This window comes from Beta vulgaris, chromosome 5 (genome assembly GCF_026745355.1).
Source record: "Beta vulgaris subsp. vulgaris cultivar EL10 chromosome 5, EL10.2, whole genome shotgun sequence".
In the NCBI taxonomy this organism is placed as follows: Eukaryota; Viridiplantae; Streptophyta; class Magnoliopsida; order Caryophyllales; family Amaranthaceae; genus Beta; species Beta vulgaris.
In genome coordinates this window covers 64,801,516-64,873,604 of record NC_079206.1, presented here as the reverse complement: position 1 = coordinate 64,873,604, position 72,089 = coordinate 64,801,516, and the positions used below count along the sequence as shown (strand labels likewise).

At 34.7% G+C, this 72,089-nt stretch overlaps 4 protein-coding genes and 1 pseudogene across 8 annotated transcripts; 1 reads left to right on the top strand and 4 right to left on the bottom strand.

Annotated features, from left to right (window-relative positions):
• Positions 1–18,962: 18,962 nt before the first annotated feature.
• On the bottom strand, positions 18,963–40,435 carry LOC104894551 (VAN3-binding protein). Of its 5 annotated transcripts, none has more exons than XM_057395290.1 (8): positions 40,297–40,346; positions 37,462–37,541; positions 36,619–36,668; positions 31,206–31,352; positions 22,697–23,144; positions 21,081–21,299; positions 20,862–20,969; positions 18,963–20,557 (listed from the first exon to the last, which is right to left on the bottom strand). In XM_057395290.1, exons 4-8 carry the CDS (start codon positions 31,338–31,340, stop codon positions 20,316–20,318), a joined length of 1,152 nt encoding a protein of 383 aa, XP_057251273.1. In that variant the 5' UTR covers positions 31,341–31,352; positions 36,619–36,668; positions 37,462–37,541; positions 40,297–40,346; the 3' UTR covers positions 18,963–20,315. The 5 variants fall into 5 exon arrangements, with proteins under 5 accessions (XP_057251273.1, XP_057251272.1, XP_048499932.1 ...); XM_057395289.1 differs by having other exon boundaries at positions 36,623–36,668; XM_048643975.2 differs by lacking the exon at positions 36,619–36,668 and having other exon boundaries at positions 40,297–40,435.
• LOC104894550 (caffeoylshikimate esterase) lies at positions 24,961–27,228 on the top strand. Its single transcript, XM_010680807.4, has 2 exons — positions 24,961–25,882; positions 26,758–27,228. Exons 1-2 carry the CDS (start codon positions 25,235–25,237, stop codon positions 27,094–27,096), a joined length of 987 nt encoding a protein of 328 aa, XP_010679109.2. The 5' UTR covers positions 24,961–25,234; the 3' UTR covers positions 27,097–27,228.
• Positions 37,597–40,680, bottom strand: LOC104894552 (uncharacterized). Its single transcript, XM_019249784.3, has 2 exons — positions 40,297–40,680; positions 37,597–39,244 (listed from the first exon to the last, which is right to left on the bottom strand). Exons 1-2 carry the CDS (start codon positions 40,567–40,569, stop codon positions 38,129–38,131), a joined length of 1,389 nt encoding a protein of 462 aa, XP_019105329.2. The 5' UTR covers positions 40,570–40,680; the 3' UTR covers positions 37,597–38,128.
• An 8,605-nt stretch (positions 40,681–49,285) lies between these two features.
• Positions 49,286–56,117, bottom strand: LOC104894549 (serine/threonine-protein kinase Nek2). The gene is made up of 15 exons (XM_010680806.4): positions 55,823–56,117; positions 54,426–54,570; positions 54,247–54,313; positions 53,833–53,898; positions 53,436–53,482; positions 53,285–53,330; positions 53,088–53,168; positions 52,946–52,988; positions 52,813–52,862; positions 52,638–52,719; positions 52,491–52,540; positions 52,147–52,220; positions 51,925–51,976; positions 51,158–51,625; positions 49,286–50,315 (listed from the first exon to the last, which is right to left on the bottom strand). Exons 2-15 carry the CDS (start codon positions 54,509–54,511, stop codon positions 49,704–49,706), a joined length of 1,824 nt encoding a protein of 607 aa, XP_010679108.1. The 5' UTR covers positions 54,512–54,570; positions 55,823–56,117; the 3' UTR covers positions 49,286–49,703.
• An 11,812-nt stretch (positions 56,118–67,929) lies between these two features.
• LOC125497424 (F-box protein CPR1-like) lies at positions 67,930–68,698 on the bottom strand (annotated as a pseudogene).
• Positions 68,699–72,089: the final 3,391 nt, after the last annotated feature.

Below are 72,089 nucleotides of genomic sequence, written 5' to 3'. Positions count from 1 at the left end.
TGTCCCCTCGAGACATCCCATGAAATTCGATGCACGGCTCCCGGGGACGTCCAAAACCGTGACTTATAGCCTTCACTTTTGACCGTTTCAAGGCTCCCTCGAGCCCAATCATATTTTTTGCCAAAAACCATCCTATGTGGTGCGACACTATTTATAATGGCTTCACACCATCTGAATGGCTCCAGAATGCCATCAAACCACCATTTTTATGATTTTAAGGTGCAGCCACGGAATTGCCCCGAAACGGTCATAAAAGTTGTTCTTATGTCCGTTCAAAATCGTGGAAGTCCTTAATATACCATCCTATATCCCTCGAGACATCCACGAAATTCGGTACACGGCTCCCAAGAACGTCTAAAACCGTGAGTTATAGCCTTCAATTTTGACCGTTTCAGGGCTCACTCGGGCTCAGTCATATTTTTCGCCGAAACCATCCTATGTAGTGCGACACGACTTATAATACATCCAAAGAGCTTCACACCATCTGAATATCCCCAGAATGCTATCAAACCACCATTATATTATTTTAAGGTGCAGCCACGGAATGGTCCCGAAACGGTAGTAAAAGTTGTTCTTAGGCCCGTTTAAAATCGTGAAATCCCTTAATATACCATCCTATGTCCCCTCGAGACATTCCACGAAATTCGATGCACAAGTCCCTGGGATGTCTAAAATCGTGTCCACAACCTTTTGAAAAAAATCTGGCAAAAGAATACCTTAAGAAGAAATTTTTATGCGAGGAATAACCTCGATGCATTTTTCGACATTCACCAAGCATTTTCAGCGTTGACTCATTAAAACCAAATATGTACAGTGCACGTGAACTATATCTCTTATGTTTCAACCTAGTTATTCTCCCTTTTTCGATACTGACCAAGTATTTTTTGACTTTGACTTTATCAGTATAGGAAGAGAAATCGGATTGAAACATAAGAAATGTGGGTTACATGCCTTGCCATGTTTGATTTTAGTGAGTCGAAGCCACAAAATACTTGGTCAATGCCCGATAATGATGTCAAGGTTGTTCCTCGCAAAAAAAAAATAAAATTAAAAGGTCTTATTTTGCCAGACTTCTTTAAAAAGATGGTTTTTCACAAAAACTTGTCTTTAAAAGATTATTTCTGATAATTTTTCCTTAAATATAACATTTTGTAGCTCATGACTTCAAGCCAATTTGATGGCAAGGCATAATGCTTTTACAAGAATAAGATTTAAGGTATAATTGTGCCACCGAGGAATAGGGATACTTAAAAAAAGTGACCAATAAAATTTTAAAATTTACAAGATGGACTTTTCTCTCTTATTGATAGTACTTTGTTAACATTAGTTGTGCTACCAAAGTGGTGGTAAATTATGGATTGAAATATTGTAAAAGTTGGGTATATGTGATATTTTTTTTGTTCATGACACAATACTTTCACTTACTTTAATTGGAGTGTATCGAATATAGATATCTAAAATTTTCTAGATCGTCTAATTCTTCACCGTTTTGTCGACATCTCTCCTATTTTCATGATGATACAATCAAATTTTTGTTGATAACATGAAAATAATTCATATAGACGTTTCAGATAATACTCCATGTTTTCGCAACATGATAAAAATTCATAGCTAAATAGCTATACATTTATCTTAATCCCAAAAAAGCTATCTTCATCTATACTAATGTATTAAAAAGCTTTCCTAAACAAGGAACGATGCCACGTGGCGCCTTCGTTTGGAGTATTTTATTATTATTTCAAAGTAAAATATTAATAATTAAAAGATATAACTACCCGGTTCATAGTCCGGGACTAAAAACTAGTTCTTATCATTATAACTCGATAGTCATTGATAAGGGATAACTTTACCAATTATCGTCACTAATGATTTCCTAGTTGCTACAAAATCTATCACAATTAATTCTGCTAAATTTCCATCAAATCCTTCTTATCATATCATAATCAATAGAGTCCATTATTATCCTTTACTCTCTACACAAACACTATAAATTGATCACCCATCATCATCCCATAACACACACGTCACAAACACACGAAAACAAACACGAACACGAACCCAATTAAAAAACATGAAGATCGTCGCGATTTCAATGATTTTCTTAGCCATACTAGCAACAACATCTGCATACCCCCCAGGATGGTTTGGATTTCCACACCAACACCTTCACATGCCTTCAACGGGTGCTCCTAAATTCAATGACGATCAGATGAAGTGTTTCGAGGCAGTCCACAACCCTGGGTTATGGTCATGTAGACAAGATGTTATTACATACATAAAGTCACAAAATAAACTATCTCTTAGCTCTAATTGTTGTACTACTCTCAAGAATGTAGCAGATTCATGCAAGTTAGATCAAGATCCTAATGTTACCAAACTGTGTTCTGGTAGTAGTGCTCCAACATCTGTTTAAGATCTATGTTTCTTGGCATATAGTATAAGATCTAATAAGATATAGGTTCCCTAAAAAAAAATAGATATAGGTAGAGATTATAGATTTTAAGATACAAAGAATATGTTATAGTTAGGTGTTTTTTCTTTTTAAAGAATAATGAAACTTATTGAATAATATATTTTTTCCATGTTTTTATTTCGTTATATAGTGTATCATTATTGTGCCGTAAAGTTATTTATTTGTTGTGTTATATAATTATGAAAAAATCTCCCTACAATTACTTTTCTAATGAATAATGATCGGAAAAAATTAAAGGATTACATACTTTTTTATTATTGTGTTATTTCACTATCAAACATACATGAACCAAAAAGTTAAGTATTAAGAATAGGGATCAACCTCTTCTTCTAGCGATAAAGATCTTATCCTTTTCAAAGGAAATTCCATCTCTTTTCTATTTCCATTCAAGAATTCTTATGTATTTTTACGCCTCCTTAAAACCCCGAAAAATATTTAGCAAATCAGCAAATTAATTTGAAACAAATCCAAATATTTGGATTAATTTGTACACAATTATAAGTTATAACAATCCATTCCATGAAGGTAAGTACATTTACTAAACAAACCACAAGAAACATGGAGAAGTTTATCACACAAAAACCCTCAATAGTATGTATCAAAATATTACGTAAACCATTCGAAAAATTTTACGTATACTACCTCTGTTTTTATTTAGTTGCAACATTTTGACTTTCACGCTTGCCAATGTACAATTTCAAATCGTTTTATCTCTAATTGTATGTAAGTAAAAATTATAAAAATTTGATATTATGAAAGCTTACATCGAAACGAATCAAACAAGATCCACATGACTATATTTTGTTTAACATATAAATCAATAAATGTGGTAAAATAAAAGAACATGAATAGTGCAATTTGTCAAACGTTGCAACTAAAAAAGAACGGAGGTAGTATATCACAGTATCAATGTACAAGAAATCTGCTGAAAGGAAACTTTTCCAAATAATTTACAATAGACCATTAAAGAATGAACACATGATAGGTCACTAAGGATGTCTTGGTCACATGTTCGAATCCCCCTTCAATTCCCCTAATGCCTTCGTGGCTCATATGGATAAAAAAGAAAGAAAGAATTAACACATGATCAAGGTGCGCAAGATTCAGCATCACTAAGGTAATCATCAACCAGAGGAATCCTTTTGTTGTTGTACTTGTTCCGGAGTAAAAGACTGATGCAAAGAATTGGAAGAGCAAGATTCAGCTTGATCATCATCATCATCAGTATCAACATCAGCATCATCTCCATCATGCATAAGTTTAATGAGTTGGTGTTTCTTGATTATGGTTTGCACTGTTAAAGTGCTCGGAGGCTTGGACCGGCGAGCCGAAACACGACCAGCTTTCTTGTATATCCATGAGAGACTAGTCCTAGAAGTGGCTCGGAGGCTAGCAGCAGATGAAACTGTAGGGGTTGGAGTTGGGTTTTGGGTTGCCATAATTTTTTTTCTATTTGTGTTTGTTGAAGATATTACATATCAGGTAGTACCGGAGGAGTTTAATTTATAATACGTGTTTCAGTGTTTGGATCTTCTAGAATTCTAAAATCAAAATTGGTGTAGGATCGGGGTTGTAATATAGGATAGCGATTGTTTGATGAACAAGGTCTAATGTAACTCGGTTTATGTTATTTCTATTATGTTTGTTAACGTTAAGTTGTTAAACCCTTTGGTTGAAGCGGATTGACCTAAGATTTCTTGATATTTTAGGACCCATGCAAACCTATGAATCCTTTTTCAATTGAATAAACGAGTATATGTTAATTTAGAATTTGTATGAAAACTTTTTAACGTAATCTGCTATGTAATTACTTAATAATATTCTCATTTAAAATATTTGTTACCTATTTCAATTGAATTATTACGAAAATTATCTACAATAACCTTTACAGGATATGTTTATAGGCATTTATCTGTGGAGACTTTGAAATATCTTTAGGCTTGAATTTGATTGGTGCTCATATCATATGTATATGAAGATTGGATTTGCAAGAGAATTATAAGTACTATTTGGATAATATTTTTGATATTTTGAGATGCATTTTTCATACTCAATTAAGTATCAATCGATATTTTACGGTACCAACTAAACACTTTCTAGTACCAAATACCGATAACTCTATACTTCCTCCGGTCTTTATTAGTTTACCGTATTTTTTTTAGGATATCCCTTATTAGTTTACCCCTTTATTTGTTTCTATTTTTGGAGTGGACCACTAACTTTTTATCACACATACATTCAATTTTAATATAAAATAATAGTTTCTCTTTCTTTCTATTACCCATAACATTATTTCTTCTAAAACTCTGTGCAAAAGAAAGGGGTAAACTAATAAAGATCGGAGGTAGTATTTTTTGTGAATAGCGAAAGTGTGTATCTTCCTTAGTTTCATTCTCCTTATTCAAAAATTTTGAGTTGAAAGTTAGATGGGTTCTCAAGTAATTAACTCTTTAAACTATAAAGGATTTACCACTAGGTAAGACTGACTTGAGCTACACAGGCTCCACCCTGATCTTAGTCGTCACCTAGTTAGGCCTTGGATCAACCTGACTCAGATTGGTCTACCTAATGAACTAGTTGTGGTTCGAGCTCCTAACCCGTCAACTTGGTTCGACCGTTGACACAACCCATCCTGACCCAGCCCACAAAATAAAAGGACCATATTTAAAAGATTAACATGGATTTCAAAGAGAAGGTTTAAGACACCTGAAAATTTATCCTTGCCTTCCCATAAACTTGGAATACATTTATAAACACTATCAGAAAAGGCAAAAAGTTATGTCCAAATCATTACTCTATATGCCGTCATATTTTAAGTTCATCTCCTAATTCCAGTACATATTGTTTCTTGGACATGAATTGGTTTTCTTCTTCTTATTGACCAAGGAGAGGAGCTTTGAGACACCCTGAGTCCAAATGTCAGGACCCTGCTGACTCTTACCTCAAATTTGGTGCACGAGTGTCGGGGACGTCTAAAATCGTGACTTATAGCCTTTAATTTTGATAGTTTTGGAGCTCCTTTTCGCGCCGTTCATATTTTTTTGCCAAAAACCTTCCTATGGGGTGCGGCACGACTTATAATGCATCCCGGGTTTTCGGAGCACTTAATTGCTCCAGAATGCCATCAAACATCCAATTTATGATTTATAGTCAGGCCACGGAATAGCCCGAAACGGTCGTAAATGTTGCTACTTTTCCCTTTCAAGTCGTGTAAGTCCTTAATATTCCATCCATGTCCCCTAGAGGCATCCTAGGTATACAGTGCACGGGTCCCGGGAACGTTTAAAACCGTGAGTCCGTGACTGCCTTCAATTTTGACTGATTTAGGGTCCTTCGGTCCAAGTCATATTTTTCGCCGAAAACATAATCCTATGGGGTGCGGCATGACTTATCATCCATCCAGGGTGCTTCGCACCATCTGAATTGCCCCAGAATGCTATCAAACCACCAATTTATGATTTTAAGGTGCACCCACGGAATGACCCCGAAACAGTCGTAAAACTTGTTCTTAGGTCCGTTCAACATCATGGAAGTCCTTAATATACCATCCTATGTCACCTCAAGACATCCCACGAAATTCGGTGCAAAGCTCCTAGGGACGTCTAAAACCGTGATTTATAGCCTTCAATTTTACCGTTTTAGGCTCTCGAGGCCTGGTCATAGTTTTCGCCGAAAAACTTCCTATGGTGCGACATGACTTATAAGGTATCCTGGGTGCTTCGCACCATCAGAATTGCCCCAAATGCCATCAAACCACCAATTTATGATTTTATAGTGCAACCACGAAATGGCCCGAAACGTTCGTAAAAGTTGTTCTTATGCCCGTTCAAAGTCGTGGTAGTCCTTAATATACCATACCATGTTTCCTTAAGACATCTCACTAAATTCGAAGCACAAGTCCGGGGACGTCTAAAACCGTGACTTATAGCCTTCATTTGATCATTTTAGGGCTCATCCAGGACCGGTCATATTTTTCTCCAAAAACCTTCCCATGGGGTGGGGCACGACTTATAATGCATCCTGGGTAATTCGAACCATCTGAATTGCCCTAGAATGCCATCAAACCACCAATTTATGATTTTGTGGTGCAGCTACGGAATGGCCATAAAACGGTTGTAAAAAAAATAGTTTTTCTGCTCGTTAAAAGTCGTGGAAGTCCTTAATATAAATCCATGTCCCTCGAGCTATTCCCTGGTATTCGGTGCACGGCTCCTGGGAACGTTTAAAACTGTGACTTACAGCCTTCAATTTTGACAGTTTTAGACCTACTTCGGACCCGGTCATATTTTTGCCAAAAACCATCCTATGGGGTGCGACACGACTTATAATGCATCCAAGATGCTTTGTACCATCGAATTGCCCCATAATGCCATCAAACCACCAATTTATAATTTTATGGTGCAGTTCAAAGTCGTAAAAATCCATAATAATCATTCTATGTTCCATAAGATACAATTCAAATTTTTGTTGATAACATGAAAATAATTCATATAGACGTCTACAGATATCCTCCATGTTTTCGCAACATGATAAAAATTCATAGCTAAATAGCTATACATTTATCTTAATTCCAGAAAAGCTATCTTCATTCTTATCATTATAACTCGATAGTCATTGATAAGCGATAACTCTACCAATTATCGTCACTAATGATATCCTAATTGCTACAAAATCTATCACAATTAATTTTGCTAAATTTCCATCAAATCCTTCTTATCATATCATAATCAATAGAGTCCATTATTATCCTTTACTCTCTATACAATCACTATAAATTGATCACCCATCATCATCCCATAACACACACGTCACAAACACGAAAACAAACACGAACACGAACCCAAAAAAAACATGAAGATCGTCGCGATTTCAATGATTTTCTTAGCCATACTAGCAACAACATCTGCATACCCCCCAGGATGGTTTGGATTTCCACACCAACACCTTCACATGCCTCCAATGGGTGCTCATCCTAAATTCAATGACGATCAGATGAAGTGTTTCGAGGCAGTCCACAACCCTGGGTTATGGTCATGTAGACAAGATGTTATTACATACATAAAGTCACAAAATAAACTATCTCTTAGCTCTAATTGTTGTACTACTCTCAAGAATGTAGCAGATTCTTGCAAGTTAGATCAAGATCCTAATGTTACCAAACTGTGTTCTGGTAGTAGTGCTCCAACACCTGCTTAAGATCTATGTTTCTTGGCATATAGTATAAGATCTAATAAGATATAGGTTCCCTAAAAAAATAGATATATAGTAGAGATTATAGATTTTAAGATACAAAGAATATGTTATAGTTAGGATTTTTCTTTTTAAAGAATAATGATACTTATTGAATAATAAATATATTTTTCCATGTTTTATTTCGTTATATAGTGTATCATTATTGTGCCGTAAAGTTATTTATTTGTTGTGTTATATAATTATGAAAAAATCTCCATACAATTACTTTTCTAATGAATATGATCGGAAAAGGCTAAGGGATTACATATTTATTGTGTTATTTCACTGTCAAACATGCATGAACCAAAAAGTTAAGTATTTACGGATCAACCCCTTCTTCTAGCGATAAAGATCTTATCCTTTTCAAAGGAAATTCCATCTCTTTTCTATTCACATTCAAAAATTCTTATGTATTTTTGCACCTCCTTAAAACCCCGAAAAATATTTAGCAAATCAGCAAATTAATTTGAAACAAATCCAAATATTTGGATTAATTTGTACACAGTTATAAGTTATAACAATCCATTCCATGAAGGTAAGTACATTCATTAACTAAACCACAAGAAACATGGAAAAGTTTATCACACAAAAACCCTCAATAGTATGTATCAAAATATTACGTAAACCCTTCGAAAATTTTTACGTATATATCACAGTAGTATCAATGTACAAGAAATCTGCTGAAAGGAAACTTTTCCAAATAATTTACAATAGACCATTAAAGAATGAACACATGATAGGTCACTAAGGATGTCTTGGTCACATGTTCGAATCCCCCTTTAATTCCCCTACTGCCTTCGTGGCTCATATGGATAAAAAAGAAAGAAAGAATTAACACATGATCAAGGTGCGCAAGATTCAGCATCACTAAGGTAATCATCAACCAGAGGAATCCTTTGTTGTTGTACTTGTTCCGGAGTAAAAGACTGATGCAAAGAATTGGAAGAGCAAGATTCAGCTTGATCATCATCATCATCAGTATCAACATCAGCATCATCTCCATCATGCATAAGTTTAATGAGTTGGTGTTTCTTGATTATGGTTTGCACTGTTAAAGTGCTCGGAGGCTTGGACCGGCGAGCCGAAACACGACCAGCTTTCTTGTATATCCATGAGAGACTAGTCCTAGAAGTGGCTCGGAGGCTAGCAGCAGATGAAACTGTAGGGTTGGAGTTGGGTTTTGGGTTGCCATAATTTTTTTTCTATTTGTGTTTGTTGAAGATATTACATATCAGGGTAGTACCGGAGGAGTTTAATTTATAATACGTGTTTCAGTGTTTGGATCTTCTAGAATTCTAAAATCAAAATTGGTGTAGGATCGGGGTTGTAATATAGGATAGCGATTGTTTGATGAACAAGGTCTAATGTAACTCGGTTTATGTTATTTCTATTATGTTTGTTAACGTTAAGTTGTTAAACCCTTTGGTTGAAGCGGATTGACCTAAGATTTCTTGATATTTTAGGACCCATGCAAACACTATGATATCCTTTTTCAATTGAATAAACGAGTATATGTTAATTTAGAATTTGTATGAAAACTTTTTAACGTAATCTGCTATGTAATTACTTAATAATATTTCTCATTTAAAAATATTTGTTACCTATTTCAATTGAATTATTTACGAAAATTATCTACCAATATACCTTTACAGGATATGTTTGATAGGCATTTATCTGTGGGAGACTTTGAAATATCTTTAGGCTTGAATTTGATTGGTGCTCATATCATATGTATATGAAGATTGGATTTGCAAGAGAATTATAAGTACTATTTGGATAATATTTTTGATATTTTGAGATGCATTTTTCATACTCAATTAAGTATCAATCGATATTTTACGGTACCAACTAAACACTTTCTAGTACCAAATACCGATAACTCTATACTTCCTCCGGTCTTTATTAGTTTACCCGTATTTTTTTTTAGGATATCCCTTATTAGTTTACCCCTTTATTTTGTTTCTATTTTTGGAGTGGGACCACTAACTTTTTATCACACATACATTCAATTTTAATATAAAATAATAGTTTCTCTTTCTTTCTATTACCATAACATTATTTCTTCTAAAACTCTGTGCAAAAGAAGGGGTAAACTAATAAAGATCGGAGGTAGTATTTTTTGTGAATAGCGAAAGTGTGTATCTTCCTTAGTTTCATTCTCCTTATTCAAAAATTTTGAGTTGAAAGTTAGATGGGTTCTCAAGTAATTAACTCTTTAAACTATAAAGGATTTACCACTAGGTAAGACTGACTTGAGCTAACACAGGCTCCACCCCTGATCTTAGTCGTCACCTAGTTAGGCCTTGGATCAACCTGACTCAGATTGGTCTACCTAATGAACTAGTTGTGGTTCGAGCTCCTAACCCGTCAACTTGGTTCGACCGTTCGACACAACCCATCCTGACCCAGCCCACAAAAATAAAAGGACCATATTTAAAAGATTAACATGGATTTTCAAAGAGAAGGTTTAAGACACCTGAAAATTTATCCTTGCCTTCCCATAAACTTGGAATACATTTATAAACACTATCAGAAAAGGCAAAAAGTTATGTCCAAATCAACTTACTCTATATGCCGTCATATTTTAAGTTCATCCTCCTAATTCCAGTACATATTGTTTCTTGGACATGAATTGGTTTTCTTCTTCTTATTGACCAAGGAGAGGAGCTTTGAGACACCCTGAGTCCAAATGTCAGGACCCTGCTGACTCTTACCCTCAAATTTGGTGCACGAGTGTCGGGGACGTCTAAAATCGTGACTTATAGCCTTTAATTTTGATAGTTTTGGAGCTCCTTTTCGCGCCCGTTCATATTTTTTTGCCAAAAACCTTCCTATGGGGTGCGGCACGACTTATAATGCATCCCGGGTGTTTCGGAGCATCTTAATTGCTCCAGAATGCCATCAAACATCCAATTTATGATTTTATAGTGCAGCCACGGAATAGCCCGAAACGGTCGTAAATGTTGCTACTTTTCCCTTTCAAGTCGTGTAAGTCCTTAATATTCCATCCATGTCCCCTAGAGGCATCCCTAGGTATAAGTGCACGGGTCCCGGGAACGTTTAAAACCGTGAGTCCGTGACTGCCTTCAATTTTGACTGATTTAGGGGTCCTTCGGTCCAAGTCATATTTTTCGCCGAAAACAATAATCCTATGGGGTGCGGCATGACTTATCATCCATCCAGGGTGCTTCGCACCATCTGAATTGCCCCAGAATGCTATCAAACCACCAATTTATGATTTTAAGGTGCACCCACGGAATGACCCCGAAACAGTCGTAAAACTTGTTCTTAGGTCCGTTCAACATCATGGAAGTCCTTAATATACCATCCTATGTCACCTCAAGACATCCCACGAAATTCGGTGCAAAGCTCCTAGGGACGTCTAAAACCGTGATTTATAGCCTTCAATTTTGACCGTTTTAGGGCTCCTCGAGGCCTGGTCATAGTTTTCGCCGAAAAACTTCCTATGGTGCGACATGACTTATAAGGTATCCTGGGTGCTTCGCACCATCAGAATTGCCCCAAATGCCATCAAACCACCAATTTATGATTTTATAGTGCAACCACGAAATGGCCCGAAACGTTCGTAAAAGTTGTTCTTATGCCCGTTCAAAGTCGTGGTAGTCCTTAATATACCATACCATGTTTCCTTAAGACATCTCACTAAATTCGAAGCACAAGTCCGGGGGACGTCTAAAACCGTGACTTATAGCCTTCAATTTTGATCATTTTAGGGCTCATCCAGGACCGGTCATATTTTTCTCCAAAAACCTTCCCATGGGGTGGGGCACGACTTATAATGCATCCTGGGTAATTCGAACCATCTGAATTGCCCTAGAATGCCATCAAACCACCAATTTATGATTTTGTGGTGCAGCTACGGAATGGCCATAAAACGGTTGTAAAAAAAATAGTTTTTCTGCTCGTTAAAAGTCGTGGAAGTCCTTAATATAAAATCCCATGTCCCCTCGAGCTATTCCCGGTATTCGGTGCACGGCTCCTGGGAACGTTTAAAACTGTGACTTACAGCCTTCAATTTTGACAGTTTTAGACCTACTTCGGACCCGGTCATATTTTTGCCAAAAACCATCCTATGGGGTGCGACACGACTTATAATGCATCCAAGATGCTTTGTACCATCTGAATTGCCCCATAATGCCATCAAACCACCAATTTATAATTTTATGGTGCAGTTCAAAGTCGTAAAAATCCATAATATATCATTCTATGTTCCATAAGATACAATTCAAATTTTTGTTGATAACATGAAAATAATTCATATAGACGTCTACAGATATCCTCCATGTTTTCGCAACATGATAAAAATTCATAGCTAAATAGCTATACATTTATCTTAATTCCAGAAAAGCTATCTTCATTCTTATCATTATAACTCGATAGTCATTGATAAGCGATAACTCTACCAATTATCGTCACTAATGATATCCTAATTGCTACAAAATCTATCACAATTAATTTTGCTAAATTTCCATCAAATCCTTCTTATCATATCATAATCAATAGAGTCCATTATTATCCTTTACTCTCTATACAATCACTATAAATTGATCACCCATCATCATCCCATAACACACACGTACAAACACGAAAACAAACACGAACACGAACCCAAAAAAAACATGAAGATCGTCGCGATTTCAATGATTTTCTTAGCCATACTAGCAACAACATCTGCATACCCCCAGGATGGTTTGGATTTCCACACCAACACCTTCACATGCCTCCAATGGGTGCTCATCCTAAATTCAATGACGATCAGATGAAGTGTTTCGAGGCAGTCCACAACCCTGGGTTATGGTCATGTAGACAAGATGTTATTACATACATAAAGTCACAAAATAAACTATCTCTTAGCTCTAATTGTTGTACTACTCTCAAGAATGTAGCAGATTCTTGCAAGTTAGATCAAGATCCTAATGTTACCAAACTGTGTTCTGGTAGTAGTGCTCCAACACCTGCTTAAGATCTATGTTTCTTGGCATATAGTATAAGATCTAATAAGATATAGGTTCCCTAAAAAAATAGATATATAGGTAGAGATTATAGATTTTAAGATACAAAGAATATGTTATAGTTAGGTATTTTTTCTTTTTAAAGAATAATGATACTTATTGAATAATAATATATTTTTTCCATGTTTTATTTCGTTATATAGTGTATCATTATTGTGCCGTAAAGTTATTTATTTGTTGTGTTATATAATTATGAAAAAAATCTCCATACATTACTTTTCTAATGATAATGATCGGAAAAGGCTAAGGGATTACATATTTATGTGTATTTCACTGTCAAACATGCATGAACCAAAAAGTTAAGTATTTACGGATCAACCCCTTCTTCTAGCGATAAAGATCTTATCCTTTTCAAAGGAAATTCCATCTCTTTTCTATTCACATTCAAAAATTCTTATGTATTTTTGCACCTCCTTAAAACCCCGAAAAATATTTAGCAAATCAGCAAATTAATTTGAAACAAATCCAAATATTTGGATTAATTTGTACACAGTTATAAGTTATAACAATCCATTCCATGAAGGTAAGTACATTCATTAACTAAACCACAAGAAACATGGAAAAGTTTATCACACAAAAACCCTCAATAGTATGTATCAAAATATTACGTAAACCCTTCGAAAATTTTTACGTATATATCACAGTAGTATCAATGTACAAGAAATCTGCTGAAAGGAAACTTTTCCAAATAATTTACAATAGACCATTAAAGAATGAACACATGATAGGTCACTAAGGATGTCTTGGTCACATGTTCGAATCCCCTTTAATTCCCCTACTGCCTTCGTGGCTCATATGGATAAAAAGAAAGAAAGAATTAACACATGATCAAGGTGCGCAAGATTCAGCATCACTAAGGTAATCATCAACCAGAGGAATCCTTTGTTGTTGTACTTGTTCCGGAGTAAAAGACTGATGCAAAGAATTGGAAGAGCAAGATTCAGCTTGTCATCATCATCATCAGTATCAACATCAGCATCATCTCCATCATGCATAAGTTTAATGAGTTGGTGTTTCTTGATTATGGTTTGCACTGTTAAAGTGCTCGGAGGCTTGGACCGGCGAGCCGAAACACGACCAGCTTTCTTGTATATCCATGAGAGACTAGTCCTAGAAGTGGCTCGGAGGCTAGCAGCAGATGAAACTGTAGGGGTTGGAGTTGGGTTTTGGGTTGCCATAATTTTTTTTCTATTTGTGTTTGTTGAAGATATTACATATCAGGGTAGTACCGGAGGAGTTTAATTTATAATACGTGTTTCAGTGTTTGGATCTTCTAGAATTCTAAAATCAAAATTGGTGTAGGATCGGGGTTGTAATATAGGATAGCGATTGTTTGATGAACAAGGTCTAATGTAACTCGGTTTATGTTATTTCTATTATGTTTGTTAACGTTAAGTTGTTAAACCCTTTGGTTGAAGCGGATTGACCTAAGATTTCTTGATATTTTAGGACCCATGCAAACACTATGATATCCTTTTTCAATTGAATAAACGAGTATATGTTAATTTAGAATTTGTATGAAAACTTTTTAACGTAATCTGCTATGTAATTACTTAATAATATTTCTCATTTAAAAATATTTGTTACCTATTTCAATTGAATTATTTACGAAAATTATCTACCAATATACCTTTACAGGATATGTTTGATAGGCATTTATCTGTGGGAGACTTTGAAATATCTTTAGGCTTGAATTTGATTGGTGCTCATATCATATGTATATGAAGATTGGATTTGCAAGAGAATTATAAGTACTATTTGGATAATATTTTTGATATTTTGAGATGCATTTTTCATACTCAATTAAGTATCAATCGATATTTTACGGTACCAACTAAACACTTTCTAGTACCAAATACCGATAACTCTATACTTCCTCCGGTCTTTATTAGTTTACCCGTATTTTTTTTTAGGATATCCCTTATTAGTTTACCCCTTTATTTTGTTTCTATTTTTGGAGTGGGACCACTAACTTTTTATCACACATACATTCAATTTTAATATAAAATAATAGTTTCTCTTTCTTTCTATTACTCATAACATTATTTCTTCTAAAACTCTGTGCAAAAGAAAGGGGTAAACTAATAAAGATCGGAGGTAGTATTTTTTGTGAATAGCGAAAGTGTGTATCTTCCTTAGTTTCATTCTCCTTATTCAAAAATTTTGAGTTGAAAGTTAGATGGGTTCTCAAGTAATTAACTCTTTAAACTATAAAGGATTTACCACTAGGTAAGACTGACTTGAGCTAACACAGGCTCCACCCCTGATCTTAGTCGTCACCTAGTTAGGCCTTGGATCAACCTGACTCAGATTGGTCTACCTAATGAACTAGTTGTGGTTCGAGCTCCTAACCCGTCAACTTGGTTCGACCGTTCGACACAACCCATCCTGACCCAGCCCACAAAAATAAAAGGACCATATTTAAAAGATTAACATGGATTTTCAAAGAGAAGGTTTAAGACACCTGAAAATTTATCCTTGCCTTCCATAAACTTGGAATACATTTATAAACACTATCAGAAAAGGCAAAAAGTTATGTCCAAATCAACTTACTCTATATGCCGTCATATTTTAAGTTCATCCTCCTAATTCCAGTACATATTGTTTCTTGGACATGAATTGGTTTTCTTCTTCATTGACCAAGGAGAGGAGCTTTGAGACACCCTGAGTCCAAATGTCAGGACCCTGCTGACTCTTACCCTCAAATTTGGTGCACGAGTGTCGGGGACGTCTAAAATCGTGACTTATAGCCTTTAATTTTGATAGTTTTGGAGCTCCTTTTCGCGCCCGTTCATATTTTTTTGCCAAAAACCTTCCTATGGGGTGCGGCACGACTTATAATGCATCCCGGGTGTTTCGGAGCATCTTAATTGCTCCAGAATGCCATCAAACATCCAATTTATGATTTTATAGTGCAGCCACGGAATAGCCCCGAAACGGTCGTAAATGTTGCTACTTTTCCCTTTCAAGTCGTGTAAGTCCTTAATATTCCATCCATGTCCCCTAGAGGCATCCCTAGGTATACAGTGCACGGGTCCCGGGAACGTTTAAAACCGTGAGTCCGTGACTGCCTTCAATTTTGACTGATTTAGGGGTCCTTCGGTCCAAGTCATATTTTTCGCCGAAAACAATAATCCTATGGGGTGCGGCATGACTTATCATCCATCCAGGGTGCTTCGCACCATCTGAATTGCCCCAGAATGCTATCAAACCACCAATTTATGATTTTAAGGTGCACCCACGGAATGCCCCGAAACAGTCGTAAAACTTGTTCTTAGGTCCGTTCAACATCATGGAAGTCCTTAATATACCATCCTATGTCACCTCAAGACATCCCACGAAATTCGGTGCAAAGCTCCTAGGGACGTCTAAAACCGTGATTTATAGCCTTCAATTTTGACCGTTTTAGGGCTCCTCGAGGCCTGGTCATAGTTTTCGCCGAAAAACTTCCTATGGTGCGACATGACTTATAAGGTATCCTGGGTGCTTCGCACCATCAGAATTGCCCCAAATGCCATCAAACCACCAATTTATGATTTTATAGTGCAACCACGAAATGGCCCCGAAACGTTCGTAAAAGTTGTTCTTATGCCCGTTCAAAGTCGTGGTAGTCCTTAATATACCATACCATGTTTCCTTAAGACAACTCACTAAATTCGAAGCACAAGTCCGGGGGACGTCTAAAACCGTGACTTATAGCCTTCAATTTTGATCATTTTAGGGCTCATCCAGGACCGGTCATATTTTTCTCCAAAAACCTTCCCATGGGGTGGGGCACGACTTATAATGCATCCTGGGTAATTCGAACCATCTGAATTGCCCTAGAATGCCATCAAACCACCAATTTATGATTTTGTGGTGCAGCTACGGAATGGCCATAAAACGGTTGTAAAAATAGTTTTTCTGCTCGTTAAAAGTCGTGGAAGTCCTTAATATAAAATCCCATGTCCCCTCGAGCTATTCCCTGGTATTCGGTGCACGGCTCCTGGGAACGTTTAAAACTGTGACTTACAGCCTTCAATTTTGACAGTTTTAGACCTACTTCGGACCCGGTCATATTTTTGCCAAAAACCATCCTATGGGGTGCGACACGACTTATAATGCATCCAAGATGCTTTGTCCATCTGAATTGCCCCATAATGCCATCAAACCACCAATTTATAATTTTATGGTGCAGTTCAAAGTCGTAAAAATCCATAATATATCATTCTATGTTCCATAAGATACAATTCAAATTTTTGTTGATAACATGAAAATAATTCATATAGACGTCTACAGATATCCTCCATGTTTTCGCAACATGATAAAAATTCATAGCTAAATAGCTATACATTTATCTTAATTCCAGAAAAGCTATCTTCATTCTTATCATTATAACTCGATAGTCATTGATAAGCGATAACTCTACCAATTATCGTCACTAATGATATCCTAATTGCTACAAAATCTATCACAATTAATTTTGCTAAATTTCCATCAAATCCTTCTTATCATATCATAATCAATAGAGTCCATTATTATCCTTTACTCTCTATACAATCACTATAAATTGATCACCCATCATCATCCCATAACACACACGTCACAAACACGAAAACAAACACGAACACGAACCCAAAAAAAACATGAAGATCGTCGCGATTTCAATGATTTTCTTAGCCATACTAGCAACAACATCTGCATACCCCCCAGGATGGTTTGGATTTCCACACCAACACCTTCACATGCCTCCAATGGGTGCTCATCCTAAATTCAATGACGATCAGATGAAGTGTTTCGAGGCAGTCCACAACCCTGGGTTATGGTCATGTAGACAAGATGTTATTACATACATAAAGTCACAAAATAAACTATCTCTTAGCTCTAATTGTTGTACTACTCTCAAGAATGTAGCAGATTCTTGCAAGTTAGATCAAGATCCTAATGTTACCAAACTGTGTTCTGGTAGTAGTGCTCCAACACCTGCTTAAGATCTATGTTTCTTGGCATATAGTATAAGATCTAATAAGATATAGGTTCCCTAAAAAAATAGATATATAGGTAGAGATTATAGATTTTAAGATACAAAGAATATGTTATAGTTAGGTATTTTTTCTTTTTAAAGAATAATGATACTTATTGAATAATAATATATTTTTTCCATGTTTTATTTCGTTATATAGTGTATCATTATTGTGCCGTAAAGTTATTTATTTGTTGTGTTATATAATTATGAAAAAATCTCCATACAATTACTTTTCTAATGAATAATGATCGGAAAAGGCTAAGGGATTACATATTTATTGTGTTATTTCACTGTCAAACATGCATGAACCAAAAAGTTAAGTATTTACGGATCAACCCCTTCTTCTAGCGATAAAGATCTTATCCTTTTCAAAGGAAATTCCATCTCTTTTCTATTCACATTCAAAAATTCTTATGTATTTTTGCACCTCCTTAAAACCCCGAAAAATATTTAGCAAATCAGCAAATTAATTTGAAACAAATCCAAATATTTGGATTAATTTGTACACAGTTATAAGTTATAACAATCCATTCCATGAAGGTAAGTACATTCATTAACTAAACCACAAGAAACATGGAAAAGTTTATCACACAAAAACCCTCAATAGTATGTATCAAAATATTACGTAAACCCTTCGAAAATTTTTACGTATATATCACAGTAGTATCAATGTACAAGAAATCTGCTGAAAGGAAACTTTTCCAAATAATTTACAATAGACCATTAAAGAATGAACACATGATAGGTCACTAAGGATGTCTTGGTCACATGTTCGAATCCCCCTTTAATTCCCCTACTGCCTTCGTGGCTCATATGGATAAAAAAGAAAGAAAGAATTAACACATGATCAAGGTGCGCAAGATTCAGCATCACTAAGGTAATCATCAACCAGAGGAATCCTTTGTTGTTGTACTTGTTCCGGAGTAAAAGACTGATGCAAAGAATTGGAAGAGCAAGATTCAGCTTGATCATCATCATCATCAGTATCAACATCAGCATCATCTCCATCATGCATAAGTTTAATGAGTTGGTGTTTCTTGATTATGGTTTGCACTGTTAAAGTGCTCGGAGGCTTGGACCGGCGAGCCGAAACACGACCAGCTTTCTTGTATATCCATGAGAGACTAGTCCTAGAAGTCGCTCGGAGGCTAGCAGCAGAAGAAATTGTAGGGGTTGGAGTTGGGTTTTGGGTTGCCATAATTGGTGTTTTCTTTTCTATTTGTGTTTGTTGAAGATAGTACATATCAGGGTAGTACCGGAGGAGTTTAATTTATAATACGTGTTTCAGTGTTTGGATCTTCTAGAATTCTAAAATCAAAATTGGTGTAGGATCGAGATTGTAATATAGGATAGCTATTGTTTGATGAACAAGGTCTAATGTAACTCGGTTTATGTTAATTCTATTATGTTTGTTAATGTTAAGTTGTTAAACTCTTTGATTTTTTTCAATTGAATAAACGAGTATATGTTAATTTAGAATTTGTATGAAAACTTTTTTAACATAATTTATGTAATTACTTAATAATATTTCTCATTTACCTATTTCAATTGAATTAAATATTATTTACGAATATTGTCTATCATATACCTTTACAGGATATGTTTGATAGGCATTTATCTGTGGGGAGACTTTGAAACATCTTTAGGCTTGAATTTGATTGGTGCCCATATGTATGTAGACTGGATTTGCAAGAGAATTAGTACCATTTGGATAATTTTTGATGTTGTGAGATGCATTTTTCATACTCAATTAAGTATCAATCAATCATTTTTCAGTATCAACTAAACACTTTCTAGTATCAAATACTGATATAACTATATACTTCCTCCGTTTCTAAATAAGTGCAACACTTCTTATTTTCACGCTTGCCAATGTATTATTTTAACCATTAATATCTTCAATTATCAATAAGTAAAATTATAAAAAGTTGATATTAAAAAAATTCACATTCAGACGAATCTAACAAGATCCACATAACTATGTTTTTCCTAAAATGTAAATCACCAAAGGTAATTAAAGTTTAAACTGTAAATAGTAAACACTATACAAATGTGGCACTTATTTAGAAACAGATGAATTATTTTTTATGTGAATAGCAAAAGTGTGTATCTTCCTTAGTTTCATTCTCCTTATCAAAAATTTTAAGTTGAAAGTTAGATGGATTCTCAAGTAATTAACTCTTGGACTATAAAGGATTTACCACTAGGTAAGACTGACTTGAGCTAACACAGGCTCCACCCCTGATCTTAGTCGTCACCTAGTTAGGCCTTGGATCAACCTGACTTGGATTGGTCTACCTAATGAACTAGTCGTGGTTCGAGCTCCTCACCCGTCAACTTGGTTCGACCGTTTGACACAACCCACACTGACCCAGCCCACAAAAACAAAATGACCATATTTAAAAGATTAACATGGATTTTCAAAGAGAGGGTTTAGGACACCTGAAAATTTATCCTTGCCTTCCCATAAACTTGGATTACATTTATAAACATTATCAGAAAAGGCAAAAAGTTATGTCCAAATCAACTTACTCTATATCTGTATATGCCGTTATATTTTAAGTTCATCCTCCTAATTCCAGTACATATTGTTTCTTGGACATGAATTGGTTTTCTTCTTCTCATTGACCAAGGAGAGGAGCTTTGAGACACCCTGAGTCCAAATATCATATTCCTGCTGACTCTTACACTCAAACTCTATTACTCTATGTGTGGCCGTCTTTAGCCCAAAGTAACGCCGTGCTTCTCCTCCTATTTCAATGGACCGCCTCTCAGGCCATACTGGAATGTCTTTGCACACTTCCATTAACACCTCTGTCACAAGATAGAGCAAAATCAATTCTCAGCGTTAATTTGGATCTAAAACATACCGAACACAGAAGGCAAAATCTTCAAGTATTAAGGTCAATCGTGTTTTATTCAACTTATTTTGACTTGTTTCGGAGAATATAGTATAGATAAGTTCGGGATAAGTTTGAATAGATCACACCCTAACTAGAGTCTGAGTTTGAATGTTTGTATCGTCTTTGGTGGTTGGGAATAAAATTTCAATAAATGTACTAATGTATAATGGAGGATTTCCCAAAGCATAAATGATGAAAAAGAGGATGAAGTGTACTTTTCTTCTTCTTGGTATATGTTCCTGCTACATGTCTACTCTTCATTTTGAGCACCACCTGGTCTGTTTTATCCATGTAAACTGAGACTATCTTCCAGTGAAACTCACCTGGACAATTGGGTAAAGCAAATGAAACAATTCAATCAAAAATCTGAATGACTGAAGTTTGCCTTGTTTAAAGTTAACTGGAGAAGGGCATGATCAACTGCTCAAATCTACCTGTTCGAGTGCGCTTAAGAAGCTCAGCACCCCTGGCAAGGAGCTCTTCATTACATAAACCAAGAAAGTTTTCACCTTGTATGTTAGCTTCGCCATTGTAGCTGCCATTGCGACTATGCTTATTCTCACCTTTGAAACCTTTTTCAACGGGTAAAACAGCTGCTATACTACATACTTCTTTAGCTGTCCTTGCCTTCAGTGTTGCTGCTCCTCTTAAAGCTGCATATGCATATAGAACACAATTGTTTGTAAATAACACACTTCATATGTTAATGAATTTTCCATACGTATATGCCTAATGCTATTACAAGATTCATCTAAACAAACTAAACTATATGGTAATATTATAGCCTATAGGTACCTGCTGTTCAAACAACTGTGTGTCTTAAATGTAAACGTTAAGGTATATTGATGTGAAATTGAAGGCTATACTTAAGTTCTTGAATGAAAAGATTAGTTCTTTAGGTTTTCTTTAATGAATCTTGAATGAAAGAATGTATTTTTTTGTGTTCTTAGTTGATTCTTTAACCAAGAAAGTGAATCTTGAATGTTAATTCAAGACTTAGGTTCGAAAATCCTATGCCTCACGCACAAGAAGTTCAAGGATATGAAATTATCAACTCCTAACCAAGGGTGATAATAACTGGGTTTGCATTCACTGCTTAAACTTGGATTCACTCCTAAAACGTTAATTCCACAAGGAATAGGTTAAACTCAAAACATCAACTACTTTATTAAGATGGCCGAAAATCCTATATATATTACAAGATTTTCCTAAACCTACTAGGACTAGTAAAGCTTAAAGATAAAAGATAACTTAACAAGATAACTTAACCTAATCACACGCCTAACATAAATAATTATTAAGACTCAATGATAAGGAATTAGACTCCTACTCATAATAGGATTCCTTTATCATTTAAACACTTACTTAAAATAAAACCCTAAATGACATAGAATTCTAACAGAACTAGAATACTACATAATTATTATCCTATTTCATATCATATATGTAACTGTTATTAACCATCAGATGAATGGTTGTTCAACAAAATGCTCAAAGTGACCCTCGGAATCTCCAATAATGGAGAGTCCTAATTCTTTTCACCAAAACTTTGGATAGGATAGGCTATTGGCAATTTGACAGAACTTGTATCATCGAATGCACTTATTACGAAATAATGTCATTTTTAATTTATGCAGGCCTAAATTTCAGTTATAGATCAGGGTCACTCAAAAAAATATGAGACGACATTGTAACTTTGTAGTTGATGCACAGTAAGTGGTATTAAGGTCTTTCACCTAGCAATTGCCTGACTATATTGTCTAACGTGGCTTAGTTGCAACCTTGTAGGCACCTCAAAAAATTGGTGCAGATAACAAACTGACTGCCTTTAAGTGAATACATATGTTCATCATATAGTTTAATCATTGGTTTTAGCAAGCTTAATGTGATTATAAAATCTATTATCCCAATTTAACCTATCAATAGCTTTAAAAATCACATTATCACATCTAGTTTCCATGCATCTCATCTTGGTCTAAGTTGCTCTACAAATAATATAATGTGTGAAGATGACTTTGTACGAAAATTTATAGACCAGGAGTACTCTAACCTGTTGCAGCCGCAGCAGTGAGAGTCATGATATCACCATGAGACTGCACATTAACAGCAGAGCTTATAACAGTAGCCAAGTGTTCTCTCTCAGCTCCCATTGCCTCAGCCGCCTCCACACACCGTGCAGCCACCAAAGTGGCAGCTGAAGCCATTGCCATATCTGTCTGCTCTGCCTGTTCGTCCTTCCCAGATGACCCGGATGCTGCAGCAGTTGCAGCTGCTGTAGCTGCCACTGCTGCAGCAACTGCAGCCACAGAAACTGCTGCATGAACCTGTGCATTGTGCACTCGCAACTCCTCTTTCTTCTTCTCTCGCCTCTCCTTCAGCCACCTCCCTACTGTCTTACTCCCAACAGAACCCCCAGCACACGGTGTGGTTCCACCACTTCTGGGACCCACACGGATGGGGGGTAGTAGAGGTTGTGGTGTACTGCTGGTATTCAGGTACTGCAAGCATTGAAAAACAATGATGTTGATTACAAAACTAGTAAATCTAATTGACTGATCAGTTTTAAACGGAATCTCTTATTGCTAATTCAATGTAACATACTTCCTTCGTTTCACAATAAGTGAACCACTTTTCTTATTTGGAATAATCACAATAAGTGAAACCAAGCTCCAAATGGTAAAAAAAGTTCACTTTTATTACAAATATACCACTAAAAAGTAAGAGGGGACCACAACTTCAATACTTCTTCACTCTACTTTATTGTTGCCCCAACTTTCTCTCTCTAAATTCCTTGATAACTCCCCATTTTCTCTATGTTTCACTTATTGTGGGACGGAGGAAGTAATTCGCTACCCCAATCCCCCCCCCCCAACTGCGATAAACTAGGTAGCGAGTTGTTTTCCTGCTACCACCTAACTTCTAAGCACACCAATGCTTTGCAGTCTAACATGGAAAAGAAATCCTGGGACAAACAGCGTTCTCGTAGCATGAATTAGGTGATACTATTCCAGTTCAATAAGTACAATTTATTCGATCAGGTCTAAATATCAGTTAAACTCGAGTGTACACAGCATATTGTGACTAACAAACACAAACAATTTTCACATAATGTTACAGTCATGAAACAAATTCTTAGCAGGCCCATATAGTAAATGTTAGTACATCAAGCTTAGGAAATTCTAGTCACATGACCATTTTCCTTTATAGCCTACTTTGTGAAAGCAAGGTTGCAAAAGTTCTTTGGATATGAGTCAAGAAATAAGTTTGAATAAAAGAAAATTTGGGATGACTCTTCTTCCTTTCCTTTCTTTCTTTTACTTTTTTTTTTTACTTTTACTTTTTTTTACTTTTCTTTTTTACCCCATTTGATTTGGGGTGTTGAAAGTAGGAACCTTTCTGTAAATGGAAGTAGCAGCTGAGCTAACATGGATAGTCTACTAGTAGTCTAGTACTATAATTTTGAGAATTGTGTCACTTTTTAAGAAAAAGAGAAATCCTTTTGTATAGGATACTACATAGCATCAATTGTTTACAAGGCCTATCAATAAGGCAATGAATATAGAAGTTTGCAGTTGAGCACTTGTTTCATTTCTAAGTCCAATCATGCATAAATCATGTCCCAACTACTCAAATAATTTCCTCCTCTCCCTGTTCTTTTAACCATATTAAAAAAACACATCATGTAAACATGTAATGTAGTAGGGTATCTAAAATAACAATAAAGACTAGGAGTAGGAATATAATGCATTCTATTGCAAAAAAGAGCGGATAGAACACACATATTATGTTTATGTCAATCAAATAACTCCACAAATTTACCATTTTTCGAGAACTTCCACTTCACGTTTTTGAATCAAACAAGCACTTATATTTCAAAGTTGCTCGCAACTACCATTTGTTTAACTATTATCATATACTTCCTTTGATCACTTTTACTTGGATTAAAATTACTCGCAATACTACTGTTTTTAACATTGAGTTCTCTTTATCTCTTTTTTCATCACATTAGTCATACTCCTTTTATTTCTCCCTATCTCTCTCTCCGCTTGTTAGTTCCTACGCCTCCTCCGAATATTACAAGTAAAAGTGAACTGATGGCGTATTTCTCATCAGATAAGTGAAATGTCAAAACTGCCCTCCCTACCCCCGGATCCTTGCATTTGAGTATTTGACACACTCAAATTATCAGATTTTCACCTCAGTAAAAAAATGGTAAATTTTGGGGAGATGGGAAACATCCAAAAGTCAAATTAACTCAATTAGCTTCTTCTGACTCCCTGCAACTAAAGAAGAGTGAAAAAAAAGCTAAAGGTCAAAGTTGTAAATAGTAAAAAAAAACAGAATTTACTTGCTACAGATCTACTACTAAAGAAAAGGTGAGACTTTTCAGAGAATTTTCACAAAATAAGTACAAAAACTCATTAAAGCAAGAAACCCAATTATATCTTTTCCAACTACTTTTATTGGTAGATCTCCTCACACTATCTTTTATTTAAAACAAAAAAAAAAAACAGAGGAAACAAAAAAAATTCATTCTTTCAGAAAAAACCATACAAAAAAAGAGAGGGTAAAATCGTAAAAAAAAAAAATGGTGCACCCAGTTGCAGAAGCAAACGAGTTGAGCCCATTTGGCTCACTTTCAGCAACCGAGTTCTACACAAAGCACTCAGTGAGTCACTCGTCCGAGTACATAACCAACTCACGAGGTATGAAACTCTTCACTCAGTGTTGGGCCCCACTTTTAGGAGAGAGAATTGGTGTAATCTGCGTCGTTCATGGCTATACTGGTGAAACAAGTTGGACTGTCCAACTTACATCAATATTTTTCGCAAAAGCAGGATTTATAGTGTGTGGTATAGACCATCAAGGACATGGGTACTCTGACGCGCTTAATGGGTACGTGGCACACATTCCTGATGTTAATCCTGTGATTGATGATTGTGTTGAGTATTTTGATGAGTTTCGTGAGAAACACGCGCCGGGGTTGAAGGGGTTTTTGTACTCGGAATCGCTTGGCGGGGCGATCGCGCTGCTTATTACGTTGAAGAAGAAGAGCGTGGGGGAGGAAGGGAGGAGGGGGTTTGATGGGGTGGTGTTGAATGGGGCTATGTGTGGGATTAGTCCAAAGTTTAAGCCACCTTGGCCTTTGGAGTATCTTCTTGGGTTTGCTGCAATGGTGTTACCTACTTGGCGCGTGGTTCCTACTCGCGGTTCTATACCTGATGTGTCATTTAAGGTGAGGTAGTTCAACTTTCACATAATTTTTTTTGGTTTTATATGAGTCACGAAATCGGTATAAAGAATGGGAGGAAGATTTAAACCTGTGACCTATCGTTCATAGTACATCAATCTTAATCACTAGGCTAAGACATTCTTGGTTCAGATATTTGATTGGGTCTCATGATTTTGAGATTTTCTGATTTGCCATGCTTGATTTTGAGATTTTCTTATTTGCCATGCTTATAGATGAACAAGTTCTTCGTTTAGCTTTCATTTAGCTTTTCTTTACGTTTCATGCGTACTTAGGATGTGTTTGATTGGAAAGAAAGTATTTTCCTTTAATTGCTTTGGACCGGATCAAGGAGGGGAAAATATAGGTTGGATTTCATTTTCCGATGCTGGAATATTAGTTTCTTTAAGGAGGCAAAGGAAGCCATATTTTTCCTCACTCTATCTAACAATACATAACTCATAACACAAACAAAGAAAAATAGGTTTAAAGGAAAGTTACTTTCTTTGCAACCAAACATAAGAAAATCAATCTAGGACTGAATTTTCCTTTGGAAAACCACTATCCATTTGAAATATTTTCCGTCCAATCCCTTAAATATAATCCCACTTAAAGTTTTTTAGTTTTATGCATTTTATGATTCAAGGCTTATGATCCCACTTAGAGATTTCCAATTTTGGACTTTTGGGGGAACAAGTTTAATAAGATTAGAAATTAGAAGTACCCTTGAATTAATTTAGTACTGCTCCTAATATGTAGCAAGTTAATTGAGATGAGTACTAATTTGGCCCTTAATACTTGTTGATACCAAATGTTGCCAATTTAGCACCTAACTTGTTGCAACTCTTATATGTGCCCTTGGCACATGGAAATATGATAAGGTGGAATGGAAGCGCAAGCTAGCAATCGCGAGCCCGAAGAGGTACATGGGTAGGCCACGCGCTGCCACGGCACACGAGCTGATGAGGATATGCAGGGAGGTTCAAGAGAGGTTTGAAGAAGTTGATGTCCCATTGTTCATAGTTCACGGCAGGGACGACGTGGTTTGTGACCCTGCCTGCGTGGAGGAGCTCTACCAACGCGCTTCTAGCAAAGATAAGACACTGAAAATCTATCCCGGAATGTGGCATCAGCTAGTGGGTGAGCCTGAGGAGAATGTTGAGCTTGTGTTTGGTGATATTTTGGATTGGCTCAAGGCCAAAGCTCTAGATTGCAAGTAACTGATTATGACATTAGAAGTCTTTGATTAATTAAAACGTTTAGAATAGGGCAAAATTGGTGTATTGGTTTGCCTTATTGGGTGTATTTGAACTTTGATTCTTCTTCTATTTAATAAAGTGGACTTCTAATTATCCAATAAAGGGTGTATAATTAGTATTTTTGAACTTAGCTAGGCTGATTACCATATGCAAGTTTGATTCTTTGCCAATTTGACGTAAATGGATTCTTAGGTATGGAAATAAGTTAGCCAGTAACGCAACACCAATTAATGTTTGTTTGTAGTTGAATAATGTTGGAATAATAATGTACTATTAGAAAAAAAGAAATACTCTATTAGAAAAAAAGAAATACTCTGTTTCAGAATAAATGTGACACTTCTCTTGAAAGAACATAAAGTAGATAATTAAATAAGTGTTACATTTATTTTGGAACGGAGGAAGTAAAAGACATAGTAGGCGTGGTGAAACCTAGTATTCGGAGTTGGTGTTCCATGACTTAATAGTCTTCAAAATAGACTCGTACCTATTGACCCGGCCCGAGACATGTTCCCCACCAGAAATAATGACCTGAAATAGAACGGAAACCCGAATAACCCGACCGACCCCACCCGACCCGAAAGTAAAAATAGACATTAATATGACACGAACCCGGATCTACCTGACTCGAAATTGACCCGATAATGATGATCGAACTGAAAAGTTATCATATTAGTTACTTTTTAAACAAATTTAAGGAAAAATTGTCATGATATACTATATATGATTTAGCCACTATCCATCAATTATCTAACTTACTGTCATTAGTCTTATATGTGTTTTATCTATTTGAAAGATTGAAAAATCCGATTTAACCCTACCCGATAATGACCGGAAATCTCATGGACACAAAATGTACCCGTACCTGGCCGATAACCGAACACAGAAGTGGCCCGATTATGACCCATTGCCACTAATGTGTAAATGAGATTAAACATGCTTGTACTTTGTACTCAAAGAAATGCTGGTACTATAAGTCTATACTTGTCTTATTATTACCTTTTCTTCTTTGTAAAACTTGAAAAGAAATGATTAGTCAACAAAGGGAGGGACTTCCTTTTTCCCGGCAAAAAAAACGAGCTAAACAGAGATAAAGAGTTTTTAATCTAAATACTTTTCCAGTTTTCCTTCACTGTCCCCTTTCTTTCCCCTTTTCAGAGTCCTTTTCCTCTTATTTAGTTTGAATAGAAATTATAGAAAATAAATAAAGCTAGTTGAAACTATGAATTTAACCATAACTAGATAAAAAGGAACAAGATCTTATAGAGTACAACTTTTGAAACGAACATTTTAATGTGCTAATCTGTACACACTGTCCCCAATGTTCATACATAAAAGTCCATATTAACATCCTAATTACTATATCAAAGTTTGCGCAATTATAAGTTGTCGTTACAAAGTTTGTTGGGCGTAGTTAGTTGGGGATTCGCCTTGTAACCTTAAGGTTACAAGGTCGAATCCTCCAATTGTCGCACTCTTAACTCTCAAGTGTCTGACCCGCAAATGCTAGATCAAAAACATTGTTTAGAATAAAGTCTAGACATGGTCCTTCTCCTTGCCATAAAAAAATTTATAAAAAAATTATGAGTTGTCACTTACATTGATACTAAGACTAAATAGACAACTATTTTCTGATAAACATGCTAGAAAAGCATAAATGATACATCTACTTGGTATGGACCCTGCACCAATTCCACTCTTGTTCATAGTGAACATTTTCTCCACTTAGTTCTAGTACCAACACTAACATGTTTTACATAGTTGTTACAAAGTGAACAATCTTTTCCCAAAAAAAAAAGGAATATCATCTCCTTAATGTAACCCATGGGTGAAATGCTTAGTGTACAAAAACCTCTTATAACTACATAGTACATAGATACTCATCCTAAAGCTAATATCAATAACAATGATGTACTATTTCGTAAATATCAATAACAATGATGTACTATTTCGTAAATAAATTGATCGCTTAATAAATTGTCACTTGTGTAACTTACGACCTCGTGTCCAACTAAACACCAAACAGTTTAGCATAAACAAGGGGTCAAAAGACAAAACCACCCTCACTACAACGTAACGAAGTGCAGTTTTGGCTTTACTCCCTCCGATCTTTATTAGTTTACTCGTTTCTTTTGCACAAAGTTTTAGCATAAACAATGTTGTGGAACATAGAAAGAAAGAAAAACCATTATTTTATGTTAAAGTTGAATGTATGTATATGTATAATGGAAAGTTAGTGACCCCATCCCAAAAATAAAAACAAAAGAAATGGGTAAACTAATAAGAGATATCTGATCTCGAAAAAGAATGCAGGTAAACTAATAAAGACCGGGTGTAGTAATTGATAAACACGGCTAATAGCATAGATGTCATTGAAGTTTGTTGTTCTCCACCAAATCGTTTGATATTTCGAGGAGCTACATAGACAAGCCCATGCAATACAGAGCCAAGATGGGGTGATCTAAGAAAAATGGTTTCATCCAAGCCAATCATAGTCCCATATTATGGCCCCTATAATAGTATCAGTATGGTAGAGATGAGAAAGGACAAAAAAAATCAAAAATCATACACTAATGTGGAGGGAAAAGTTCAAGTATTGAAAGAAACAAAAGCAGTGTCCCAAGGTTAGTACTATTGATAAATTGTACTGTACTACTAGTAACAACTTACAATCATAGGCTATAGAATAGAACCAAACCTAAAAAGTGTGCGTCATATATGGGATTTGGGAGATAGGAGGAGCCTCAGGAAACAAAGCTGACATCTCTCTATTCACCAGGTCATAGCTGTCTTCTTTGTTTTTCTCTAGGCTAAATGTTGTTATTGCTAAACTACTTAACTACTAATCCTAGGATTTAACTAATCAAATATTACCTCCGATCTTTATTAGTTTACCCATATTCCTTTTTGGAATAGAACCACTAACTTTCCATCACACATACATTCAACTTTAACATAAAATAATAGTTTTTCTTTCCTTCTATGTCTCACAATATTATTTCTCCTAAAACTTTGTGCAAAAGAAACGAGTAAACTAATAAAGACTGGAGAGAGTAAACTGGAGGCAAAGATTTACTTTAATAAACTTTGTTTTTCTACTGACATTTGTTTATTTAATGATGTTTATACTGTACTAGTCTACTAGATTAGTGAGAAATTGTTGACAAAGTGATTTACTTTTTAAGAGTATTTCAGATAGATTATTGTTTTTTGAGTTTCAATCTAATCCAAAGTCTCCTAGGAATTCGTTAATGGGAATAATTGATTCATCATCTACCAACTTTAGGAATTTTAGATGTCAATCATGTTTTTCAAAAGAAAAAGAATTGATATCATAACCTTGTAAAGATGTCATCTCTTCTTTTAATAATCCTAGCAATTCATTAACTCTAAAGAGCTTCAATGCTAGAGGTATTTGTACTGTTCTGATAATAGAGTTTTAACTTTTAAAATTGGGTTCATTCCGAGTTAATAACACAAGAGATTTTTTAAGATAGAACGGTTGGTGTCAATTTTCCTTTCTCGAGATTGGAAATTTTTAGACGGAAGTATCACCTATCATGTTCAGAATGCCAATTTTAAACAAATTTGAATGTTCTTAGCCCAAGTAAGTGACATAAGATCAAATAAGTTGAAGCAAACGGACCTATACCGGCTAAAATATCGACAATTTCTCAACTTCCCACTACGTGAGACTCACAACTGTTGTATCTCTTATCTAAGCTAACACTAAAATTTAAGCAAATGAATAAGATTTTTTCTTCTTTAACTTAAGTTCTAAGTGGCAAGAGCAAATCTAGACAGTACAGATTAAACATGTCAAATCATACATACAGTAGTACTTGAAATCAAAATAAGCAGTGCACAACAAAAATAATGCAACAAAGTCAAAAAAGAAAATCCTACATTCTAGCTTGACAGAACAAAACAGAAAATAAGACTAGGAGAAACAAAATACTACCTCTATTTTTTATTATTTGCAACGATTAGACAATTTCCCTCTCTACTTTATGTCAAATCGTTACACATAATAAAAAACGGAAATAGTATATGAAGATGGATGGAAGAAATACCTTATCAAATTCCACAGGAGGTGAAATAGAATCGGTAGGGCTGTCAAACATTTCAGCAGTAAGAGAAGAAGCAGAGAAACTTTGGCCTCCTATTCCATTTGGTGGCTCACTACATGATGGTCTTCCTGATGTCATTGGTGACACTTCCTGCAACCATTCCCATAATTTACTTAATATTCATAATAACAGTCTTTTTAATCAGCAAATTACAAATGAAATTCATGCAAATCTCTTTAATCCCACCTAAAGATTTCTCATTTTTCAAAAAATTCTGTGCTGAAAAAATGATTTAGACCCATCAAACAAAATCAGATTTTTTCTTGAAAAGGCTTAAAAAGATGCAAACTTTGCATAAAATGCAGTCATTTCTCTTGGGAAAATCTTGCTAAACATTTTTTTTGGACCCACTAAAAGGAGAGTTAATATCAAGATGTAAACTTTGTGCTTCTTCCGTTTTAAAATAAGTGAAACACTTCTACGTTTGTTTGTTCTATATAAGAGCGTTTTGAGAGGAGTGTTTCACTTATTTCAGAACGGCGGAATGATTTTCTTGGAGTACTTACAGATTGAGACATAATGCGCTCAAGAACAAGTTGGGAGGTAGCAGAGGAAGCAAAAGAGAAGGAATTTCCAGAAATGAGCTTTTTATGATCTTCTGGTTCACCAGAAAAAAGGGAAGAATGATCTTCTTCTTCAAGAATAGGAGGAGTAGCACAGGAAGTAACAGTTTTGGAAACAAAAGAAGGAAGAGAATGTGAAAGAGCCTTTGAGAGTTGAAGAGCTGGTAAACTCCATGATCTTGATAGAAATTCCATGGGTAATCTTGGGCTTTCTGGCAATTTACTGTTATTGTTATAGTTTGAAACTTCTTCTTTCATTAGCATTGGGTTAGTGTCCTCCATTTTTTCAGGGGAATAGAGCTTTTTGGGTCTCTCAGTGTTTTCTTGTAGTGTAGGTGACTTCTGTTATAACTGGGTTTGTTTACAAACCTTTTTATACTGGGTTATGTTACTTTTCTTTTAGTTATTCATTTAGGTATGGTTCTTTTGAAGTTATCTACTTCCTTCGTTTGATAATATTCGTTATACTTTTCATTGTGGAAAGTTTTACATTACTTGCTACACTTTATTTTTGAACAATAAACTCTCTCTATCACTCTTTCTCTTCTCTCATATGAGTTCCTTTTTTTTTTACTCTCTACCTCTTTTTTCTCCAAAAATTGCCTAAAAATTCGTGAATTGAGAAGTGTAACGAGTAATATAAAACGGATGGAGTATCACATTTTAGTTTCATTTATCTTAGTTCGGTTCAGCTCAACTAAAAGTTAAGTTACGTTCAATTCAGTTTAATTTAATCTAGCAAATTTCAGCTAAAAAAAAATAAGGCCTTACTCTATTACTCATTTTCCTCACCTTATTTTTGTTCATCTCGAAAAAAATAAGTTAGGATAAGTTACATTTAAGGCTATCAAATAATGGTTACCAATATTGACTACTCGTGTTCAGTTTAACAAAAAGTTTGTGGTCGATATCTTTAAATAAGCTTATTTGATGCTCACAAATTATTAGAATAAGTCGGTCTCATTTTAACATAAAACTAAAAAAACCAAAGCCTATATTCTCCTAACAAGTTCATTTCATCTTACTTTAACCCAGCATTATCTCTAGATATCTCGCACTAACCTAATCTTCTTCCTTTGTTTCCCTTTGAACCTCGAACTAGAGCAAACAACTTAATAAAATAATCATACAGTTTATAGAATGGATTAAACTAATCACTAAATGAAATAAATTAGTTACTAAATAAGATTAGACAATATGAAAGTTGAATGAATCAAACTTATTAGTAAGTAGATTGAAATAATCACTCTATAAAGTAAAAAGTGGGTTAAAAATATTAAAAAGTGGACGACATGAGTGGAAAAAGAGGAGAAACTATATGTGCTCAGTGCTATGTTACCAAAAATAGAAAAAGCAATAATGTGTAAATTAGGAGTATTGAGTAACATAAATCAAGAATAGTTGAGGTAAGTAGCATGTTAACACCACTAATCTTCCACTTATGTTAATTAGTTAATTACTATGAGAAGTTATCTTGGATTCCCAAATGGGCCGGGCTTGTAACCTGAAATAGTTGGCCAGCCCATGATCCATGTGTACCAATAGTAAAAAATTCTGAAAAGAAGTAGCCGAAAGAAAAAATGGGGCTAGAGTAGAGTGGCTTGGTGGGGATAAAGTGTTTGGACGCATATGAGTTTGGCTACAGTGAAAGGAGCATTGGGCTGATCACTCATTCTTACTGCTCAGCTCACTTTCAAGTTTCAAAGAAAAGACTATGTCCTATACTTAGTGGTCCTCCTTGTACTGCATGTATTGACAAAATTCATGTCTCTTCATTTTATTACACCAATTATCCCTCCCTACCCCCATATTATTCTTGTATCTTTCAACTCTCATTATTTTGAGTCAAGTCATAATCAACCTTCACTCGATAAAAGCATCAATATTCGCTAAAAAAGAATTACTCTTGGTGCATTTATATGATACTACGAGTTCACTCATGGTACACCCGGGTGTACCATGAACATGGTACACTTGGGTATTTTTGTAATAAGTTACAACTTCAGGGGCACATTCGTAATTTTGCCTACTCTTTCTCCTCTTCCACATGTTCTCCTCTTTCGCGTGTTTTCACTGTCATTTTTTCCGGCGATGCTACCGCTGCTCATTTCTACTCCTCTATCTTTCACCGCCGGCGAAAAAGTAAAGAAAAACAAAACCCATAAAATGGAGATGTCAGCCATGGAAGAAAACTCGAGGAAGCAGCCACAACTCGTGAAACTCGTCGTTTTGGTAGACTTGAATGTCGATTCTCCTAAAATTGACGAAGAAGAGACAAACCCTCTTCTTTTTTCTGCTCTTTTTCCTCCCAGGTCTTTCCTATTTCTTGCTAAAATTTCATTTATTTTATGTTTTTTTTGAGTAAATTGATTTTGCTCATTGTTGTTCATTTGTTCAATTGTTTTATTGTTGTTGTTTTAATTTTTCTCTCTCCTTCCAAACCTTCCAAACACAACAATGGATATCTAAAATTTGCGGGAAAAAAAAAAGAAATTTTCAGATCTGAAATTGAGGAAGATGATGATGAGCAAATGACAAAGTTTGCTCATTTGGGAAAATGTGTGCTCATTTTCTTAAATGAGTAGAAATGCTTGCTCATTTTGCTTATTTGCTCATGGGTGTACCATGAGCATAGTACACCCAGGTCTACTATAAAGATTCCCTGATACTACCTCCATATTTTTTTTAATTACACTATTTGGTTTTGTGGTACTTAGGATCGTAGTTGCGGGTCTGCAAAGAACCCCTCCGTATAGGGGTGCAATCCAAATCTTGTTGGTTTTTATTTGAAAGGGCCCAATTTGAGAAATAGTATGCACATCTTCATCTCCGCATTCTATAATTCACGTTATCCCCTATCAATATCTTCCTCGGTCTCTTTCACCAAAAATTGAACCTTCCATATCTTTAACTTTCGTATTGTCATCAATACTTTTTAAAATTAGCAATAATAAAATCAATTCATGAATTAGTATTAATTCTCTCTACTCTTTATGAAAAATTGTGGTCCTTTTCTCTCACTAAGGGGAAATAAAGAGCAAAATTTCCATTATATAACAAGGCCTCATAAATATCTAAGACAGCCCGGGTGGTACTATTCATTAACCAACTTTGTTAAACTATCTCGCATTATTATATAAGAAAAAAACATAGTCAAGTGGGATCTTGTTAGATTCGTCTCAATGTAATGATTCCAAATATTAATTTTTTTTATAATTTTTACTTTTGCTTAGTAAGAGATATTAACATTCAAAGAATCGTCTCGGCAATGTGAAAAATCAAATGGTGCAACTAAAAAAATACCGAGGTACGTAGTATACTCCAAGCATGTCATATGGAGCGCCTATTTTTTTTTTCATCTTTCATTGGTGTAAGGTGTAACTGAGTGAGACATTTAATTCAGGTGCTATATTTATAACTGAGGAAGTATGGATGTTGAAAGGTGTGATAGTTATTGTATTATTCGTAAAGCATGAGAGTTCATTAAACGTTTTGTAAATCACTGGGGTAGTGTCCATCATAATGCTATAATTATCTATTTACAATTTATTTCCTTGGGTTTCCACTGCTGTCTAATGCCCGTCTGATCCTTCTCTAAACTCAAAAGATAGGTAAAATTATCCAATCCAATTTGTCAAAAAGAAATAGATTTACTTACAAATCCATAAAATCCAAATTATTTGTCAGTAATTGTTTCTCATATACTCCATAGGTTAATTGAGATAATTGATGTGTTTGATTATGGTAGATTTCAATTAAGACAAAATAGAATATGGAGAAACTTCACCATGTCGTTTTGTTGGTAGACGGTAATAACTAATAGTAATGATAATGCCTCACCGATAATTTTGTAAGACAAAGTCTCGGTGTCAATTTGGGCTAGACCTAGTCATCTAGATTGCAAGGACACATCATCTAGGTGGCATGTCCCACCCCAACACATATTAGACACCAATACACGTCGGATCGACTCACCTCAATATGTATTGGACATTCCACATGACACATCCATGTATATAAATTTATGGACACATCACACATGTAGACACTTTATAATCCCCAAAACAATGCACCCAAAATGGCTTAAGTTCAAATCCAATGATATCTCAGACTCTCAGTTGTGATTTGTGATTTGACAAAGTATGAATGACAAATTACATACAAACATGAAAAAATCGACATAAAACATAGATAAGAATCAAAACAACTTTAGAGAGTGATCTCAAAGATGAATTGATGGGTGTCCCAATTTCTATAGGTATTGGCAACATCATAGGCTGCTAAAAGGACCTTTCTTTTATCCTATTTGAAGACTACACTAGACCAACATTGTTTTTCAGCAACTCTTGTCTCTTCACAACAACACCATTTTTGGGGGTTTCTGCTCTGTATTATAAGGCTGATAACTCAGTAAGAGCTTCGGCAAGCAAGTAAATAAGCGTGCCCTTTTTTTGGATACCTTTCTATTGCAACTCTTAGACGTCATAATCTTCATTGCAGTAGAAAGGTAAACTTCACTTGATGACAACCCACAATATACAACAAAAATAGCTCAATTTTTATGCCAAAAAGTTAACAAAAAGCATGCTTTCTTTCTCACTTTCTCTACCCAAAAAAAAAAGAGAGGAATCCTTCTGTTTTTCCTGGTAACAGATCCAAGAGAGAACACTTTATTCCCTTTGCCTATACTAAGGAAAAGTTCATTTCATCTTTCATTTTCAAGATATGGGGTTGAGCTTTAAAACAAGCTATTGTTCTAAATTACCCTCTCTCAAACTGTTGTTTTTACTTACTTACTTGTCAAAATTGGCTTGGGGAAGAATGAAGATTCCCACCTGCATTCCTAAAATTAGCAAGAAACAAACGAAACGGAATCAAAATAATATTTGTGTAAACTACCCAACAAAGTACTTTCCTACTAGACCAATATTACTCTTCAGTTGGATCCAAGAGTGAGATTCAGCTAAGATTACGGAACTTCCTCATCTTAGACCTATCACCTATGTCATATCATATCTTGTCCGACGATAAGAAAAAAGGATGGTTATATACTAGCGTCGAATGAGGAACTCCAGACGGTAAAACAAATGTATAGAGAGTCTCTAAAGTGCAATGATGTAAATGGTAGAAGGTTTTGGGTACCCCGAAGAATTAACCAACTAAGGTGAATTTTTCATTCACACTAGTCGCTCGGTTGAATCATGGGAAGCTGGTTAACCAGATCATTTCAAATCAAAATCTTTACTAGACATTGGAATCATTGAAATGATGAAACGGGCGTTTGGTTTGTATAGTAGTATGGGTTTGGAATCAGGAATGAAACCGAGGTGGTATAGGTTTGAAACTTGATACCTAATACCATGTGTTCGGTTTTATTTTGGAATGAAATTTTTTCTTCTATTTGACACCTAGAGGTATTAATATGAGCCATACCCACCTTCCCCCTTGGGTTTCTAAACCCCATACCTTATGCGTTTGAGGTATTGGTTTTAAATCTATCAATTTATTAAACAAACACTAGGTATGGGTTTTGCTTATTCTAAACCCATATCTCATATCAGAATTATATGAACCAAACGCTCCCAAAAGGGATAAGTTTAAATCTTTTAAGTCGCATAAAAGAGAGATTCCTCTACCTCATCAGGATGTCGTTGAGAATAATGACACATGATCATATTTCGGGTTCTCGGAAAAGCAATACTTCATTTTCTTCACCCTGACAAAGACAAGAAAAATAAGATGCCTTCTCAATGCTGCAAACTACAAATGTGTTAAGTCTGAAATCACTTTCACCCATTGTAAAACTTCCAAACACGTATTGCACAATTAATTATAAGATATCATGTTCCATAAACACTTTACTATCACAAGTTATGAATTCGATAGGTTGCAAAAGATTGAAGAACAATCATAATTTTGGACAGGAAAATATATAATGTCAAAGACTGACCAGTGGGCAAGTGGCTTCACACAGAATAACACTTTCACAGGTCAAATTTATACAACAGCTGAATCAAACTGTCCTCATCCTTAAGAAGAGAAATGACTTAACTTTCCAGAACTTTCATATGTAATCAAAGTTTTAGCGAGTGTTCGGTTGTTTGACAAGAGCAGATGCAGAGAATTAATTGCAAAATTCTCCATCAGTGAGTTACGTCAATTGCAGTATCCCAGCATCCACAAAAGAGACACTATGTTCCTCTACTGATGCTTCCTCAACACCGGAGCCAAGTACACCAACCACAGCGAGAATATACAAAGCATATGGCGGATGAACATGCGAACTTGCTATTTCCCCAATTCTCATCTGTTTGATTGCAGACCATTACCGCCATAGTATTGCTTAGTCGTTTCACGAGAGAAATCAGCAAAGGTCATTCCATCCTTAAGCCGAGTGGAAAGTGGGGGAATAATCTTGTGAATCTCTCGCGTTAGTTCCTTAAGCTCTTCATCACCATGAGGTCCTTCCTCATGTTTCCCAAATTCATTATTCAATGTTGACTGCTCCATAGGGTAATCCGAAATATCAAAAACCTTATGCCACGCTGGATGCAAAAATACAACAAAGATTTCCCTGCTTAAGTTTCCTTGCTCTACAGGCCGTGATACTGAGTGAAGAGTTGCCCGGAGCTTCTGTCTTGACAGTACATCAGCCGACTCTCCCACCTGAAGAATGAAACTCTCAGGAGGGGCCTTTACAGTATAAACATTATTTTTGGTTGGATGGAAAATCTGCAAGTACGTATTCTCACTGGACGACAAGCATTCGTACTCATTAAATGCACATTTATCTTCCACTTTTTCAGTCTGGCAACTTTTTGATCTGATAAACATCGGACTAGTAAGAACAGTGAAAGTACCGTAATCATAGTGCCACTGTTGCCAAAGATCAGAATTTCTCTCAGACTCCCTTCCATCATCGCCATCTCTATGCATTTGCTCACTCCTGCAGAAGTTCTTTTCATCCTTTAATTGACAGCTTTTTGGTTCAGATTTCTTTTGTCCTTTCTTAGACCCCTTTCTTCCGCAAGATTCTTTAATTATTTGAGTATCAAGAGAAGAATGATAGTGTATGAGACGCCCTTTTGCTGTCCCTGACTCTAACAAGCTGTTCTCCAATTCGTTCCCACCAATGGCCCTATCACAAATTCGTGCTACACGAAGTCCCAGGTCCATCATACATAACCCGAGTTGCCTAAAGCTACAACCAAGATCCTTGAAGAGATCATCCCTTGAATGATCATACTCATCAGCATTAAAATTGTCTTCAGCTCTATTGTAGTGTTTGTCAAGACCCTGATAATTCACATGGCTCAACTTACTAAGATCCCAATCATGCTCATATTTCAACTGCATAGCATATGATGAGACACGTCTATCCAAATTCCTCAACGGAACATCACTCCCTAAGCCATGATCCTGCTATTTACCTTCATCTATAAGTCAACATTACAAAACGAGAGACAAAAACGGAAAAAGGTGGTACAAGGAACACTACATCCATCTCAAAGCCGACAAATATCCCACAACACTCATTAGTAAGTAGTAAAAACCCTCAAAATACCCTGATCTGTGAAATCTGCCTACATCTCTAAGAATATACAACACAATAACACTAGAAGCAATCTTAAAAACAACTCCGTATGGCAAGTTTTCATCAAATTACAAAGGACCCTCCAAAGTATTCTCTCCCAAAATCAAGAAACGAAGAAACTAATTGTAATATCTCATACACCAAGCAACTTATAAAGCATTAAGAGTAAGAAGCACATGTAAGAATCCGCAAAGATTGCAATATATATCAACCACATCATTGCAACAAGCTCCAATATGTTAATAAAAGTTTTTTACCATAAACTTAATAGAAATTGTATCAATATCTTACATAGGCTTCAAATATTTCTCCATTTATGCGATTTTTTGCCCTTATTTTTGCTCAATTACAAAGGAATCCAAAGTATACTTTTACAACAAGCAAGTTTCGGTTTCTTTAAAAGCCGAATCCTCTGTTTAACTCTACAAAGCATTACAAGTAAGAGGAACATGTAAGCAAAGATAGCAATATTAATCAACCACATCATTGCAACAAGCTCCAATATCCTAATAAAAGTTAATTTGCCATCACATTAACAGAAATTGTATCAATGTGACACCAATATTTCTCCATTATATGCAAATTCTAGCCCTATTTTTGCTCAATTTCAGAATCTCACCACCAGAAAATTAGCTATCTATCAATGTAAACCAAAAAGAACTCAACAACATTTCGATCAAAATTCACCATTTAAATTTAAACTACTAAAACTAAAAAAAAAAAAGAAAAAAAAAAGCAAAAGTTAATCCAAATTAACAATTCTTCTTAAGAGCGTGAATTAATTTGATTAATTAATCGAAAAAGTGAAAATGTTTAAAGCTGAAAAATCTGTAAAATCAACAAAATTTAAGCAGAATTACAATGAAAAAGAGTTGACCTTGAGAATGCGTTTGCGATGATGATGATGGAGGAGAGAGAGATCTCGTGCGAGAGGAAGCAGGGAGTTACAGAGTTCTGACACTTTAGGTACACCTGTGATTGTCAGAAGACCTGGACCAGTGGGACCCAAAGCTTCCATTAAAGCTCTGGTGACTAATTCCAGACGTCTGATTTCTGTTGATGATGTTGATGATGATGATGATGATGAAAGTGAGATGAGATCAGAGTAATGGAGTTCGTAGGGTTTTAGTACTTCTGTTACATTCTCCATAACAATCTCTAGAAACAAAGAGAAACAATTACCTCAATACTACTGCGTCTAATTGCGTGTGTGTGTGCGTGGGGGTAGATTATCCATGCATGCGGGATTTCCGAGGAGGAATGGATAAACAAATGCAACCTTTTCGTAAATCAAGCACGCTTGTCAATACACAATTTTGATAGTCGAGGTTTTAAATTGATACATCTAATTATCTATTAGGAAATATTAAAAAAAATATGACTATGCATTGAGATTAATGCAAAAGTTTCGTACTTCCCTCATTTCAAAATAGTTGCATCGTTTACCTTTTCACGTTTGCCAAGAAGCTTTCTTAAACGTTCGTATAAGTAAAAATTATAAAAAATTGATATTTGAAATTCTTGTATTGAGACGAATTAAATAAGATCTCACCTGACTATGTTTTTTCTTATATAATAGTGAGAAAGAGCTTGTCAAGTTGGTTCATGAATAGTGACCAAATGCTAAATGGTGCAACTATTTTGAAACGGATGAAAGTTAGTTGTATCATTTGATTTTGTGGTACTATTCATCAACCAACTTTGTTAGACTATCTTGTATCATTATATAAGAAAAAATATAGTCAAGAGGGGGATATTTTTAGATTTGTTTCAATGCGAAAATTCTAAATATCAAATTTTTATAATTTTTACTTATACACAATATGATACTTCATATTAACGTTCAAAGAAGTGTCTCGACAAATGTGAAAAAAACAAATAGTGCAACTAAAAAAAAGAAAACAATCCTCATATTTCAACAAAAAAAAGTCAAACAAAAGGAAAACTTAAATTCAAAATGATAAAGATAGGTTGGAATGGAATTTGCAAACCAATCCGAAAATCTAAATTTTCATAAAAGAAATCACAATCTGAATCCAATTCGAGATACTAATTTGGAATGAAATGGATTGGATTTCGGTTTTTACTCGAATAGCTTACACACCTAATTTTTTTTTAAGGTAGGAAGAATGCGCCCTAATCGGACCGAAATCTCGCATAGGTCAACCCGATCCGGGTTTGCAGGCAAGACCTCTTGGGAGTAGGGGGAATGGTAAGGGGGAAATCTCCACCCCCAAAGTGCCTCTAGTAAGGTTTGATCCCACAATCTCAAAGTTGTGAGATATAAACCAAACCACTAGACCAAGTACTACTGAGTAGCTTTCACAACTATGTTTTAACAACTGTTTGACCATAGATATAAACCAAACCACTTCCTACCATAATAACAACTACAAGAATTATGCAAAGTATTATAAGTAACACTTGCTTTTATATAATAGTACTTCCTCTGGTTTTTCTTGTACCATTTTATTTTTCACATTTGTCGAGACATTTCTTGAATATCAATATCTCTGATTGCGTATAAGTAAACATTATCAAATTTTGATATTTGGAATCCTTATATTGAAAAGAATCTAACAAGACCGGACTTGATTATGTTTTTTCTTATATAATGATGCAAGATAGCTTAACAAAGTTGGTTGATGAAGGGTCAAAAACGAAATGGTGCAACTAGAAAACTGAAGAAGTGTTAATTATGGTCAAAATGCGATATGCAAATAATGCAAAGTACGATTGCATTTACTTTGGGATGGAGGGAGTCTGGATAGCATTTAGGGTCCGTTTGGTTGGAAATATTTTAGGCTTGGAAACGGATTGAGGTAACACACGCCCTTATTTTATGTTTGGTTGGGTTATCCATTTTTTTCACTCCCTTACTAGCCCAATTTTGATTCCCCCATCTTGAAACCCTCCTCACACCATAGGAAACAAAAAATAAGGGAGTCATTAGGCCAATGATTTCATTCCTACATCAAGACAAACAAGTGTCTAAAGTAACACATTCCATTTTCATTCCATCCTTTCATCCCATTCCATTCCCTTTCCATTCCTTATTTTGAACCAAACGACCCCTTCGTGGTTATTTATTGAGTTATATTAAGTTAAAAGTGCTATATATAGAATCTCGAATGTTGTATATGAAAGTCAGAGTATCAACAGGCGGATTTTTGGGTCTATTAGAGAAAGTGTAAAAAGAGTGAGGACACTTTTGAGTAGTTTGTTCAAAGTTCTATATTACAGAGGTTTGTTCTTCATTGTATAGATAGTTAAGAACTTTAAGTTCCTCCGATTCCAATTCCTAATACTTAGGAACAAATGAGGGTTCAAAAAAGTTTCTTTTGTAGCACACTAGCACACTCAAGAGTGTAGGATAATTAGTTACTCCATTAAAACCTTATCACCTGCAACTTTATCAATAATCCCCGTTAATCGTGGTGCTTAAGCAGTTCATTATGAACCAAAACGTGCTTGCATATGGCGCTTGATCAATTACTGCATATAGACATCTATATATATAAAAAACCCAAGACAAACTGATATTTCAATGGAACACGTACAAGAGGGGGGGTGAATTGTACTTTGTAACTTTTGGCAAAGTTTCTTGCGGAATTATAAAATTATAAAGGAACAGTGATATGATAGGCAAAGAAATATAAAATTGAGGAAACTTCTTAACACTATCAAGAAGTGAAAACCTCAAAAACTTTATTATTGCAATCACTCTATTACAATAACACTCTAAAACTTGAGTTCCTCTCAAACTCAAGTTCCCACAGTAATCCCCTCTGATTACTGGAACTCTCCTCTCTCTTGCTTCTACTTCGAAGCCTCTACTCACTGACTTAACTCTAAGTCGTTACAAGAGTCACTCAACCCTTGTTCCCCAAAATACAACTCAAATTGTGTGAAACACTAGTAATTACGTTGAACTCAAATACTTAAGGAACTTAGGAACTCAATTAATAGTGCAACAGACCTTTTCAGAAAACACTTAAGATTTAGCAATAGAAATATATTTTCAGTTGGTGGATTGTAATGAAGCAGACTTCTCTTTTTATATTGAAGTCTTCTCATGCCAGTTCCACTTGTTCCTCCACTAAGTGTGAAGCAGTAACCCACGTAGAATCATTTTCCCACGTTCACACTTCTTGAGGAACAAGCAAAGTAATGGACAATCCACTAACAGTACGTGGTTTTGAACAGTTGAGAGAAATAAGGAATTTATTTAGGAAATCCATTTTTATTTATTCAGTAATAAAGAAAGGATCTTTATTAAAAATAAAAACTATTTTATTTATTAACAATATAATATTTCCTGGAAACTCTCTGTTAAATACTTTTTAAAGCCATTGTTGCATTAATTAAATTCCATGTAGTTCCTTAGTATAAAGCAACGTAAATTACTTACATAAATCCTAAGTACATACTCTTGAACTTAGACTTCATGTCATCCCTTTAAATCTTCAACTCTGAAGATTAATACGTCACATTCCTTGAAGGAACTCTAAAACACGAATGAGTTCCAGAGGAACTGAGCAGGTAGTTCCTGAGGAACTGAGCAGCAGGTAGTTCCTGAGGAACTGAGCAGCAGGTAGTTCCTGAGGAACTGTGAAACCAAATGCATCTGGAACGGAACAGCAGATAGTTCCTTAGGAACTGTGAATAGTTCCTTGAGGAACAGCAGACAGTTCCTTGAGGAACAGCAGACAGTTCCTTGAGGAACAGCAGACATTTCCTTGATGAACAGCAGACAGTTCCTTGAGGAACAGCAGACAGTTCCTTGAGGAACTGTCCCTTGAGGAATTTGTCCCTTGAGGAATTGTCCCTTGAGGAACTGTCCCTTGAGGAACTTGTCCCTTGAGGAACTGTTACAAGAACTATAATCATGGATCATCACTTAGGAACTTCGTTCTTCTCTTGGAGTTCCAACTCAGGAACTTCACTTATTATCTTTAGAAAGCACTATTATTAATCACTGAATCTTGCACACATAAAACTTATAAACCTTGTTAGTTATTACTTTAGTTTGTCATCATCAAAACCATAGTGGCTCAACAATTTCCCCCTTTTTGGTGATGACAAACCAAGGTAAAGTAATATAAAAACTAACACAAAGAAAATGTAATATAACAATGCAAGATCATTTTAAGTAGAGAATGAATCACAAGAAATAAGTTACTTTGTCATTATCTTCCCCCTTTTGACATCATCAAAAAGCGTATTATTTTTCAAGAATTAGTGATCAATCTTCCAAACTTATAGTGACACTACACCACCATAAATATATAATTAATGGTCAACCATGAGTTTAAATTTTTCAATTTGCTCAAACATCAATCTAGTAATATTAGCCATCCTCATGCACATGTTAATCGATTAGTTAAAGAAGCTAAAGCATGCTAAACATAAACCATCATTTTACCAAAGTGCAATCCATAGGATAGAAAATAAAAAGAATGTCCAACAAAATTCAAAGAGAAGATCAAAGGCTCATGTTTATGAAGGAATGGTAGATAAGCTAAAAGATATATGAATTGGTCACTTGTTCCTCCACCATTACCTTTCCTAAACTTTCAGTTTACTTTGTGATCTGCCTTTGAAAACACACCTCAGTTCCTTTCGAATAACATGCAGTTCCTTACTTCTTCTTCTTCTTTTTTTTTTTATATTTTGAATAGATTCTGCTGTCTGTTCCTTGATTTAAGTTTCAAGGAATTAATTAATTCCATTTCTTGACTTTAGATTTGATACTAAAGGAACATACATGGGACTACTAGAACCCATAGATTTTATGACAGTTTTGTAGAAGTAGGAACTTGAATAACTTATGGAACGATGAATCTCTTCTCTATCTCCCTCTCACACATCTCTCCTTTTATTCTCCTGTTTGCTCTCATATTTTTATTTCTTCTTTGTCTCCCTCAATCTCTCCTTTTTCATCTCCATATCAATTCTTCCTCAAACTTTGTTTTTCTTTCCTTAATTCCCCCTCAAATGTTGCATCATCAACAATATTTAAAGTTATAGTGGAGGAACACAAATTGAAGAATTTGGATATATGGTGAACTGAATAGAAGAAACAGGTATGTAAATTTGATATGAAAGGTTTGGAGTAATTTTTGAGATCTTTAAAAATAAATGATGGTATAGGAGGTTTGATAATTTAGAGAATAATATTGCTCGTTTAGACACATAATTGGACATTCATATGTAATGCACTTGGTGTGGGTGGAATGTATAACAAATGAGTTCCTTGAATGAAAGAAACTACACTTTTTACTTCTCTTCCTTTTGACTAACAATTAGCAATATGGACAGTAAGGGTAATATTACAAAGAAATCAGTGAGTCATCTTTTAAATTTAACTCATGACTATGCATAAAACATAGAAACAATTGTGGTGACACACATTTATAAGGAAGACATATCACAAAAACTCTACATTATACACGCTAGATGAATTTGCCATTTAGAGAAAAACAAGACATCATAACTCACTTAACATAATCATCTCTACAATTTATATGCCTTTTTAGTGAGAGAAATTTAAATACTTCACTAGATAAACGCAAAGAACAACAGGTGCCATATATAGTTCCCCCTCACTAAGGCGATCATAACGTCTAATTATTAGAATTAGGAACCCACATTTTCATGAGTTCCTTTCTTGAACACACATTAGACTTATTAATAAATAACTCAGTTTTAGACTTGAAGTCAAATTTGGACATTAGACATAACTGAGCAATTTCTTTGTCCCAAAGTTTCTCAGCCTTATCACTTTGGCTTTTTAATATTTCAAGTCCTCTATAATCATCTAGTGTTCTCAACGATAATTCAATTAATTTGGTTTTGGAAAAAGATTGAAGAGTAGTGGAATTTACCTCATTAAATGGAACTGTATCAGTTTCATTTAATTTTGCAAAGAGACAGAGGTTTACAGTCTCTTCATCAGGTTGTTCCTCTTCGTCTTCAGAATCTATTTCTTCCCACGCGTCTATCATGGCTTTCTTGAAGTTAGGTTTGGCAAAAGTCGACTTGTTGTATCTATCTTTAGATAGTTCCTTGCCTTTGCCTTTTCCTTTCTCGTTTTCCCAAAGAGGACAATCTCTTATATGATGATCAGTTTCTCCGCATTTAAAACAACCATTTTTAGTTTTGGAACTAGCTGGTTTTCTATTCGAGTTCCTTCCTTCACGGTTTCCAGGCTTGTAGTTCCTGTATAACTTTTTCATCTTTCTGACAAGCATGACAGCTTCTTCTTCATCAGGTTCCGACTCGTCAAGTTCCTCTGCCTTAAGAGCTAATCCTTGGTTCCTGGAACTCTCAGGGACAACCGTTCCTAGATGCAATTCGTGGGTAATCAAAGATCCTGCCAGTTGTTCAATATTGAACTTGGTAAAGTCCTTCGTTTCGAACAAAGCAGTGACCTTTGTTCTCCAACGATCATCTTGAGGCAAGCTCCTTAGGATTTTCCTAACCTGTTCATCAGTGGGAATAATTCTTCCAAGAGAAACTAATTCATTAGTGATGTTAGTAAATCGTGTAAACATATCTTGAATTGTTTCTTTTGGTTGCATTTCAAAACGTTCATATTTTGACATTAAAAGATCGATTTTGGAACGCTTAACCTCATTAGTTCCTTCATGGGTGACTTGAAGGAGATCCCAAATTTGCTTTGCGCTCTTACACCTCATGACCCTATTATGTTCATGAGGTCCAAGACCACAATGCAGTATTTTGACAGCCATGGCATTGATTTCATATTTTTCAAAATCTTCTTTTGAAAATTCAGTCATTGGTTTAGGAACTACCTCGTTTTCAGCATTAGTCGTTGTTACCTCGAAGTCACCAACTTCGATAACCCTCCAGACTTGGTAGTTCTCTGCCTTGATGAAAATTTCCATACGATTTTTCCAATATGTATAGAATTTTCCGTTGAACATTGGAGGCCTTTGCGTGGAGTAACCTTCTACGAGTTTCTCGTGCGTATCCATCTTCTTCAGGAACTTTACTCAACAAGGTTGCCTGTATTTCCTGAGCTCCGGCTCTGATACCAATTGATATTTCAATGGAACACGTACAAGAGGGGGGGTGAATTGTACTTTGTAACTTTTGGCAAAGTTTCTTGCGGAATTATAAAGGAACAGTGATATGAGAGGCAAAGAAATATAAAATTGAGGAAACTTCTTAACACTATCAAGAAGTGAAAACCTCAAAAACTTTATTATTGCAATCACTCTATTATAATAACACTCTAAAACTGAGTTCCTCTCAAACTCAAGTTCCCACAGTAATCCCCTCTGATTACTAGAACTCTCCTCTCTCTTGCTTCTACTTCGAAGCCTCTACTCACTGACTTAACTCTAAGTCGTTACAAGAGTCACTCAACCCTTGTTCCCCAAAATACAACTCAAATTGTGTGAAACACTAGTAATTACGTTGAACCAAATACTTAAGGAACTTAGGAACTCAATTAATAGTGCAACAGACCTTTTCAGAAAACACTTAAGATTTAGCAATAGAAATATATTTTCAGTTGGTGGATTGTAATGAAGCAGACTTCTCTTTTTATATTGAAGTCTTCTCATGCCAGTTCCACTTGTTCCTCCACTAAGTGTGAAGCAGTAACCCACGTAGAATCATTTTCCCACGTTCACACTTCTTGAGGAACAAGCAAATAATGGACAATCCACTAACAGTACGTGGTTTTTAAACAGTTGAGAGAAATAAGGAATTTATTTAGGAAATCCATTTTTATTTATTCAGTAATAAAGAAAGGATCTTTATTAAAAATAAAAACTATTTTATTTATTAACAATATAATATTTCCTGGAAACTCTCTGTTAAATACTTTTTAAAACCATTGTTGCATTAATTAAATTCCATGTAGTTCCTTAGTATAAAGCAACGTAAATTACTTACATAAATCCTAAGTACATACTCTTGAACTTAGACTTCATGTCATCCCTTTAAATCTTCAACTCTGAAGATTAATACGTCCCATTCCTTGAAGGAACTATAAAACACGAATGAGTTACAGAGGAACTGAGCAGGTAGTTCCTGAGGAACTGAGCAGCAGGTAGTTCCTGAGGAATTGTGAAACCAAATGCATCTGGAACGGAACAGCAGATAGTTCCTTAGGAACTGTGAATAGTTCCTTGAGGAACAGCAGACAGTTCCTTGAGGAACAGCAGACAGTTCCTTGAGGAACAGCAGACATTTCCTTGATGAACAGCAGACAGTTCCTTGAGGAACAGCAGACAGTTCCTTGAGGAACAGCAGACAGTTCCTTGAGGAACTGTCCCTTGAGAAATTTGTCCCTTGAGGAACTGTCTCTTGAGGAACTGTCCCTTGAGGAACTTGTCCCTTGAGGAACTGTTACAAGAACTATAATCATGAATCATCACTTAGGAACTTCGTTCTTCTCTTGGAGTTCCAACTCAGGAACTTCACTTATTATCTTTAGAAAGCACTATTATTAATCACTGAATCTTGCACACATAAAACTTATAAACCTTGTTAGTTATTACTTTAGTTTGTCATCATCAAAACCATAGTGACTCAACACAAACAAATGTCATTCTGCTACCTGTACTCTCGCCTCCTTCACACAATCAAATGAGATATTAAAAATGTGTGTTTCAAAACTCGAACCCTTGACCTCTCATTTTATATGCTAAAGCACTAACCAACTACAACACAATACTCGGTTGATTTTTTTTTTTTTGGAGAGGGGATCATTTAAAGACAAAGATAATAATTCTATTTTTGAAGGATTCAAATGCACGTTGGTAAATAATCCGAGGCGTATTACCGGGGACACGAACTAGTTATACATACAAAATACATTGGACTTCATGAGACATGAATAACTCACATCATATGCATTCAGAAAATCAGGACCACTTCTTTTCTGGTGAAAGGCAAAAGCGAAAAACTGATACATTTACGCTCAGGAAACTCACAGCTTCTAACCCTCATCCTTAACGCACTTGTTAGAATGACAATATACATTATACAAGTGCATGTACCACCTCTATCAGGTTGCACTTACTTGGTTATAGCATAATTTCGAAGCAGCTACAATTGTAACGAACAGCTTCACGCGTCATACTCAAGCCTAGAATCAAACAGGCTCACCAAAATCCCCAACCAAGGATTTTGATCCTAGTCATCCTACAGCCTGGAATCAAAAGTTCACAAGTATTTTAACCAAACTAACATTTGCTAGCCAATATACAAGGGACTAGTCGTGGGAGAAAGTTAGTACTGTAGGAGCTAGGTTGCAGTCTCTTTGATGCTTTTGGCCAACCAAATAGCGGTTTCCCTGGGAGACACCTTCTCAGGTCCGAAAGGCTTCAAGAGCACACTAAGTTCATCATACCTCTCGTGCTGCAAAAGTCTGGCACTAAACTCGAGCAAACCTTCTAATGCTTCAGCGCGTTGTTGGTATGATGTAGTATCAAAACGTCGTTGCCTGGAGTCTGATGATGATTTGCTGGATACATTACTGACTTGATTATTAGATTCAGTGCCCAGATTTGGCGGCTTGGTTGAGGTTCGATCAATGGTCTGCACTGTACACTTGTCCTTCATCAATGAGCGGTCAGCAACATTTGGGGAGGTGGAGGAACACTGAGCAGAGGTTGATGAGGTTCTATTTACAGTGTAAAGGGGGTTCTCAGAAGATGCTAATGGGAACTCTGCAATCTTGTCAATGCGTGGGGCATTGACAGATACATCAGGAGAGTCGACATTGTGAAGGAAACCGACATTGGGTTTATACCGTGTTGTGTGGTCTGCTGTCTTGTTGCTTGAGATTGACAGTGGTAGGGAAGCTCTCCGCGCTGATCTTGTATATTTGGTTGTCGGAGTATGTGACATGGGAAGCTGCATGTGAGCAATTCAACAGAAGGTTTCGAATTAAATGTTGCCATATGCAACGCTTGCAAAAGTTTAGGGGTTAGGGGAGCGGGGGCACAGAATAAATAAACAGAACGTGAGTATTCTCAAGAGTTGGGAAGTGTAAAACCAGCCAAGTTAAAGGGGTCAAAGCGCAGGGATGAAAGAATCAACAAACAAGAAATGAGTATTATCATGCATGACTCGCAAGAACATGTGCTAACAAGACCCAACTGAAAGGTCTGAACTCTTAACAGGGGAAGATAATATTACAGCTTATCCAGTAGGCAGTTTTATAGTTTCATAAGATTATTTTTGTTTGAGTGTTCGCAGTAATTTATAAGGTGGTAATGGGAAAGGGAAATTTATGGCGAAAAGGAGATACCCGGGAGTGAACAAGCACTACCATGGATAGTTGGACACCGATATAGGTTTACTTGCAGTTAACATACAAAAGCAATTACCATTATCGTCATATCTTACTGCCTATTAAATGGGCATAGATGTAAACAACCTACAGAGGACTACCTAGTCTTTAGCTAATCTCTTTTATATCATTCCCACCGCCATCTTCAACTATTCAATGATCTTTAGCTATTACTTTCTCCATGTTGAAACTTTACCCACTTCGTTTGACACATAGTTTAATAAGGATGTTATGTGGGTCAAGAAAATTGGTACTGGGTTAAGCATTTTGTTCATATCTTGATTTATTGGAGATAGTGGTGTTTGTCGAAAATTATATTTTGTAATGTGCAGCCAAGGAAATGGGTAAAGTATTGTGAGACAACCTTAGAAAGAAAATGGGTAAGTGGATAGAATGAACTTACAGAGGTACGATTGGAAGCATTAGAAGATATCTTTGAGGGTGTTGACAACCTCCTATAGGCAGCAGAACCTTTTGCGGGTGTTGATAACCTTGGGGTTCTTGAAACATTAGAAGCTCTGGAAACTACAGGCTTATCAACACCAATCTCCTTGTGAGTGCTACCAGTGGACATATCCTCAAACTTTCGGTTCAAATAAGTTGAAAATTCCTGCTGCTGTCTAATACAAGAATATGGGGAATCCGGTTCAGCTCCAGAGATGCTGGGATTCTGGGTCCGGTCATTACTGTATGATGATCTTCTTTTCTCTCTGTCGACGAGCTTTGGAATCTCCTCGGACTCTAGGAATCTAGTTCTCCTTGGGTTATCATAATAGGATATTGGTAAAGTGTTTCTTCTGGGACTCCCAAACTTCAGATTAATTTTGAAAACATGAGGCTGGAGATAAGGATGCCTGAGCAGTTCAGCAGCCTGAAACAGTGAAGTCAAAAACATATTCACATCAATTAGTCATCCGGACCAATTGGCTGTAATGATCCAGTCAGAAAATATCGAAAGAAATCATCCAAACAATAAAAAAAAAAAGTAAATTTATTCTAGAAAAACACTAGAAAATGAGCAAAAAAAAGTTATAATCAGTAACATTCAGTTTCATCAGTAATAATGAGTTGGGTTGGATAAAGATTAGGTGAAGAAACAGGGCCTCAGTGGCATATACAACATCACGACCATCCAATGATGAAAATACTCAGAAAGTAGAGAATTCATACACTGGGCCGAAGTTCAGGATTTTTCCTCAGCATGCTCTTAACAAGACCCCTACTGCAAAATGGGAAGACAAGGTGAAGTGAGAAAATCCACAAGGATGAGCTACAATACACAGCAAGTATGAAGATAAAGGCACAACCATAAACAAATAAGCGAATTTGTCCTACTAGACAACTCAAAATGCACAAGAAAGTTATCAAACCCTGCAAAGATCAAGCACTTACAATCCACCAGAATACATGGTTGGAAGCGGGGAAACAATCGACTTATTTATTTTGTTGATCAGTGCTTGCATGTCCTGCACAAACAAGAGGATAAACAAAGTCATTCCCAAGAAAATGAACGTAGAATCATAAATACAAGAAGGAAACAAGATAAACAAAATGTCACATAAAAGACACTGTTAAATTTTCAAGATTCAAATTCTAAGGAAGCCTTTAATAGTGTTTATGTAACATAGATTCTCAATGAAAATGTGAGGCACAAAGATAATATAACGTCATCCAGAGATACATGAAAGATAAGATTTACAGAAACTAATGTTGGCAAATTAATATAAGCAACTTACAAAAGCTTTAAATGCAGGTCTCAATGCAGCCATTTCGTAGATGCAGCATCCTGCAACAGAAACATGTCAGGTGGCAGTCCAACAGATAGGAAGGAAGAGGGACGCGCAAATGTCCAAAAGGTGTTTTAAGTCACAGATTTAACAAACCTAGTGACCAAATGTCAGACTTTGAGCCATAAGGTATATCAGCTAGAAGTTCAGGGCACATATAACTAGGAGTTCCAACAACCTGCATTTAGGAGGTGAACCAAAAACTTCAGAGTTCAGGCACATGCAAAATCAGAATTTGTGAAGTTCACCACCGCATCAACAAACTACTTACAGAAGAAGCAAGATCATCTGAAGTTAATAGTTTGGCCAGACCAAAATCACCTGTGTTCATCAATTGAGAAGGTCAATATTAAACATTAAAAATGTATCATAATGCACCAGTTGAAATGATAGCGTTAAATTACCAAGACGTATGTCTTGATCTTTCATCAAAAATATATTTGAGCACTGCAGCAAGAGAAGACCAAGGTCAGCGCAAAGATAGACCTAGAGTATTGACAGAGGAATTGACTAACACTAGCAAAATTTCTGTAAAACCTGACTCACCTTAACATCTCGATGCAGAATATGGTTCATATGCAGGTAATCAAGTGCCATTAGAAGCTGAACCAGCCACTTGCAAAGTTTCTACAAGATCTCAAACATATTAACTAAACATAATGCGGCTGCATAAGCAAGATAGACTATGGAAAGCTGAAGTATAATTCTAGCAAAGATATCTTAATTTGCAGCTTACTACATACCTCTTCAGTGAAGTTGATGCAATTAGTTTTCTTGATGGCCTCTTGCCTATAAGCAAATCAAGAAGATTAAAAAGATTATAAATTTGAAGACAATGCAGGCTAACAATTAATCAGCTCCAGCACACATATGCAAGAAATTAGGACAACTTACATGTCACCTCCTTCACAATAACCAATAACGATGCAGACATAGCAACCCTGTGATCCAGCATAAAAAAAAAATCAACAATGTTTACAAACGAATGCTTGCATAGTATATGCTATTACCATTTCCTTTTGGCACCTTAATTACAATTTTCTTTCTGAACAGCAACAAACTTCAGATAAAAGTTACAAAATAATGTCCAAAGGAGCAGATTATTACAGACTTTCAAGATCTAGAAAATAATTCTGCAAACTTCTCAAGACAACACAACATCCAAGGACATCATAGAAAACTGAGGATGTTTCAAATTCGTTTAGCTTCAGAACATATGAGTTAAGACACCAAACAATAAAAGTACTTAGAAACGTTTATAAAGCTACCAAAAAGGAGCATATATACTAACCCTCTCCACCCATGAGTCTTTGTACTCGACGACAAAAGGATGCCTTATTTTAGATATCAGCTCTTTCTGCAAATCACCGGGAATAGATCACATTTCAGTCATTAATAACAAAGAGAGTACTGTATAGGCAATTGTTTGCTTGCAGAGAAGATCAAGATGAATACAATGTGCTCTAAATCATAATATAAACAAATAACTTTTCCTCTACATTGATAAAGCCATCTCTTGGTGTCTGTAGTCCGTATATTTAATCCACCAATTCATCATATTTTAGCATGGGAATAAAAGCTTTCTAAGTGAAGCTTGAATTACGTATTTACATAGTTAAAAATTATAACAGCAGAAAGCAGAGCAGAACGAAAATGCAATCTAAATTTAACATATTAAAAAAAATTAAGTACATCTGAAACCGACCTCTTGGTGAGCAGATCTGCGAGTTCTATCAGTCTGTCGAGCAAGTCGGATCTTCTTCATGACATACCTAAATAGAATATCACCATCAGAACAAGCACCACACAAGAATGTGCCTAAATGTTGGTGTCATTAGATTCTCAAACTGTTATTCAAAGCAAACAGGTGAGAGATGAACTCACTTCTTTTTCTCAAGTTTGTGCCGCACAAGAAGGGCTGAACCAAAGGCACCCTTTCCAATCTGCTCTAGTACCTCATAATTCTCCATTTCTACCACCAATATCTTATACCTCTCACTTCTAGCGCTGTCAGAAACAAGTCCTACTCCTAACAATTACAAGCAAATAAACATGAAACTATATTCCGAGGAACCATAAAAAATGATTCAAATATAGCAAAGCAGCAAGTACATCAATGTCACTTGTACAGCTTCAGACTATCCCATTCTTATTAACATATGAATCAAACTAGCACAACATCACCATTCCCTGCATGATCCAATCTACAACTTATACTAAGGATAGAGCTGTAGCAAGTATCACATACATGAAACAGAATTTACACATTGCAACACCAAAATTAAGCGACTTCAATTCTTACAGAAACGACTAAATGACAAACTTTTTTGTTAGCGTACAATGAAAAAGGGACGATGTAATTCCACTTGCATGGTCGCCATCCCATTAACTCTCTTGTTTGCTAACAATCCGATTGCCATTTAGCCAAACTCGATTCTTATTAGCAATACTCAACCTCACACTCAATTAAGTCAGCAGAAAACTGGATAATTGATATTTACACAGTACCCAAAACTAGTCATCAAACACTTATCACAAAGGGTTTTAGTAGGTACTGTGGATAGCTAAGTGAAATCTTTCATACCAGTTAAGTGAAGTAAAAGAGAAACAATATCTTACTTACACACTGACACACACTTTAAATATGTCTCACAGTATTGCTAAATTTCAAGAAAACAGGAAATGAAAGTGACTAATCCTCTTACTTGACCACATATTAAAGTCCTAGCTTACAAATTCTTGAAATTTTTTGTTTTTTCAGAAAAAGTAGAATAGAAAGCTTCAATCAGTCATAGCTTATAACATATGCTAAAACCCTAGCGCAAAAATCGTATAAAAATTCAAAAAATAATGTGCTTTCAACAAAAAGGTTTCTATAACACATGCCAAACAAGCATCATTGAGTTACCCACGGCCAAAAATCAAGCATAAACTTACTCAAAGAACCCCTTTTCCACTTTCTTAAGAAACCAAACAACCAAATTTTCTCGATTTCAAAAAAACATATACATGTTTGCTCTAAAAAATTTGGATAATTTCTTAGCAAAAATGCAAACAAAAACAAAGTAATTAGTACCCATTAAACATACAAACACAATAAACAAAACCCATAACCTAAAATCCCAGATAAAGCTAAAAACTTAACTAAAACCCTTCAAAAAAAACTCAAAATTCCAAAATAAAACCAAAAACCCAGAAAAAATAAACTACATTGCACTCATTTTTAAGCAAGAAACCAAGAAAAAGATTAAAACTTTAAACACAAAGATAGAGAAGAGTACCTTAAAATGAAGCATGCTGAGGTAAAACAGATCTCTTACAGTATTTATTTTTCCCGCTCTTCAACAAGTATAAATGGAAAAATGAAAGAGAACCAAAGACAAAGATAAAGTGATAATAAAAATATAAAAATAAAGTTTTTAGAATTCAAAGTTCAAAAATAATATAGAGAAGAGAGAAAGAAGAGGGAGGAAAATACAGAGGTCAAAAGAGAGAGTGGAAGAAAAAGACAGGAGAAGTAAAGCAAAGTGAAGTTAAGAGGAGAGAGAAAATTTTGTGTATGGAGATCCCCGTGGTTTGGATATTAACTAGTTATGTTATGCCACGTGAGCTTGATTAATGGTATCACCCTTTATATAATACTCCCTCCGTCCCATATTATAGTGCTTCTTTCCTTTTAAGGTGTCCCAAAATATAGTTCTTGTTTCCATTTTTTATTTCACACATTTCCATGATTTTCCTAGAAAAATTGTGCCACCATTATTTATTTGCTTCTTGGAAATAGTTTTTTGCTTTGTTTATTCAACTCAAAGGTTGAATGAGTCATGCATTTAATTCTCTTTCACCACTTATAGTCATTCTCTCTCCTAAAATCAGCTTATCCCCATAACATTTTTTTTCAATACACAAACACTCTTTACATTTTTCTTAGATTCTATTTACCTTAATAAACGTGAAAAAATAGAATCAGGCACTATAATATGGGACGGAGGGAGTAATAAAGTTTTGGGTTATATATAACTATATATACTCCCTCCGTCCTATTTAAATGAAACATTAGGTGAAATAAAACTATTTATTGATCAATTTTGACTCTAATCTATCGCTATCATATAAAGAAAAACATAATCAAGTGGTATCTTGTTAGATTCGCTTGATTCATACTCCCTATGCTTTTATATATTTGCTACATTTTCCAAAAAGGGTTGCTTTTTTTTATTTGCTACATTTCCTTATTAGGAGACTTGGCCCACCAAAAAGTATAGTATTATATTTATTTCCCCTCTTCTTCCACCAAAAAGTATTACTTTTTTTCCTTTTATTTAATGCTAAAGGGGTCAAAAAGTACACCAAAAAAGAATGAAATGGACATTTCCTAAATTTTTGTGTAAACAAGAATGTAGCAAATAAATAAAAGTGGAGGGAGTACTATCAAATTATAATTTTTTTTATATTTTTTATATGTGCACAATTAAAGATATTAATGATTAAAGAAACGTGTTGGATTGCATGAAAAAACAAATATTTTATTTAAAACAGGACGGAGGAAATAATAAAATTTGGATTATTGAAGCAAAATGAAATTTTGGATTATCAAGAATTAAGCACTTCCAAGAAGGTCAAGGATTTGATAGTATAAATAATTGAAGAGAAAATTCCATGTTTTGTCGGCAGCTGAGCATTTGGTGGGCAATGGTGGAAGGTTTTTATATCAAAAGATAACTTTATGTTAAGGTAGGGGGAGGATGTATCTAATAGGATGATTTTAGTTGATTAGTGTTTTGTGAGTGGTGGTTAAGGCTGCTATAGAAATATATTTTATGAGAAATGTTGTAGATTAGTTTTTTTTGTGTTTGATTACTAGTATATATAAAAAGATAAAATAAAGACGAATAAAGAAATGTGAGGGCGATAATGGATGAAAGAACACGGAAAGTAGTAAAATATGGTTTTTGATTTCTTGGAAAATTAGTTTAAAAATAGACGATTTCTTACAAGACAAACCTTTCATCGTCTTAGCTATTACAAACCACGTAAAGCAAGAGGCAAAAGTCTGTTTCCTAAAACATAGTTTCCAACCAAGTGATCAACTAGTTTATAACACTTTTCCAGTGCACAACCAATCTTGACAATATATATATATATATATATATATATATAATATATATATATATATATATATATATATATATATATATGCAGTTGTTTGGTTGAATGAAGTGGTATTCTTTAAAGTTTGGCCTACGAAACTGATCAAAGTTTACGTATGATAATGGGTCAGCTTTTGCCAAAAATATTAGCTCATTGAGGCAAGGAGTTGGGCTAGTATACTTCCTACAATACATGAAAATTTTAACTTTTTATGAAAATGAGTTCTTAAGTTCAAAGCAGATAAAGCTAATATTATCTTTAAAAGTACTTCCATTATTATGAAAAGACTTTACCAAAAGTTTTTACCAATAGTATACAACTAATTGTCTAATTCATTTGTTCCTAAATAGAGTGTCCATTTTTTTTGGGGCACAATTATTAAGAATAACTCATGTGTAGAATCTTAGTTGTATTAAATCATAATTAAATATAGAAATTGGTATACTTTTTATGAATTGTTTATTAAGGAGAGAGAATGTGGCCCATATGGGGAAGTAGCTGATATTATAAAAATTGAAAGCAACAAATATATTAATTGGTGGACTCATACCAAATAAGGAAATGGAAAATCTTTTTGAAACATACATAAATTGGAAAATGGGAACTCTATTTAGGGATGGAGGGAGTAAATGAGTAATGGACGTTTCATATAGCTTTAAAAAGCAAGCGAGGGAGATGTGCCAAGCTGGCCCTAGCATTTTCCCCCTTCTATCTCCTCTCTTCCGCTCCATAAATCTCAGCCCCCTGCTCGCTGATGACTTGGGTTAGGCTTCTCCTACCACATGTTGCCGGCGAGCCCACACTCCCCTCTTTTCGCTCCCTCCGACACTTTCAAGATCTGTCGGGGTTGGTCGCCAGTGATATTTAGAGGTGGTTTTTAGTAGTTTGTTGTTATTTTTCTTGGCTTTTTTGTTTTCAATAATTCTCTTCATTAGCTTGATGGCATTTCTTCCTTATCTTTTATGGTTTTTTTCTCCCATCATGTATGGATTTCTTTCCCCCCACCTTTGGTGGATTATCTTCTCTTATTTGTTGTTGGGTTGTCTTCTCTCATTCTAGTGGAGAGCTCAAATGGCTGGTTGGATTGAAGATCTAGGCCTTGAAAATTATTTTTTCTCCTTCGATGCTATACAAAAGGTGGCTACAGTTTGGAAAGATACATAGACATCGAAAAAATCACGATGAGATTCTACAGCCGGACGGAAGTGATGCAATTAGTGAACTAGGAGCCAAAAAAGTAAGTACTATTTAGCTTATTATCAATACTATTAACTATTGCATGTTGGCCATAAAAAAGAAAAGCAAATGAGGGAGTAATTTCCTAGGAAGACAAGTGGTTTGTACTATCACTTTGTAATAAACCTCCAAAGTTGAATTTTAAGAGTTGAGGACACAAGTACACAACTCACAATTAGGAGAAAATCAACTAATGAATGCCGTAAAGCAGTTTGGTATTGTCTGAAGTAGACACTTATCAAGCTACTTAGACAAGATCGGATCTGAAAATGACTACTTAATGATGGGCTTCTAATGCGGTGACAATTCAAACATGTTATTCACAATTAATATTTTCTTTTTTGGAATAATTCACAATCTATATTACTTTCTCCGTCTTTTTTCGATGTAACACGTTGATTTTGAGTATTATTCTCTACCTCCTTTTGACTATCAACTAGTTACTAGGTTCAGGTTTATGTCCCGAATAAGAAAAAAATTTCATTTATTAATATAAAACTTTATGATAATAACACTAAATACAACTTAGTCTAGTGATTAAGACTTTAGTATATATACTTGAGGTCTCGAGATCAAACCCTATATTACACAATTTCTAAATTTTTTTATTGTACATGGATTACATGAACTAAAACTCCCTAGAGTCTTTTAATATATTTGTACTAGAATTTTTTGCACGCGATGCGTGCTTGAATTTTTTTTCGAAACAGAAACTCGATTTTCTTCGGCGTAAGAGTCACAATTTGAACATAGACATACGAACTATAATTGTTTCTAGTTGCAAAATTTGATTGGTTTAGTTTCTGTCACTTAAATATCTCACTTAATAGAAAAAAATAGGTCCAAATATATGTAAAAGTTTCATTATATATAGGAAACACTGTAAAAAAGTAAATAATTTTTTTCATTATCTAACTTCTAAATTTTGATTTCATTACAAATACACCTCTATTTTTTATCATGACCCACCATTAATTGTGAATGGTTCTTGAGAATAGTGATTAGTAAGTAAATTTTTGTATATATTTTTGTATGTATTGACGTTCTAGGTTATTAGCTAGTTTTAGTTTGTATGTTAATTTTAAGTTTTAATAAAGTTTCCTGATTATTTGAGTGATTTGCGTGATTTTCTCAATTGTATGGGTGAATTGTAAAGTTTCTTCTTTTAAGTGATTTTTGAGTGAGTGTTGTAAATTTATTTTAGGTAGTTTTCTTTGAATGCCGATTTTGATTTTGACATTCCTTTCGTAATTTAGAAAGAGAAGGGGGGCAAAATAGGCGTTTCAAAAGAGGACACCATTGCTCCCCCTTCCCTTATATAATAGAGATAGATAGTTAAACATATAGAAAAAAGAAATGAAGTTACAATAATTGTAACCTTGCTTATAATATTATGTCAACCTCATACTAATTAGGGCAAGGTAACATCTACAAGTATCCTCTATTTTCCACAAACACCATATATCCATGATGACAATGAATATACATAGTAATAAATGAGCAGAAAAGAAATATCATAAAAATAAATATATAGGGTAATATGTCCTTATCCGACTCGAGACATCGTACATAAGAAGAGATTTGCCCACTTAAGAGTATATATTCTACTGTACCACATAAGAGTACCTACCATTTGAGGAGGAGCAAATACTTATATAGTTCTATATGTTATATGAAAATTGTGGCACCTTTCTGTACTTCTATTACAGTTTACAAGTGCACTAAAGGGGGCGAAAAAAGCCTAAATAGAATGGAAAATATAGGTGGCCCCTTAATATTGGGGTCTTGAGCGATTGCTCACTCTGTTAATGTGTCTAATACCTCTCTGCTGACTAAGGATTGGAGTTATCCCATTCGATTGATCATTTCAAAGTCCCAACAGAGCTAAAAAAGAGGTCACGTAGCTAACAACTATGACCAACTTGATCCTAAGGTAGAAAGCACTTTGGCCAACTTTGACCACTAATTTATTTAATAATGAATAACTTTAAATCATGAAAAGTTGATATTTCAAAATCACCATGTTGAGATGAATCTTACAATATTATAGACGGTTAAGGGTTAGGGTCATGTGTAAGGTGAGCAACTGGATAGGATCCGAAAAATATAAGGGTCTAACTCTATTAGTTGTCTACCTGAAGGAAAAAAACCTAAATTTGATTACAAACTATTCCTTTCCAATATTGTGGAGTGTAATGTTGGATGCAAATTCAAAGAGATTAATTTCTATTTGATATTTTTCTTCTTCTCTTCATATTCTCCAAAAAAAAACCATTAATAACTCTTGCTTCTCTTTCTATTCACCAAGAAAATGTAATCTTTATAATTTATTTCAGCACAAGGTCCCTAATTTTATGAGATGGCCATGAACAATATCCTACATGATTATAGTTTTTTTTTACGTATAAAACTACACATGACGATAAAAGTCAGTATGTGAATAGTATCAAAGTACCAAATGTAAATATTAAGGGGGGGATTCAATGCTAAAATAACCTTTTTTAATTTTAAGGAGCACTTTTGTTATTTATATTGATCATATTTTATATCTTATACTAGGTTATTGTAATTTCACCTAACCTAAAACTTATTCAGCACAAAAGGAGTATCTCTTGCAAAATCTATCGTCACCTTGAACAATGTATATTCAAATTTCAAGGTTACTTTCCTGTATATTTATCCATTTGGATTTATCCAAATGAGTAAAAATAGCATAAAATGAAGAAACTAACAAAAAAATATTATTGGATGTACTGTCCTTTACAAAAATTCCATTAGTTAGAGGTACAAGCAAAATCTAGTTTACTTTCCTATCTTTTTCCCTCTTTTCTCTCCCTCAAAACCCTAGTTTTCTTTATTGGCAAGGACTTCCATCATTTTTTTGCAATTCTCTTTTTTTTCCTAGTTTTTGTTTATGGACAACAAGAAATTAAATCTCCATTCTCTTTCTATTGGATAGTTGTACTACCCAATCATTGGGTTATTTTAACCCTTATATTGAGCTTTAATTTTTTGATAAAAATTTGTGAGTTGTCGTGATAGACGATATCAATTCTACATCTACAAACAATTGGACCAAATTTAGTTCTATTTCAAAACTACAAAATATCGAAATACCCTCTCATGGGAAGTTGTATTAAACAATGATGTGATGAAAGAATCACACAAAAGTGCATATCTCATTTACAACGATCGAAGTTTTGCCCGTTTAAATTTTAATTTAATCAAAATTGTTTACGTATTTCTTGGTTTTGTGTCGTCTTTCATTAATGAATCAATTTTACATTAAAAAAAAGTCTAGGCAAAATGTACATATATTATTGGATACTTTGTCTGTTTAATTTGGTCATATAAAGTATCCAAATAAACACACAAGGAATAAATTCTTTTTTAGTGTATTACCTAACCATCAATGAATACACCTATGAACATATTGGAAGTATGAGGGAGAGGCGGTAACTCAGTCGAGTACCAATCCGAATTTCAGGACATTGTTTATGGTTCTAATCCTCATCCCAATAATATGTTGGGCATTTAATTTTGGGTTGTTTGGTCTTGTTATTGGATAATATTATATGTGAAAGGATAATATTATATTGTAAAGGGTAGAATGATATTTTACTAGTCATAAGTCTGTATTGTAAACATTATAAATATTGAATGACAGGTTAACCTACAATAGGTTAATACAATTATTCTCCACACTTATACACTTGTACCCAGTCTCTGAGTTGGTGTACCTTACAGGCTAATAGCCTAATAAGAGTTGGTCTTCTGACCAATTATCTTTTCTAGTGAAAAAAGGAACATGTTAGAAGTTATAACAGATAGGTGGATCCAGATGCACTGCATTGCTCTAATTGACGGCAGAAATGGAAGAAGAAGTTGCCTCGCACTGCAAATGGAGTAGTTCCTAAAAATTTGGGACAGTACGTGGAAAGTCCCAAAAAGGAAGAGTATGGTACGTACCATCTACCACCTCTAATATTATCCAGGTTGGTGGCACACGGTTGGTTAATTAATAACTAAATGTGTGATACTTTAGTAATATGGTTGGTCAATTGTCATATTGTGAAAGGAATTTGATAGCTTTTCTCGATTTTAAATATGGGCACACCAAGCACTCAAAAGTCGCCATCGTCCATTACACGAACTTTATTAATCAAATCTAATGATAATATTTGGAGGGTGGCAAGATTAGATTTATGAAGTGATGCATTACTTGTCAATTGTGATTTAATTTGTGATGGGGAAAAAGAAAAGTACATTTAAATTGGCATGTATACTTATTATTAGAGTTATGCATGGACTATTAACATGGTTGAATATTCAAATCGTTACAATATTAGATTAGAAATTAAATATCTAATAACAAATAATATCCATAATTATTATCCAGTCTAATAAGTTTGGAGACTTCACCTTCTCAACATCAAAAAAAAAAAAAAAAAAAGAGATTAGAATGTTCTGAAATTTTAAAATTCCAACATATTATCAAGTTTATATGTCGTGGGACGTCAGCTGCATCGTTGATACCTATATATACTTTTTTTAAAGAAAAATTGCATAGAGGTATATACTTCTATTTCTATACCATCTGGTTAATTGATCTAAATAGGTAATTCTACAAGATGAAATGGACTGTGGGAGTATGTGACTTGAACAGTTGAACTAGTGATTAGGCTGTGCAGGTATATGTCCCTTTCTATCACATTGAAATTCATAATCAAATGTTTCTTTTGTCATGTGAATCGCTAGAAACATGTAAAGTGTATGACTAACCCAATAACAAAAGTTTTGTAAGAGGACTGGAGCAGGCTACCATGAGACACAAATCTGATTATATTAATTGAGTTTTGTTGACTGTAACCAATTTGTTTTGGAAAATTTGCCAAAAAAGCTTTTAAAGGTTCAATATTGCGAAAAAAAACCTTATAAAATATTATTTGCGAAAACAAACCAAAAAGTAAATTATTTTTGCAGGATGAAACCTAAACTCATTGACCGGTGTTGACCATAAACTTTTCGATGTTGACCATTTCTATTTCCCTTCTTCCTCCATAATCACCACGAGCCACCACTACCAACACCTACCGCCAGCCCCCCACCCACCCGGTCACCACTGCAGCCCCCGCTTCATCCCCAGCCCCCAACCCCTCCTTCCACCCCCTCAGGCGGCAGCCTCCCACCCTCGTACGCGACAGCCTATCAATGATCCCAATTATTGATTTACTCGAAATAGTTACAACTTTAAGGATATTTGGTATCTTCTCAAAATAGTTCACCGTAAGTTTAACTTATAATTTGCCACATAAGTGAGAAAACAAAAGCGTTGATAGCAAAGCATGGACAGAAAATCACTAATCTTTAAAATTATAGATTTTGTCTTTACTATACATAACAATTGGAACATATTCTAGTTATTTGGTAGTTGAGATTGTTTTATATATGAAGATGAATAGTTAGAATGGATGGTGTGAACTTTTTCAAAAAATTATGAAAGTCAGCAAGTGGGACTAGCCCGCTTAAGTCTTTAGATGATAACAATTGACTTGAAACTTACCGAACAGATTTGGGTTACTTGAGCTAGCTTTGATTACAATTACTTTGCAGGACAAAACGGAAATGAGCCCAGAATGTAATTGGGCCGATTCAAAGTCTTGACAGTAATATTTAGCCATAACGGCCCATTAGTTTAATTTTAATTCCATCTATTAAGCTTGTTGGAAAAGAGGGATGTGTAGCTTTGATTTGATTTGGCTTTGATCCAATAAGCACGCACATAAAATCCATGAAATTTGATGGAGTATGATCTACTTGTTAAATTATATATACTTCCTCCGTTTTGTTTCAAATGCAACAAAGAGGTATTATTTGTGAGATATAAAATATTCATTTGTTTAAAATGAAACGGAGAAAGTACATATACTTGTGTGATAACGATTTTAACTATGTTACATTGACATAATTAGATGATCAACTTTGAGTAGACTTGAAACTTACATTTTCTAAGGTCAACAGAATGCACCCATAATATTGCTACTAATTTTTACGAAAATAAAGCTAATAAGATTATGTTTAGGTTATGAGTAATACTTATTTCGTCCAAAAACTAATTAGCAAATAAGTCACTGAACTATTGTATAGTTATCTATTTTTGATTGTGTTAATTTTTAGATTATATGAAAATGGATCTGGGTAACCTAATAAAGAGGAGGAGAGTTTAGCCCACTTACAAGTTACAAGCTAAGAGGTTCCATAAAAAAACCAATTGGTGATGGGAGGAGTAACTCCTAATCTTATAAATTGATTTATTCTCTCCTCTTTCTCCAATGTGGGACACTCAGAAATGGACTTTCAATGAGTTTTAACAGATTGGTTTTAGGATGAAATCCTATAGTATTAGTATTAGACTTTCCGTCCATGAAAATTTATGCATGCGGACCCATTAAAGATTTTTCATTTTCTTTTCCTTTTGCCAATCACTAGGCACAAAGTCGCATCATAAACTTCCTTACAGCAATGTTTCAATCCCTAATTTTTGTAGGACCGTGTTTGGGTTTGGTTATAATAGTGAGAATGACGATTACAAGGTTTTGAGGTTTATTTAGGGGCTTGAAAAGATTGATGTTTCAAACGACAAAGTTGAAGTGTATTATAGTTTGAAGAATAATTCACGGAGATGTATCAGAGGTATCCAATACTATCTCGGTTATTCCGATAGTATTCTTGTTAATGAGGGTTTACATTATCTGGTTACTCTAGAACGACATGCTGAGTCTCTGTTCATTGCTAAGTTTGATCTTCAAACCGATCGTATCTCGGTTATACACTGCCCTAATGATGTCAAATTTGATATTAATTCGACGTTTCTATTGGCAGAATTAGGTGGATCTTTTGAGACTTGTTATTGATTTTACTATCCACGCGCAAACACATCATTTGCTTTATAACTCTTTTTTAGCTGTTGAATGATAAAGATAGTCCTATTATGCTTAGGAGTCTAATTTCCTTAGATCATTTGAGTCTTGCTAGTTGTTTTGGTTTACTTAGGAGTCTTCAATTTATATCTTAGGTTGTCGTGTGATATAGTTATCACAAAGGCTAATTTGTTAAGTTGTTAGGAATCCTAGCTTAGATAAGACTATTCATGCTTATCTTTGTTTGGCCGTGGCTTTGCGTGTTTAGCGAGCTAGGAGTCTTTGTTATTTATGTTCTTAATAGTTGTGTAATATATATATGTACGTTCTATCATCAATAAACTATAGTGTGTTTTAATTAAACAATTCGAGTGCATTGCATTGAATTATTTGTTGTCGTATCAATAACATACACATTGAGGTTTGTGTGCAACTCCTAATCAAGGTTAGTTAGAGATCCTCAAGTTTTCGAGGGAACAATAAAGCCTATCCAATATAAAGATTCGATCTTTATGCCGTATTTCATATAAATTTTGAACCTTTCAACAATTACAAGTGAGGTTCGAGTGTTTTGAGACTTGTTTTTTTGATAAATATAAATATAAAAGCATAATATGCAAGCAAATTGTACGAAATACAGGTGCGTAGATGTAATACGACTCATGATAGAATTATATTATATTTCATATTAAAAAATATAGCTATTAATTAATAATTTTTTGATATATTATCTATAAAAGGTATATAAAAATATAGTGAAATTATATATTATATAAAAACTATTGAAGATTTTGAAAATATGTCAAGTCGATCCTGACCGAAAAATAGAAATTTGGACCAAAAGCCAATATATTATTTTTTGCTTTCAGTGTGGAAGATGAACAATGAATCACTAAATTAAACAAAATTGTCTATTTTTAATAAAGATGTCTCAAACTTCTTGATTCAGGCCCAAGAATATCCTCGGGGGATGGAACACCCTCCAACACTTGTACAATCTAATACACATAAGTAACAATGTTATCATTTCTAAAAATTTCATTTCATTTGCATTATAACATTTTTACGTGAAAATTAAAATAACGTCTCTAATATAAAATCACCTTATTCATTTAAAAAACAAAGAAAATCGATGTAAGACATTAAATTCAATTCTTGTCGGTTAAATTGCCTCTATAATTGTGTATCTTTGTCAATTTTGTGACATCTCATCCCTTCGAAACTTTGTTAATGAGAGACTTCACCTATGAAAAGTTGAAGCAAAATCAATTTAATATGATTAACATTTTACTCATGATAACTCAACCAGAAAAGATATACTCATTGCTGAAATGAGGCATCATCTGTGAAAGCTCGAGTCTCGTCGATTGATATGAGTTCTAATAATATAATTCCAAACGAAAATAGGTATATATGTAAACAAATTTTAAGAAATACAAATGTAGATGAGTAAAGAGAAAAAAAACAATTTTTGGAAAAGAAGAAAATTTTATTTTTAAAAAAATATAATTACATTTTAACTTAAGTGAAGTGAAAAATTCTAATGAGGTAAATACAAACATATCCAAATGTTCATTTTACAAGGGTACTAATGTGGTTATACACCCCGGGTTAAAATCGTGCAAGTCCGAAATAAGGGCTAAAAATGATAAAAGATGACCACTCCCTAGTAGCATATATTATTTTTAAAATGTAGACAAATAATATAGTAAAATTATGTCCAAACGGTCAGGACTGAAAAAATCAAAACTTCTTACAGTTTGGATCAAAAATTAAGACCGAAAGTACTTTGAACTTGAATAATAATGCAACATCGTACTTCGAGACTAGTCTACATTTAAAAAAACTAAAAATAATAATATTTGTACAATTTTAATATCTAATAAATTTTGTAAATAAACAGGAGAAAAACGGGATATTTGTCCACTATCCTAATCCCACGTGGGCAAAATGAACACTAATTGCTAATTTTTTTTTTATCCTAGTCCCACGTGGAGAAAAACGGGATAATTGATTTCTAAATTACTTCCCCTCTTGATGGCTACCACCCTACCATCTAACAAAATCCCTCTATAAACATCTCACAAACATACACCTAATTCTACCAATAGAAACGCCGAATTAATATCAAACTTGACATCTTTAGGGCAGTGTATAAGCGAGATACGATTGGTTTGAAGATCAAACTTAGCAATGAATAGAGACTCGGAATGTCGTTCCAGAGTAACCAGATAATGTAAACTCTCATTAACAAGAATACCATCAGAATAGCCGAGATAGTATTGGATACCTCTTATACATCTCCATGAATTATTTTTCAAACTATACACTTCAACTTTGTCGTTGGAAACATCAATCTTTTCAAGCTCCTGAATAAACCTCAAAACTTTGTAATCGTCGTTCTCACTATCATAACCAAACCCAAACACGGTCCTACAAAAATTAGGGATTACAACATTGCTATAAGGAAGTTTACGATGAGAATTTGTGAGAGGATTGAATAAAACGATGTCAGTTTTGAAGCGATTGGAGACGCCAACGAAGCCGTTGCAGGAACCAACCAAGTTGAAGGTTGACGGCGTTTGAGAGGGTAGCGAAGCTCCGAGAAAGAGAGAGAAAGTTGGTTGTCGAAGAGGTTGAGTTCAGAAGAGTGAAGAGATGAGTCGTCAATTGAAACGAGGAGATGACGATCACAATTGGAACTTAGGGTTTGTTGAGATGAATTTTGGTGAAATTATGGCTTTCGATCAAGGATTGCGATGATTTACAGATGCATTGAAAGCGCAAAGTGATTTTACTGGTAATTTTTGACAGAATTTTGACAATCATATCCGTTGGTAGTTCCGCCATTATTGCTGCAACTTCCAACTCTAGGGTTTAACAGGTATTTGCAGTTAAAATTTGTTTCTGGGTGCTTTGAGTGGGAAGTGGGGACTGCAAAGTGGAAAGTAGAGGTGTTCAAAAACGGGCTCGGGTCGGGCTTGGGCCGATCATATTTTTTTGGTCCAACAGGTCTAAAAATGTGTGTCCAAGCCTTTCTTTACGGGCTCAAATTCCTGCCCTTACCAGCTTACCCGCACTAATAACAGGCCGGGCTTGCCCACGGGCTAAATAACATAATAATCTAATATGCATGACAACACATTTTTTTTAGTAGTTTCGTTCATCAACATAATTTTTTTTAGGCTAGTTAGCGATAAAAATCTAATATTTCACTCTCTTAGAGACAGTACTAAAAAATCTAAGAGAGTATGACAGTATGAAATACTAATACTAAGTTTTAAGTATGACAATATGAGTATGTCTCTAAGAGTATGCTGAAACTACTAGAGATATTAATAAAAATCTAAGTCTCTAAGAGTATGAAATATTTCTAGTCGTTTCGTTCATCAGCACTTCAACATATATTTTTTTTTGTAATCATTCAACTAAACAGCTCAGCTCGGGCCGGGCCGAATTTAACAACCCGTTACATTATTGAACTGAACAAAACCTGAACTGAACTGAAACCTAGACAAAACCTAACTTGAAACCTGATGTAATAAGATATTGAAAAATGTCCACGATGTTTATGTTCACTGTTATTTGATTAAGTGAAACTATTGGGTCAGACCGTCTGATCCAATAGGTTCCGTTGGATGGGCTGAGCCCAACTTAACGCTTGCGGACTTTTTTTTTTAATATTTGTTTTTTAAAAAAAAATTATTTAATGGTTAGGTTTTATATTTTGACGGTTGTAAAACTTCTTATGTAGTTTGTCTTAGATTCTTTCTTTTTCAATCTTCTTCTCTCTTAATTTTTCCTTATTTCTAGTTTTGCTCTTAATTATTCTGCTTTTCTGCTGTTGAAATTTACTTTGTTTTTTGGTTCGTAATTTTATATTTGATTACTGTTGCATCAAAAATATGGTTAAGAGGATCAGAGATGAAGTTTCTAGGTATAATTTGGTTTGATTTTTGCTGCATCTGTTTTTTTTTATTTTCAAATTCTTAGTGTGTTGTTGTGTTTTTTTGATGTCGTCGTTGTTTATGTAACTGTAATGCAGCTCGAAGTCGAAGAAGGTGAAAAATAGCAATTGACATATTGACGTGAGTATGGTCCATTTATCTAATAGAAAATTTTGTAAAACTAAGTGAAAGAATATGAAGACCAACAGAAATACAAGTTAGTCTAACTGAAAATTTTTAGTCTAATTGGAATAGAATGAAATAAAACAATCATTATACTAAATGAAATAATATGAAGACTTACTGAAAAATAAATAAGTCTACCTGAAAAAAGAAGTGACCTGAGTATGGTCCATTTGTCTAATAGTAAATTTTGAAAAAGTAAATGAAACAATATGAAGAACAACTGAAAAATCAATGAATCTAACTGAAAATTATTAGTCTGATTCGAATAGAATTTTGTAAATGAAAATTTTAGATATACTAACTGAAACAATGTAAATGCTAACTGAAAATGAGTAAATGCAAATGAAAATAATAAGTGTCATTGGAATACATTTGTTTAGATGAAAGTGAAAGCACTGTAATTGAATTTTTTTTGATGTAGACGAAATACTAAAATTTGAAAATATTTTGTTGCACTTGTTTCTTTGTCGTCTTTTCCAGCTGATTCTCCATGTAATTTCTTTCTTTTTTTTCCTGATGTGCTATCTGTATCAAACATTTTTTTAATATGAATTTATATCTTTTGATCGAATTCATAATTTATTGTGTGAAACTTGCTGTTTAATGTGAGATCTGTGTTACCTTTCTCATTGGTTAGTTCATTTTTTAATGAACTTTCTATTGGGGAGTTCGAATCTTCGAATATATTTTAGTCGGTTGACATTCGTGGTTTAACTTGATTGAGAAATTGAATGTCGAAATGAGATTTACTTGCAGGGAGGAAGCGAATGAGTATGATGATCTCGCGTTGAAGAATGGCGTTTAGGGATGCGGATGAAGTTGTTTTTTTTTTTGGGTCATTATGAAATTTGTTGCTTTTAACTAAGACGTGCGTGGTTTTCTATGTGTGACGTCCGACGAGAATGATTTGTCAAACGAGTCTGACGCAATACCATCTCATTAAAAAAAACATTGTGTGCGCAATGTTGTAAGCAAGTTTGATTAAGTTAGAGTATGAGACTAGAGGATTGGGGAGAGAACAGGAAACAGGTGAAGTCTAATTGTCCAAGGACATGTTTTATTCGACATAAAACAACTGAACCAAACCGAATCGAACCGATTGCAACTAAATTGAATTATATTATAACTAATAGAAATGATAATTGGAGCTGAACTGAACCGATTGCAAATAAACTGACCGATTGCAACCGTACTGAAATGAACCGATCCGAACTGAACTTAAAATAAGTTGGGAAGAACAGGCCCTAAGTGTCTAACTAGGATATAATTAAGTCATTTTTATTTGCCAATCTAAACTTAAGTGCGTTCATAAGTAGGATGTAAATATGTGAAAATTGTAATTAAGATATGTCTGATACATATAACATAATTAGATTTCATAATAAGATAGGTCCATAAATAGATTTGGATATAGTTCTAGAACTAGTGTTATTCGATTATCCTTATAAGTTTAATTTAATATTGTCACTTTAAGACACAACATACAAACTTGGTTGCCGTCAAGACTTTGAATATACTTATACTAGTCTTACATGCACGTAATGCGTGCGATAACGTGTGATAACAAATTAAGTAGAAAATAAAATTAATTAGGTAGAATAATTGTCTTTACAATTTATTTTATCAAAAAACTGATATATTAAATGTCCTAATTTCCCCCTTTTTTCATTCAAATGAAACAGTTAGTTATCCTCTATTTTTTTTTTAAGCTCAATAATAAAAAGAGAATTGGCATTTTTCTCTCTCCCCTCTCTCCTCTCTACTTTCAAAAACCCTAGCCTCCATTGTTTATTTTTAAAGGGGCTTCCATCGGTTTTTACCGTTGGAAAGCCCCCACCTTTGCTTTTTTTTTTGTTTTTAGGTTTCCAATAACGATTTCTCCCTCGAAAGACAGGGTTTTTGATCTCCTTCGTAAGAAAAGGTTTTTCGATCTCCTTCGAAAGACAAGGTTTTTCGACCTCCTTCGAAAGACAGGATTTTTCTCCTCTTTTAGAGGGGGAATTTCTACAGGTTACAATCCGGGATACTAGATCTAATGGATTGTCGTGAAATTATTTTGTTGGTGAAGAATTATGCGGGATCACAAAGGTTATCAATTTTTCGAATAC

Coding starts and splice junctions, on each gene's coding strand:
- LOC104894551 (XM_010680809.3), bottom strand. CDS start 32,107: ATGGAGGACACTAACCCAATGCTAATGAAAGAAGAAGTTTCAAACTAT. Junction 20,970..21,080: donor TCTTAAGCGCACTCGAACAG/GTAGATTTGAGC, acceptor CCAATTGTCCAG/GTGAGTTTCACTGGAAGATA. Junction 20,558..20,861: donor ATATACCAAGAAGAAGAAAA/GTACACTTCATC, acceptor ATCTTGTGACAG/AGGTGTTAATGGAAGTGTGC.
- LOC104894549 (XM_010680806.4), bottom strand. CDS start 54,511: ATGGAGAATTATGAGGTACTAGAGCAGATTGGAAAGGGTGCCTTTGGT. Junction 53,899..54,246: donor GCAGATCTGCTCACCAAGAG/GTCGGTTTCAGA, acceptor GGTGATTTGCAG/AAAGAGCTGATATCTAAAAT. Junction 53,331..53,435: donor TATTGTGAAGGAGGTGACAT/GTAAGTTGTCCT, acceptor ATTTGCTTATAG/GCAAGAGGCCATCAAGAAAA.
- LOC104894552 (XM_019249784.3), bottom strand. CDS start 40,569: ATGGAGAATGTAACAGAAGTACTAAAACCCTACGAACTCCATTACTCT. Junction 39,245..40,296: donor ATCGCAAACGCATTCTCAAG/GTCAACTCTTTT, acceptor GGTAAATAGCAG/GATCATGGCTTAGGGAGTGA.
- LOC104894550 (XM_010680807.4), top strand. CDS start 25,235: ATGGTGCACCCAGTTGCAGAAGCAAACGAGTTGAGCCCATTTGGCTCA. Junction 25,883..26,757: donor TACCTGATGTGTCATTTAAG/GTGAGGTAGTTC, acceptor AAATATGATAAG/GTGGAATGGAAGCGCAAGCT.